Source organism: Pelecanus crispus, chromosome 8 (assembly GCF_030463565.1).
Source record: "Pelecanus crispus isolate bPelCri1 chromosome 8, bPelCri1.pri, whole genome shotgun sequence".
Taxonomy (NCBI): Eukaryota; Metazoa; Chordata; class Aves; order Pelecaniformes; family Pelecanidae; genus Pelecanus; species Pelecanus crispus.
Genome location: NC_134650.1, coordinates 2,494,716 through 2,556,455, shown reverse-complemented (window position 1 = coordinate 2,556,455; position 61,740 = coordinate 2,494,716). Strand labels below are relative to the sequence as shown.

At 49.1% G+C, this 61,740-nt stretch overlaps 1 protein-coding gene across 2 annotated transcripts; it reads right to left on the bottom strand.

Annotated features, from left to right (window-relative positions):
• Positions 1 to 1,314: 1,314 nt before the first annotated feature.
• On the bottom strand, positions 1,315 to 32,731 carry ACSL6 (acyl-CoA synthetase long chain family member 6). Of its 2 annotated transcripts, XM_075715877.1 has the most exons (21): positions 32,682 to 32,731; positions 31,018 to 31,238; positions 29,692 to 29,806; positions 26,978 to 27,042; positions 26,431 to 26,532; positions 26,187 to 26,286; positions 25,736 to 25,914; positions 25,152 to 25,184; positions 24,139 to 24,190; positions 18,372 to 18,445; positions 15,385 to 15,462; positions 12,479 to 12,613; positions 11,188 to 11,322; positions 9,589 to 9,684; positions 8,662 to 8,734; positions 7,125 to 7,213; positions 6,433 to 6,549; positions 6,040 to 6,183; positions 4,440 to 4,541; positions 3,706 to 3,777; positions 1,315 to 1,482 (listed from the first exon to the last, which is right to left on the bottom strand). In XM_075715877.1, the coding sequence occupies exons 2-21, from the start codon at positions 31,210 to 31,212 to the stop codon at positions 1,342 to 1,344; spliced, it is 2,097 nt and encodes a 698-aa protein (XP_075571992.1). In that variant the 5' UTR covers positions 31,213 to 31,238; positions 32,682 to 32,731; the 3' UTR covers positions 1,315 to 1,341. The 2 variants fall into 2 exon arrangements, with proteins under 2 accessions (XP_075571992.1, XP_075571991.1); XM_075715876.1 differs by lacking the exons at positions 15,385 to 15,462; positions 32,682 to 32,731 and adding an exon at position 18,050 and having other exon boundaries at positions 12,479 to 12,570; positions 31,123 to 31,212.
• Between the last annotated feature and the right edge of the window lie 29,009 nt (positions 32,732 to 61,740).

Genomic DNA, 61,740 nt, shown 5'->3' with positions numbered 1-61,740 from the left:
ACCCCGTTTCTAACGGCTGCAGCTCATTGTGAAATCCAAGGTTTCATCCCGACTACTTGCTGTTTACTCCAGAGAGGCCACTGGAAGTGATGACAGCGGGAACCGTGGCTTCCAGACGTCTGTCCGCAGAGGTGTTTTCTTAGCAGGCCTTTCTGCAGCCGCATGCAATGTTTTACCGTTCCGTGACACCTTTCAACAGCAATGGCTAACGCAGCCCCTTGGCCCATCCCCGTGGGCCTTTCGGAGCGATATTTCTTCCTCTTCCGCGGCCAGCCAAAGGATGCCCTCCACTGCTGCATCTCAGGCTGGCCTTTCTCCCAAACCAGTTTGTTTCGCTAAGCCCCATTCAGAATCGCAGCATGTACCTTGTCCTCCCATTTCTTCAGCACTCTTTCTGAAAGGGAGTTAGTCCAGCTGGACTACGCAGTATTAGCAGCATGTAAAGTAATAAATTAGGGACCGGGAGCATACGGGTTAACGTGAACTCCCACAGAAAGCCGCCGCAGAGCCAGCGATGCTTTTGCAACCTTCTCAGTTTGAGGAGTTAAGATGTCCGTGAGCGTACTGTGCTGAAGGAGGCCCGAATGTAAAACCAGCATGCCATGAATAAATTGAGTTTGGATGAAAAGGAAACGGAGGGAATTCTATGCTATCGCTTCCTAACCTGTTCTTGTAATTTCAAGGTAATATTGATCCCTTAGATGTAATATCCTAATAGGTCTATTAAGTACAAATAGCGGGAGATTCATTCCTATTTCTATTCTGGTTGTTAGTTAGGTCATTAATGATTAAATCAAATCAATGTAATTTATGCCCTGGAAAATATAAAAACTATCACTTAATGTATAAACCAATATCCAGCTTGAAGTTCCAGATCAGGGAAAATAGACTTTCACCATCAATCACTGATTGTTTGAGGTAGACCACATTATTAATTACCCACAATTTTAGTTTCTGATGTACTAGGTTATATACAATCAAATATCAACAGACATACCTGAAATTTTCCCTATTTTAATTAGAAATGTTTGTAGATATTAATAAGGTAAGTTTCCATCATTTACTTGGCCATAGATTGACATTTCTGTATATTTTGTGGCAATTTAGCATAATTCTTAGTAGTACCCTACTGTGTACATAGAATGAAAAATGAATTGTGTCACACCTGATGGAAAAAAGAAGGAAAATTATGGTTAGTGGTGAAATCCTAGAACAAGGAAAGGCTCGAATGTAAGATTCAGATGCTTATCCATTTCATCTGTGTCATTCTGGCTCTGTATTTTTGAGTGTTATTCTAATATTGCTACGAAGTCCATTATTCAGAACATTCTTCCCATGGTTTCAGATGGAGATGCTTGAATATAGCTCTTCTATTTGTTTTTTGAAGTAATCTCTTAGTTCTGGTCTCTTAGCCTTTAACGTTGGTGTCAACAAACCATTTTGTACTGAGAACATATCAGAGTGAATGTAAATGGCTTTGACCTAAAATAAAAAAGGGACATATTTACAGCAAAAATTACAGGCATCACACAGCGTAACTTCTTACACCAGCCCTGCTGTGGTTACCTCTGGCTGCGCCTGGAGCCCGGGGGACCCTTCCACCGGCTCCCCAGGATTTTCCTCATGTGCCCCCAAGTTTTCCAAGGTGACACCAAATCCCTCCCCCAGCCCTCAGCACTCCCTGCTCTCCTGCTTGTTTCCCCATGTCCGCGCAGAGCCGGCAGCCAGCCAGCACAGGAGGGAGCTCTCCGAGAGAATGAGCACATAAACCTCTTTTCCGTATGAAACCAGGGCCAAAACACAGCGAGCCGGAGCGCAAGGGACAGTGGCACCATATGTGATATTGCAACTGCAGTTTTGCACGGTTGAAAGACTATGGGAGAGAGGGCAAGGGAGGGAGGGCAGGGAGTCATGCTAAGAAACATCATTTCTTAACCGAACTGCAAAGAAAGTAAGCAGCAGTAATTCGGTCTTGCAAAATTATCGTGCAGCTTTGCAGGCACAGAGAATGTACATGATGATCATCTTTAAAGAAGAAGAATTGATGGAGTTTTGCTAGCTAATTAAAAAGATATAAAATCATCCAGCCTAGGCAAATGGGATTTTACAAGGCTGTGTCTCTAAGCACAGCAGGGAGCCTGGCAGCGCAGATGGGAGCGAGCTTTTCCTTCCAGTGCATTTATGGGAGTGCTGGTGCAGGAGAAAGCAGAAAACTGCTGCGTGACTGGTCATAGTCCACCGATTTAAGACAAAATTCCCCAGCCATCTGCTGCTTTCATGATTCCCCAAACCAGACGGTTTACATTTTCTTAGCCTGGGAGTTGCAGGAATATAGACTGAGAGTCAATTTTTAAATTCCCATTAGATATGTGATTCATTTTTCCCCTGTAAGCATCGTGGTCCAGTTCCTCCCCCAGTGACGTCCTTCACAAAATCAGCGTTCGTGCCATTAATGCTTCCCACGCTTGCTGCACTGGCTTTCAGGGCCTGCACCCTGGCCGCTGGTGGTCAGAGAAGCCGGGGTTGCCATTTCCAAGCCAGAGGCGCAGGCTCAGGCCACCGGCGCTGCAGACGAGGACGGGGATGATAACGAGTGGCTCTCCCCTCGAGAGGGGACCCCACCCCACAAGAGCATTAGCCGTAGTATCAGGCTCAAAGTTCGGTTTTAAGATTACGTATTGCAACAGAGATGTTAATTTTGAAGCCCGTTAGTTTTGAAACGTGAAACATCGCTGCTTAACTTTTAGGAAGATGGCAAGGCTTTCCTCGCTACTTTATCGTTAATTAATTGCAAACTGCTGGTAGACCAGATTACTTGAGGATATTTCATACCGTGAAGGCTATGGCAGGAGCAAACCAGACATTACCACAGACAATTACGTGCATTACAAACCATGCTTTATATTGAATTTCATTTCAAAATTAATTTCTTTTTACTATCATTTCATTTGCATATGTAACTAAGAAATGAAGAAAAACAAGTTTATGTTTAATGGTGCTTCTGCTGCACTCAGATATGGTGAATTACTCATTAGAATTACCACCCAGGAACAGCCTGAACAAAAGCAAAAAGTCCCTTGCTTATTGTACGTAATGATTAAGATGTTTATTAGTTCAACAGAAATAAGCATTTAGACATTTTAAAATGTGGTGGATTTTTTATTTTTTAATGTGTTTTTAATGCTATGTAATCCACGGTTGATTTCAGATCTCTCCTTCTGAAGTGTTTGTAGCTCTGTTGCAGAAATATTTACACAAGCACGGAAAAGAATTAGTGCAGAGGCTGAAAATAAATAAACCAGCAGCATTTCCTAGGTCGGTTATAAGAATGGTAATTAGTGACCCAATTTCTTAACAGTGCTTTCAGTGGCAAAAGCATCAGAGTCCTAGAGATATTTATCTTGAGCCCTGGTTGTCAGACTGAAGATTATCCACGTCCCTGGGTTAGATTTTTACCTCTGCGTCCAAAACTTTCACTAAATTTAATTCAAATTGCAAGCATGAGTGGAAGGCAGAATCACGGCGTATATATTTTTCAAAGGAACAAATACAACTGGCTGGCAATAAAGCTCTTAGAAAACACTGTGTGCAGCTGCAACAAGGATGTGCAGTAACGTAACAAATGCTGACAAATCCCCATTCAATACAAATGGACAAATTGCCTGTCTGACCACGGTGACTAATGTATTAATTGTTTCATTTTACCTGCTCAAAGGAATGAAGTCCACTCTCCTTACCTAACCGTACCATGTCTTCCATTATCGCTTGCTGCAGTTCCTGAGTTAAAACAGGTAAATTCCTCATGAAATATCAGAGTCAGCCTTACACGCAATTAATGTCATTGCTCATCAAGAAAACACGTTTCAGAGTAAAGTTCAAGCGCCTTATTGATAGCTAATACAGAATTAGCAAATATTCCATTAATGTACAAACATTAAACTTAAGTGCGGTGATGTTAACTCTTTCCTCGGTACGAAAAGTGAGGTTATCTTTTCAAACGTGTATGACACGGATGCTTAACTTTGCAATCCTGCAGCCATTTGCCAGACTTAGATGCAGAATTATATCCCACAGACACCAGTGGGATGACTCACTGGCACCAGTGCTCGTTGATGTGATGCAACTCAGTTACTCAGCATGAGAGCCCCGTGTGTAAATAAGGCTGGGATCCTTATTCAAGCCATCTAAACAAACACAGCCTCTCCCGCTGCCGTGCTGTTGTTCTCTGCCGGACAGACCCTCGGTCCCGCCCGTGCAGGAGTTTGCAGAGGTCTGTACCATCAGTCAGCACGCATCGCTGTATCCAGGTCAACCCTGCTTAATTTTCAGTGAAGAAATAATTCTTGTCACTGAGATCATTGACAGTAGATGGCAACTCTTAACTAGGTTATGCTACAGTGAAAAAAATGTCTGTGCTGCAGATAGATAGAAAGACAAACCTTATTTTTACAGAGTTCTGCATATGTTCCGTCAAACCCTCTTTTCTTTGCCCAGCCTGGCATAACTTCAGAATCGGGCACCACAATTCCCACCAGAAAGGCCTGTACGTGAAGGAGAAGGAGAGTTGCAGGCAAAGGCTGAACGACATTTAAGGCCCTACACTGAAGTGAATACATAAGCCGGTTGAATTTGCTATGTGTTTATCGCTTCTTGTTTAATTATGTTAATAATTTGCTAACATGTCATAGTGAAGTATATTTTGGTGTCTCTGCCTTTTCCTCAGATAAAAAGGTTCTCTCTGACTGTTCCTGCATTTGCCAACAATTTTAAAACCGTCAGCTGGGTTTGTGTTCTGCTTGGACATCAATTAAATGACTTTCAGAGGCGTGAGCCAGAGCAGAACACAGCCCATATCATTTGTACACATGCAGTTCATGGGCCTGTGAGTCTCGGGCAAACTCTGATGCCAAGGGAAGTCTCATGTTTGCGGCCAGTGAATGTAGAGGGAATTGCGATGGTTTCAGCAGCTGTACGTGTTTGTATAAATATGTGAATAAACGGGACAAGCTTGGTCACAATGGGTAGGCAGTGGTGGTGGAGCAGCGGTGGCTTTGCCTTCGCCTGGCTTACCGCAGGCAACGTGGCAAAGGAGAGTGTTAGAGACCCAAAGGGGGACACTGAAGCAAATTTAAAGGCCTGATCTTTGGCCACAACATCCTCCAGGCTGCTTAGGGTCACACCAGCAGCTCAGCTCCTGCGTGGCTGCCAGCCAGCTCCAGGACAGGATGGAGACATAGAATCATGGAATCCTGGAATGGTTTGGGTGGGAAGGGCCCTTCCGAGCCCACCCAGCCCAGCCCTGCAGTGCCAGGGACAGCTTTAACCAGCCCAGGGTGCTCAGAGCCCCGTCCAGCCTGGCCTGGGATGGTTCTGGGGATGGGGCCTCCACCGCCTCTCTGGGCAACCTGTGCCAGCGCCTCACCACCCTCGCTGTAAAACATTTCTTCCCTATATCCAGTCTAAATCTATTCTTCTTTAGTTTAAATCCATTACTCCCTGTCCTGTCACAACAGGCCTTGCTAAAAGCTTGCCCCCCCCCTTCCTGCAGCCCCTCTCAGCACTGCCAGGCCGCACTCAGGCCTCCCCGCAGCCCCCTCCTCTCCAGGCTGAGCACCCCCAGCCCCCCCAGCCTGGCCCCGCAGCAGAGGGGCTCCGGCCCTCGGGGCATTTTGGTGGCCTCCTCTGGGCCTGCTCCAGCAGCTCCGTGTCACAGAGAGGTGGTGGAGTCCCCATCCCTGGAAGTGTTCAAAAAACGGGCAGAGGTGGCACTTGGGGACATGGTTCAGTCTAGTCTACCCTTGATTGGTTTAGTGTGGGCTTGGTAGTGTAGGTTAATGGTTGGACTGGATGATCTTAAAGGTCTTTTCCAACCCAAACGATTCGATGATTCTGTGATTCTATGATTCTATGTCCTTGTGCCAAGGACATCAGTGCAAAACCGTGGCGTGATCTACTCACGCTTTCCCCCCATTCATGCCCAGCTCTCTGTCTTCTGTTTGCAATGAATAAAGTAAGATTTTCTGAAAACTTTGTTTTTACCTGCAGGCTGTCTCCATGGACATAGATCTGGGCAACAGGGTCGCTGCGGATATAGATATTCTCTATCTTCTCTGGTGCAATATATTCTCCCTGAGCAAGTTTAAATATATGCTTTTTCCGATCAATGATTTTAAGAGTCCCATTCTGTTAGGAGAAAGAAGTGAGAGTTCCCAGAGAAGTTAGTTAACCATAGAGACTCAGGAAGCAGTCTGCTTTTGACAGAGCTCTTTAAATTGCCAGAAAACTCTTCACTGACATATCGAGCTTATTCTGCAAAATAGAAACTTAACCCTTTGTAAAGCTAGATCTGCTTAGAAATTTAAGTTCAGTACTTGAAAATTTACACGGGATAAAACAATTGACAGAAGAACTAAGCCTCTGGTCAGTACGCACAGGTAACCATTTCCCGATGTCTCCAGTGTGAAGCCAGCCCTCCTGGTCCAGCGCTTCAGTTGTCTTCTCCTCATCTTTCAGATAACCTTTGAAAACGTTTGGTCCTTTCACACATATCTGCAAAACAGTCAGAGTTGCTGATAAATTACTTTATTTTTCTGCTGTAAATACTAGCAAGCTAAATAGCAATTCACTAAAATTGAAATATTTTAAAGGTTGACTTAATGGCTGTGCTCCATGAAACTAAAATATACTGCGTTATAAAGTTACCTAGGGATTTTTTTCAAACTAATGGAAGTATGAAGTAGGGAACGCAAAACTGATTTGTTTGAAGTTAGCTTGCTTGCATTCAGCTTGCGGTTAAAAAAAGTTATTTCAGTAAGTCTAATTTCTGTGCAATACAGAAATATCAGCAATGTAGAAATCACAGCAATTCAGCTCTTCTTAGCTGAACTAATTAATTCAGTCTTAGCTTTTAAAGCAATCAGGCATGGCATTGGCTGGAAGCACTGCCACAGCCCCTTTTTCATTAATGCTTTGCTGCTCTATTGCTGAATCGGCGTTTTCCTTTCCTGACTGTAGTATGTAACACATCTGCAACCACGCCCCTTACGAAGGTAAAATGCTTCTACAACTACAACTTCATACAGTGTTAGCTAGTGAGAATTTGATATAAAAATGCGAGTTGCTACCTCTCCTTCTCCTTTGGAAGCAAAATAATTCAGCTCTTCCACATCCTTCAATCTGATTAAGTTACAGGGCAAAGGGGCTCCTACATGACCTGGAAATCAAAGTTATCAAGTCACTTGTCATCTCTCCTATAAAGAATAATTAGCATTTTATTATCAGTCACTTGCATAGTTGTAGATACACTGGATGTCTTTGCAGGAGCTGTGTCTGTGTGCAGAAATAATTTCCTCATTTAAGGTTTTGCGCTATTAAGACTAAATAGCCAAATCTCCTATTTGAATATTTGTAAACCCTATTTTCAAACATGTCGAAATACAGACCACGTCTCCCTTACCTGTAAGAGACTCAACCCTTTTCCAAGCTTAACTCACTATAACTCATTATAAAAGCACACCAAGCTCTGGACCCCCGCTGTTTTAATCACCTGGGAATACCAACTGCAGCGACGTTCCGCTGAACACGTTTCCCCCCACCCCTACAGTTCCTCCAAAGATGAAGTGAGGGCAACATCTGCTGTAGCTGACAAGCACTGCTAGAGCACAACCGTGTCCAAACCAGGCCCATTTTCCCCAGAAATAGCCACTTGGAAAAAACGGACCAGAAAGAGCGGTCACAACTCTGTGTCCCAGCACTTCGTGCGCTGTAGCTTTCGCGGGCTGAGGTCTCGTTTTGCCAAGGAGCCGGATCGAAGCGCGCTGAGGATGAGGATGCGGCATCGGCACGCGAGTTCTGCCTTGCCCAGCGCTGGCCAGGGCATGGGCAGGGGCCCGGCGGGCTGCGAGCCCCGGGACACACCAGTATCTGCAAGGGGCTGGTTTTGGTTTGAAGAAAAGCAAAGAGATGGCCGCTTGCGCTGGGAAAAGAAAGCGTGTGCTCTTCTCCAGCCATGGAAAAATCCGGGTTGGGAAGAAGGAAATGTTTAACTGGCCAGACCCATTAATATCTGATGTCCAGGTTTCCTACTAGTATTCATTTTAATGAGTATGATACCCATTTCAAAACATTTTTATAAATACTGATGAATTATATTAAGAAGAAATTAAGCCGCAGTACTTGTATTATCTGAATCTTGTTTAGTGCCAATTTTTGTCTGATTTTGTCAAGATTCAAAAGTTTTGAAAACCTGAAATATAAAGAAGCATTGAGTAGCAGCAGATCTGTATTCAAAGCCTGAGTTTGCTCACTAAGTACATGACTGTATTACTCTTTTCCTTGTTCCAGCATTTCATTATAACAAACGTTCCTTTAAATTCAGCTCCAGTGCTCTAGAGAAGACTCATAGGGCTGGGAGTGCTGAGATGAGAGTATCGCAAATAACAGCTCAAGGGACAATTCCCAATCTCCCCAGGCAAACACGCCCAACGTCTGATCCCTGTGTGTTTATTCTGCACAAGTGATACTTTAAAGAACATTACATTTGCTGAAGATTATTCACACGGTGGTGAATGTCGCGTAACACCTTGTGATGTTACAGTCCAGAAGTTTCAAAAGAAATGTGTGTTTCTTTTCTTTCTGGAAATGGTGGAAGAAAAGCGTTACCTGATGTCCAGTCACCTGGGGTCGTAAAGGTGCATCCAGCCGTGCATTCTGTTTGGCCATAACCTTCGTAAACCTGACAAAGAAACAGGCATCTTTAAAGTGGGTTGTACGACTTCACTATTACAGAATAAAATTCTAAGAATTGCCTTCTGTTGCACAGTCCTGTGAGCTAATCCCGCCAGCTGCAATGCACAGGCACACATTTAACGTGGGGACACTTTCCCTGGCTCTTACTGCATACAAAATTTCATTTACGTGGCTATGAATTACCATGGCTCTGTAGAGCTGAAAATAGTGAGAAGGCAAGTTCAGCACTTAGCGTTTGAGTCAAGAAGCATGTTACTCTACGGGAGGAATTTATTAGTGGGGGAAAAAGCTATTTTTGTGGGACATTTTGAAAATGCACCTTTTAATATTTTTTTTTGCCCGATTTTAGGGTGTTGAACAAGGCCTTTTAGTTGCCTTGGGCCTCCTAGTCAAAGAGAAATAATGCAGTGGACATCTTAAACGGGCTAAATTGCCAACTGAATATTATCTTTCTCCATTTATATATAGAATAAAACTCATGTAACGAAGTTCCTAGCGCACGCACAAGCACATTTAATTGCACGTTATAAAGTGCTGAGAGGCAGGTGGCATGAGTCTATGCTTTTTTTTGGCAGCTGCCCGCAGCGAAAGCAGCGCTTGCCTGCTGGTCACCTCCCAGGGCCGCCGGCCGAGCCCACTCCAGCCCCACGGCCGCGGAAGCAGAGCTCCGGGGACTCCAGGGCTCTGCGCCTGCCCCAAGCCCTGCAGCTGCTGTTGGATGGATCCCGCTAAAGCTGTCCTGAATGCAGTTCCGAGGTCCTAACCCATCTCCTTTCTTAAATGCAGTGCGTTTCCTAACTAGCGGTAAATGGGCACCTCCGAACAGCCACGCGAGCCCACCTGGCATCCGAGGGCCGCACGGAGGAAGCCCAGGACGGTCGGAGACGCAGGGGCAGCGCCTGTTACTATCATGCGAACGCACCCACCGAGACTCGCCTGTTTGAGAGCGCCGGAAAACAGAAGAAAGCGTCACAGTTATTAGGGGTGGCAGAACCAGCAGCACCCGTGCGTGTTGCTTATACAGAACTTGCGCAAAACGCTCTCTCTAGAATAGATGCAGCTGTGCTATGGAAATATGAACTGGCTCTGAATCTTTCCTTAGGGATAAAAAGCCAGCTAAATCTGAAAAGCAATAACTGTGTCCCTCGTGGGTAGAAATAGTGCCCCAAGAAAAAAACCATTTGACATACGGGGGCGGGAGTCCCGCACCTCTTGGAGGATGAGCTGCTCAGTCTCGACTCCTGCGCCCGGGCAGGCTGCAGAGCGGCGGGGAGGCAGCCTGATCCTGCAAGAAGCACATCTGGAAAACCAGACTCTTCTCCCCTCCAGATTTCTTTGCTTATTTGCACCGTCCTTTTTAATGAGTTGGCTCCCAAGCCATCTAAAATAACGCTGTCCCTTTTTTAAGGGACATGACCTTCAAATATTTCTGGAGGGTATTACATCAATTCCTGTGTCACACTTCTTTTTTTCCCCCACTTCTTCATTTCCTTTTTCTTATTCCAAAAGTAAAAAGAAAACCCAGAACAAAAGCAAACAGCTCCTGATTGAGTCTGCCAGGCTCGCCAGATCCTGACTCAATATGCAGCCTGTCTCGCCTCATGTCTGTGCTCCCGTCAGCATCGTGTGAACTCTGCTATCTTTGCCCGCTGAGGACAACTAATCCGCAGATGAAAAGTACAGTCAGTTTCTTTAGTTAAAAATAAAGTGGCATGTCTCCAGATAAGTTATCCAATTAAAAAAATGAAGTAATTGGAGCTTCTTGGAGTAGTACAGTGCCTGGAAAACCTGGTTTAAAGCCAATTTAATCTTTTTTTTTCCTGAGGAGATGTGGGGCGCACAGCAGGGCATTCTGATTTCTTTCCCCTGTTGGTAAATCGTGATTTACTTGTGCATTTTTCTCTACACCCTTCTTGTTTTCCTAGGAAAAAAAGCAGATCCTGCTTCTGGGCAATTTTGCCTGGCAGAGGGCAAGTGCCTCCGTACTGCACCATGTCCCTCCTTGGTGCCTGTGCAGGGGCACAGCTCGTACCCGAGCGCTGCGAAAAATAGGCACTGTTCTGCAAATAGGTGATTTCTCCGTGCCGCTGAAGGAGGGATGTGGCAAAAGCCGTCTTAGGCTGCCTTGTGTTTCTCCCTTCCCCTCTGGAAAACTACCCCTAGCAGAACTGAAATTTTGGCGTCTTCTGCAGGGTGTTTAAAAATAGATACATAAATAAAAACAAATGTGGCAAAAGTTGATGCAAAAGTTACTGGAACCACAAACTGTGCTCCATTTCCTTTTTCTATTCAAATTTTCAGTCTGCTGTTTGCTAGTGAGTAGCAATTGCCCACAGTTCACCATCAGGCAAGCGGACCACGCTGACTTTAAGGAAAACCAGTCCTTGCTAGAAGAAATGACAGTTCTTTGGCTTTAGACTCACTTCTTAAATCCCTTACCTGTATTTTATTAAAGAAAAGTTTATCCCACAAGCTGTCATTTCTAATGATTCCATTTTGAACTTCAGCCTTTTTCCGTTTTGCAGCAAATTCCAGAACCCAGCGCTTGAGGGATGTGTCCGCCTGGCTGAAGATCTGCGGGAGCGCGGGGGTGGCAGGCAGCACGGCACCCAAGAGAGAGAAAACATCAACAACTATTCTTACAATTACAGCTACACAGTTCTGCCCATGCCAGGTAGGGTACAGTTACATGAGCGGTACAGTTACATGAGCGGTACAGTTAAATAAATACCACACTTTGGCTTTTTTATGGGATTAAAAAAAAGGAGTGGTTTGTTTTGCTGCATTTGCTATGGTACATACTGTTCCGTTGGGGGAAAAAAGAGACAGGACGATAGGGCAGGCTTTGACTTACATGCCTGGTATTTCTATATGATTTCTACGATAGGCTTCGGTGCAATCATGCAATCTGAGCAACTAGGAATGAGCAACGTGGATACTTGGCAGCCAGAGCAGGTATCAGCGCTGGCTGATGAGGCGATGGGGGCTGTGTTTATCTAAGCTTAATCAGACACCAGCATGAACTCCATCTCTGCAAACGAGAAATCCCCAGTGCCCATCCCTCTAATGAGGCGCCAGAACCCCTGATCCAACAGTCCTGACCTTGGGGAAAAATTAAATCAGTAGCTTGTGCTTAAGCCCATCTTTAGAGGTTAAGTCTTCTGAGGAATAAATATTCCCAGCTGGTCAAACAGATTTAACGTGATGACCAGACATGTCCGTCTTAAATACCTTTCAAGACCATCTCTTAGTTTTGAAGATTTCTAGATCCAAAAGCCAACCTCATATTTACACTGCCTAAATCCTCATAGTCTTTTTGCAGTTCCTGAGTCGCAGCCGTCATTGCCACCAGCAAGACATTCAAGTTCTAAAACAGGCTGAAGGGCACAAAAAGTCCTCCTGCATCCAGGTTTGGCTGGTGTTTCTCTGATGAAAAAATCCTTCGTCTCTGGAAATGTTACTAGTAACCTCAGTGAGAACAGGGTAAGAGGCTAGTGCAGAGGGGTTTCATATCAACATCCAATAGCCATGTCTGCAGCCTGGGTCAATCAACGCAATATAGACTTAGATTGGAGCAGCTCTGTCAGTTACACGGGGCAAGAATGTGTTTGCAGTAAGGCAGAAACAGTATAATCCCCTCAGGAAATCACCATGACTAAGGGAACGCTTTCACCTAAGGACTAAAGGGGCATAAACTTTATTATTGCAAAAAGAGCAAAATTAAACTCACCTTATCATACATCCTGTTTAACAGCCGCGGCACGACAGGGAAGATGGTTGGGCGCAATGCTTTCATGTCGTCGGATAAGAGGCGAATATCTCCTTGAAAGAACCCGATTCGCCCTCCATGGCAGTATACTACAGACTGATGGGAAGAAAAAGGAACGCATGTAACCTCTTCGCTTTTAATTCCCATGGCAGAGCATCCCCCCCACGCGCAGAAGTGCCTTTCCTGAAATTCTACTCTCAGTAAGGCAAAAATGGGGCTTTAGAAAAATATATAAATGTAACCATAAAGTTTGCACTGAGTAGAAATAGATGGGTAGTTCTGGGCGCTTTTCAGTACTGCAATTCAGCATCCACCAAATTTGCCACAGTTTCTGGAAGAACAAGGAACCAAAGCTTTTGGAAGGGATTTCCCTTCGTCCCCTGCATCCGGGGATGGGGATGTCTGAGTTACGGTCAGATTCTGGATCTGAACTTCTCCTCTGAAGCCCAGACCTACCATAGCAGCTCACAGCATGAGGACCTATCGTCGATAAAGAAATGCATATTAAGAAACATTGTAAAACTGAGCGGCAGCCGATTTTTAGGTGTTAATACTTTAGTTTTGTTTAAATACGATGATATAGACTACGTTAGCAAGACAGTGCCTGATCCTGTATCCCAGAAATAAAAGCCCACTTCACAAAAGGTGCTTTACTTGTATGGAAACTACAGATCCAGAAGTTTCATTCTTGGGAAGAAAACAGGCCACTTTAATCGGATCAGAAGAGAGCTGGATGTGCGGGATCAGGCAGGGCAGGCTGCCTGCCATGAGCCAACTGGCAGGTGAAGCAGCAGCTCTGGTAGTCGGTAACACTGCAGAGGACTCGTCGCTAACTTGGTAAAACTGGCATTTTATCGCTGGAGAGCATTTCGAGACCAGCATCCCTACCCTGCTTTTAGAGCGTCCTCAGCAAAGCGCCCGCGATGCCGGGAGCTGAGCCCAGCCCTCCTGAGCCCGGATCAGTGCGCTCACGTTTCGGAGCTCTCCGAGGCGTAGATGGAAAACATCAGCTCCCTTTGGTTGACTTTTCTCCCCCAAAGAACTAAACCAGTTTAAAAATTCCTTAAGAGATACTTAAGTCTTTTTGTGCTACTCCTAAAGATCTGTAATACTAACCGGAGCGCTCTCACTGCTCTGTCAACCAGTTAGAGACTGTCTCTCCATCAGCTGAAACCACAGGAATTTTATACGTGTGATGTGGGCTTAAGGAACATCACACTGCCAGATCTGCGTTTTACACTGCACATGCACACGAATTAAAAAAAAAAAAAAAAAAAAAAAAAAAAAAAGGAAAATATAATCAGTGTGCTCATTGGGAATTATAAATAACTACTAGAAATTTTTATCTTTAAAGAATGTATCTGTCTAATTTTAACTCTAAGTTCCAGGAACTAATAATGTTGGCTAAAACTAAGGAAGTTGACTATTCTGCTGTTCAGAATAATTTTGAAAACTATTTTTTAACCCTTTTGAAAAAATCTCTAGATCAACTGCCTTTTTTAGCAGAGAGGATAAACCTGAATATTCTTTGGAGGCCTGCCCCTTTCAGTATGGCAACATCCTGTGAAGTGAGGTTATTTCAAATGTTTCTAATTTTGGTTTTTCCCCCCTCAGATGACTTTTTAATAATTATATTCTTGTTTGCTGGTGAAGCGGATTGCCTGAATAGTGGTGCCATACTGACCAACTCGCCTTCTAAAATTGAGCTTGCAAGTAAAGATAGGCTGGGCTGTAATTCTCCAAATCTTTCACGGACTTTCACTTCCAATTGGCAAGTTTTTTAAAAGGGCAGAATATCTTATTTCTGGCACCGTTGTTACCCAGAAGTGGGAGGCTTATATTCAGATGCTTGTCTGACTTAGACTTTCAGCCTGAAATGGTCCTCCCGGAGAAAGTACAGAGCTGCAACCAAACCCAGATCCAGTCTTCAGATACTCAATCATCGAATCATTCAGGTTGGAAAAGACCTTGAAGATCATCCAGTCCAACCATTAACCTGACACTACCAAGTCCACCACTAAACCAATTAAGGGTTGGATCGTTTTTTTAGTTCTCAGCTTCTCAGGCCAGGAGAACTGTGGTGTTCGTCTCCCCTGCCTTGCCTAGCACACCCACTGCCTCACACATCACCTGTCTTTCAAGAAAAGAGATGTGAAATGTCAGTTCTGCGGGCTGGCAGGAGTTAGCGCTTCTATTTGCTGTTATTTCCAAGGGACGCTGGCTTCCAGTTAATGCCTGCCGTTCGCTGCCCTGCCAGGAGGATCACGTGTGTCACACCATGATCTTAGTTTCCTCTTTTTCAGTGTCTGCAAGGTCTTTTGCAGATCTGGTTATTTATGCAATAACAGGATTTTAGCTGATGTAGAAAAATGGCACAAAATTATTTTTACTCCCATGATACCTGACCCTAGAGTGCTTTGAAAAGGTGCCCCCCAAATCGTGCGGGTAGCAGTTCTGCTCCTTGCTGAAGGGCTGTTTTCCAATCTCGGAGCCACTGGTGTAAGCTGGAGAGCTTGGGAAACTCTCCTGGAATCACGCTGGACTCACGGCCATGTCACCGAGACCAGAGGCCGGGCCCTGGTGTTATGCACGTGGCACTTCTGGAGTACAAGCTTTTTTTTTTAGTGCTACAAGATATTGCTGGTTATTTAGTATTTTATTCTTTTTTTTTTTTTTTTTTTTTTTTTTTTTTGCGTGGAAAAAGATGATTTCCACTGACACCAGGACCTTACCTGTACCATTCTCTCAAACATGTGTGCTAAAGGCAAATAGGAAATGTGTACATCCTCACAAGTAGGAGACCACTGACTCTGGAAGAAAACACAAGGAGCCCCACGAGGCCTCGTCAGTTCAGGCAGGTTTCTTACCTGTATAACTCTTTCAAACATGTGAGCCAGAGGCAGGAAGGAGATGAGCACATCGTCCTGTCTCGGAAAGATCACTTTCTGCAGGTGAAGGGCATGGGAGACAGAAAGGAAAGAAACACTGACAGGAAGACAACAAGAAAGTCATAAAACAATAAAAAGAAAAATGGCACCAGAGGAGCAAAAGGGGAAAGATTGTCGAGAGAGGAGGAGAGCAGCGTACGAAGTGAAGCGTTAAGCCACAGCGTCAATGAAGCTCAGTTAGCAGGAGGAGTAAAGAGCACGGAGATGTACACAGAGGGCAACGGAGAGGCCTCTCCATGGCAGAAGGCGTGTCGCATCCACACAGCTCACGCTGGAAACGGAGGCTCACCCGGACAGAGAACCCCATTTTTATCCCTTGCTTTCTCCCACGAGATGCTAAGACCACGATTTGCGCTCTCAGCTGTGTGCAGACCTGCAGGAGCCTGGTGCAACGCTGCAGGAGCCTCCTGGCAATCGGCGGGGCTCTACAGGCGCACCATTCTTCCACGTTGCACAGAGCCCGTCGGAGAGGCACAGTGTTACTGGAGTCAAAGCTATAGGTATTTTTCTTTCCCTTAGGTTAATCATTGATTTGAATCGGAATAAGTTGGGAAAATTAATGATTCTTTTCAGCTGCAAAAATTGAGGATTTCTGTTAGTGCCTTTCATCATTTTAAGTGGTTAAAATGTGACTTTAAAGGCAGTATCACTGCCCCACAGACAGGTGCAGTGGGGAAAAAGAAGGCTGGACAAATCGAGTGAAAAATAAAAATGACCAAAGTCCTCGGTTTGCCAAGGTTTTAATTCTGTCTCGCAGGCTGGAATAAACAAAGGCCCCGAGAGCCTTACCTGATCCATGCCGCAAAAGAAAAGTAGCCTTTCTACCTGCATTTCCAAGGGTAAGCCTTGCCATAATATTATGGATTAGAAAAACTGAAAGCTTGATTACCAAATAACTTGCACCAAAGCCAGTGGTTAGCGGAAAATGGGTATAAAATCTATTATTAGCTCACAGTATTTGCAGTTTATACCCACTTTGCATCTCCACTGCTGTGACAGAATCGATAGTCCGTGACCTGGGACACGGCGGTGGATGGAGGCACAGGAGTTTCTTCCTTGGGGAATATTTCATTGGAGTTAAATCTGGGCAAGTCAGATTTGGGTATGCCCTCCCAAGCATTACTTAGTGAACTCAAACATGATTGCCTATGTGGGTGTTTTCAGCACCCCATTTCATATTATTTTATGTGTCAGTCTGAATTAAGCCATTAGGGCCTGCAGATCTATGTATACGTTATTTCAAATTGGCTTCATTTTCTGCAAGCACAGGAATACGAAACCATTAGCATCACTAGCTATGCTGCTTTTCTTTTTCCTTACACTGCTTTAAGTGCCCAGACAGTAAATGATTTTGGTTTTAAATCGGACCGCAGTGATGACATTGAATAGTATCTCACAGTTGGCACAGTTGTCCAGTTAAACGTAAAAATGAAAACAGCTTCTTGGCATTTCAGAAGAACCTTAGAATAAAGCCCTAGGTTCACTTCGAAAAATGTTCCATTTACAAAAATTACTGAGCTAAGCAAAACTGGCACAAGAATATGTAAACAGAAAATCTACAATACTTCTCAGCTTTAGGTATTTTTATTTTAGTAACAGATACTACTTTCAAATATTTTGCACTTTGCTCGATTTCATTACTGTGGTTAGATTGCCTTAATTGTGTGGATCGGCTACAGGCGTTTATACTCTCACCAACAATCTCTGGTGACCGAAGCTATTGAATTTACAACCGCTTACACCAGACTTACGTCTCAATCTGATACCTTCGAGAATAATCAGTGTCCCATTGCCGTCACTGAACGCTAAATCCATTTCTGCGGGCCAGTCCTGGAAGATGCCAAGTTCCCTCAGCTCCCTCTAAATCAGTTCTCTTCCAAAACAAATGTTCCTGCCCTTGGAAACTCAGACATATCTATGCATTGGCTTTCGTTTGTGCGTCTTGCTGCCTCTGAACCCAGCGAAAGCTCTGCACTGCGAGGCCCGAGGGCTCGCCGCAGCAAACTGCGGGACTGGCATTTCGTCCTGCAAGCTACTGGAGCCGCAACCCTGCAAATACTTGAACACGTGAGTTCAGCGGGATTTCTCACATCATGTGTCCAAGTTTCTTTACAACGGTGGTCTGGAAATCTCAGAAAGTTCAAGGATTAAGGGAATAAGGCTGCAGTATTTTCAGCACCAACAATAAGACCAGCAAGGGGCATAAGGTAACAAATTGTCCATCATGTGTGTACATCGCTACTTTATAGAATTGCCTGTTTGCTACAAATAAAAAAAAAAGATTCTTTATATTTGTTAGGTACAAGCTGCATATAATCCTTAATACGCTGTGCTAAAGCAATTCTGCTTCCTATATGGTTTCTAAACACAAGTTTACACATTGCATGAAACATATGATACGTGTACTTGGCCAGTGCTATGCTTTTTTAAAAATATGTATAATGGAAACCAAGATACACTTTAATATCAATGAAATTAACCATTCTTGCAAAAAAAGTATGTGTTCTTATATATACACACTTTATATGCAGAAAGCTTTCAAATAAATGAGGATGACATTGTGTGGACATCCTTAGAAGTGGACCCTGTAATCTTTTTGAAGCACCAGTTGCAACTGTACAGGGCTTGTTTGCTTTCTTAACTCTTTGAAGGGAGTTAATTGATTTACGGGAGCCAACATTGCTCCTCAGAAGCACTTTAAGCCTTACAGAGCCAGAAAGCCAGTGCTGGAAAGGGGATTTAATGCCCTCCCGTGCTGTAAGCTCAGACCTGCTCCCATTTCCGTGGGTTTGGCCCTCTGAGTAAGAGAAATTTCACCTCTTATCTGCAGGAGCACATTTCCAGCCCGTGCAGGGACACAGCTTAACCCACACACTCTGCAACATTTTCTAAATCAGGGTATTCACCTCCGTCACTTTCAAAAAGCCTGAAAAATCAGCAACCACGTTCCCGTGAGTCAGCATAGCACCTTTGGGGTTTCCTGAAAGGAAACAAAGAGTCATTTTAAAAGATGAGCCAGTAGGTAATGTCCAAAAGCTTAACAAAAACCAAACCAGGAAATGGTTAAAATACTAAGTTCCCTTTTTGAATTTTAAAACATGTCATTTTCGCAGTCATTTCTGTACAGTAACATGCACCAAAACCACTTATTGCAATCCTCAAAATTTGATAGAATGATACTGTAAACACGGTGTAACGTGAATATTTCTGTTGGAGACTCTGAACAACAGCTTCCACCAGAAATAGCCCAACGGCAATTTATGAGAGTACTCAGATGGAGCTGCTCGGTAAGCACGGCCATCAGACCTGGCTGGCTGTTCCCAGCCTCTCCAGGTAGGATTTATTTCATACAGATTTTGACTAAGAATGATCTTGAATACCAACAAACCCCATTTAAAAGGTTATTAAGCTCTTAGCCAGTGCACTGGATAACCTGAGCAATGCAGAAAACAGGTAATACATGGCAACAATGAGGCTACAAGACGACCCTACGAGACTGCAATTAAGGGAGGTCATTAATATTGTCAGCAGTAGAGCAGAAATGTCCTGGAGACAGGGGCAGGGAGCTGGCAAAGCCTCGACGTATCACCCCAGCGCTTGGCGCTGCGCCTGCAGCGTTGCACCGGCCGCCCGCGCGGGCAGCTCCGCGCTGTCGCTATTTGCTTTTTCACTCTCTTTTCCGAGCTGAGAATCCCCCTTCGCACCACAATGCATCTTTTGCATTTCGTATCTGTTCGTACGCCAAAATGCAGGGTTTGTTAAATAGCAAACGCACAGGCTGAAACCTCCGGGCGCACAAACCAGAGCCGAGGGCCCCATCCGAAACGCTCTGCCTGCAGCGCTGGCACGCGGGACGCTGCGTGTCCTCCTGCCACAGCCCTGTCCCTTTTCATCACCCTCAAAGGGTTTATTTCCGAAAAGAAGGTGTAGCTCAGCTCACATAAAGATTACAGAGCCAGCCTCTCTCTCCAGTGCATTTTTAAGCAGATTGTTTTAATTCGATCACACCACTGCAGCGTAGCTCCGGCTACGCCGTGCGGAAGCAGATCGGAGGAGCTTTACCCGCCGGTACCCTGCGTGGCCCCGGCACGGTGGCCACAGGGTCGCCCCCCAGTTAATGATGGATGCAACAGCCTCGCCAAATTGTAAATCAGCCAGAACTTCATTCAGCCTTCCTCAGATTAGGAAGGGGCAATGGTGTTTTGTGAATCGGTTTCAGCACAGGAAAATACGCTTAACCCTCTCGGTTGCAGAGGAGCTTGCAGGCTGCGTCGCTGGCAGCCCTTGGGTGGGGGCACGCACCCACGCACCCACGCACCCACGCGGCACAGCCCAGCTCAGGCCCCGCTCCAGGAGCCGCGGTGCCGAGCCCCGTGCCCTGCCAGCTTCACGGACATCGCTTCTACCTGGTCTCTCAAATAATTAAATAAAGGCCCAAACAAAAGTAGTAATTACCGCACACATTTATTCTACTAAAGCAGGACATTTTGAACACAACGTGTGTTACTGAAAACCCGTATTTGGTGTTCCAAGTGCCTTTGAGTAATTTGGCCCCAACTACTTTCAGCTGAACACGGGGCACGGGAGGCTGTTGTGGTCTCGCGTTCATCCCGCTCTGAAGCTCAGAGGTGAAGCTAGGGCTGACATCTCTGCCAACCACAACTGCTCCTGCCCCAACGTGTTGTACAGACAGGCTCGCGGGCACCGGCTCAGCCAGGCAGGTTTCGTTTCGAGGTGCTTATTTTCACAGCTGGGTGCACACGTGGATCAAGACCTCAAGAAAATTCCGTGAACCATCGTCAGTTGTAAATACATGCCAACGACCCAGAAATTGCTGGTGGTGTTTTAGTTGTGTCTAGCCAAATAGGCGTGCTCAGCCCCTGCAATTCTACAAGTCGCCGTACTTCCGCAGCGTTGCACAAGTTTCTGCGTGTCGGCAGCCCCGCGGGTCACACGCCAGTGGAGGGGACGTGCTCAGTACCCATTGGGAAATTCAAAACCGCGCCCTCCGGCTATACCGGCGGCAGATCTGGCTCCTGCACCTTGACACAGCTCTTCAGACTTTTTTGGAAGACTTCTCAGATGCTTTGAGACCTCAGACTCATTTACTTACTCCACCTCTGACTTTTTGTTTTTCAATGCAAATTCAGTGCCTCTGCTCAAATCACCATGACATGCCTGGAAGCAGTAAGAACCTCTTGGCTCCTTCCCCCATGTTCGGCATCCCGGACAGGCTGCGGTGTTATTGGTGCCAAAGCAGAGCAGCAGCATTAGAGCCAGGATAGCCTTCATCAGGAGAAACCCAGAACAAACCATGCTGCCACAGGGGAGCTGGAGCTTTTTGGGCTGGGAGATACCTGTAAATTTTGACCTTCTTTCATTCTTCTGTTTTAAGAGTTAACCCAGCAAAACAGGTGCCCCTTGCTACAAGCCCTTTCCCAGAATTACCACTTCAAGAGAAAAAGGTTGGCAGCGGCGATACTGCTTTTCTTTTTTTAAAAAAAAATCAATGCCAGATCTGTAACACTGCTTGCAAGTTTGAATTTCCTCGTAAAGACACACCTTGTGAGTGTCCTGTTATGGAAATGGATGCACCGCGATCCCGGCCCGTGAATAGCCCGGGTATGGCCATTTCTCTGTATTATCTCAGTGCCAAGCTGGTTTGAAAGTTCTATAAGCATCAGAAGAACCTTTTGCACATCGCTAAATGCATCTTTCAAAGTAGCAGCTCCAGCACTAACTCGGTGGTGTGATCCGTCAGCATTTTGGGATGTAAGCGCTTTCCTCACCCGGGGAGCCTCCGGGAGTCAGGGACGTGCACTGGCAGGCTGTGAGAAACCGCTGGGAAACAATTTTTATCCAATTGGTCACAGGTGGATCCTTAAGGAAATGACAGTTTGCTTCTCTGGAGTAGCCAGCGTGAAAAATTGTATCCTGATGGTTTGGGGACATCTGTGTGCATTTGGCCCGATCGTGAGTGCTGATTTCTTGGTACAACAATAAAAGTTGGTCTTGTGGTCTGAGCTCAGCAATCTCAGTCTCTCCCTTCAGCCTGTGGAGGCATTTAGACATCTGATCCTATCAAAGAAAAGCACACGTTAAAGTCAACTTCTGGGTTTTTTTTATAAACAGCTAAAATTGTTTCCCATTCTACAATTTCCAGGTTACAAACTCTATAACAAAGATTTGTCTCATGCCGCAAAAAAAATATTGGAGCCCTTCAGAACTAAAAAAGCCCTTGAGAACATATCCGTTGGAAGAAAATTCTAAATCTGGTCATTAGAAATATCCTGACGTGGGCTATACACAAGCCAGGCCTTTTGTATCAAAGCCTAACGTTGAAAACAGTGTTGATGCAACCCCTGGAAAAGCCAGAAAGTGATGTGCAAAGTCCTCCAGCAGCAGAGGATGGGCTGGTGGTTCACGAAGCGCTGCTCTATGAGAGTTTAGCTTGCAGATAACCTGCAGAACTTGAAATCCCTGGTTTGGGCGGGAGAAAGCAAAGGAGCTCCCTGGCTGTCCTATTTCTGCAACTTCAGACACGTTCCTAAAAAAAGCAGAAAGTCAGAAACTGGCCCATGACTGCTTTTTCAAATAAAAAAAGAAAATAAAAAAACCCTTCTCTATTAAGAATTTCTTATTTAGAAATAAAAACATCAACAAAAATGTGACTTGAAAAAAGAATTGCTCTGCACTTTGACATCCACACAAAAAAAATGGTGCTCCACCATATCCATAGGCATGGCTCCTTTGGTTTCCTACAGTTCCCATTGGTGCCCGGCCACTTTGCAGTGGCACAGCCAATGCTCACTGCATACACGGCTGTGATGTCCATATCCTACACTGGCTTCAATCTTTTCCTTTTAGGAATTCCTGCTGCTGAGACAGAGCAGAGCCACAGGCTCCTTTCAGGTGGCGCACTGCCTCGGGTACTCTGAAGTGCACAGATCTCAAAACTAAGAAAGATGCATGAAGGTAAAAAACGCAAAGCCTTGTGATACATTTTCAGTTTGTACTTGGAGTCAATAAAGCAGTTGCCTACCTGATCTGCAGTGCAAGTCTTCTCCAGGAGGTGGAGGATGAAGATGTCCCCTCTTTCTCAGCCTTGCTCAGGCTGAGCAGCACAAGCAACTCCCTTCTTGGAGGGCAGCTTGCTGTCAAGCGGCATCTTCTGCTTGCCTAAATGAGTGGAGGCCAAATCAAGGATGCTTTGGGGTAGGACCCCAAAATTGGGGTAGTGTCCTGGTTTCGGCTGGAATAGAGTTAATTTTCTTCCTAGCAGCAGGCACAGGGCTGTGTTTTGGATTTAGTAGGAGAAGAATGTTGATAACATGCTGATGTTTTTAGTTGTTGCTCAGCACTGCTTATGCCAGTCAAGGACTTGTTCAGCTTCCCATGCTCTGCCAGGTGCACAAGAAACTGGGAGGGGGCACAGCCAGAAGAGTTGATCCAAACTGCCCCAAGGGCTATTCCATACCATATGACGTCATGCTCAGTATATAAACTGGGGGGGGGGGGGGGGGGGGGGTGGCCAGGGAGCAGCGATCGCTGCTTGGGAACTGTCTGGGTATTGGTCGGCGGGTGGTGAGCAATTGCATTGGGCATCACTTGCTTCGTGTATCATTATTATTATTATCATTATTATACTGTTACTATTAGCATTACTATTTTACTTTATTTCAATTATTAAACTGTTCTTATCTCAACCCAGGAGTGTTTCTCACTCTTACTCCTCCGATTCTCTCCCCCATCCCACCGGGGTAGGGGGAGTGAGCGAGCGGCTGCGTGGTGCTTAGTTGCTGGCTGGGGCTAAACCACGACAGGTAGGCAATCCTGAAAGCACAGGTGAACCTGGAAGAGCTGCTCCAGTGATCCCTGGAGCATGGTCCTTCCCTGCAGGTGAGTATAAAAGCAGTTTCCCAAGCAATCATGCCTTGTGCATCTGCGCTTTCTGCCTGTATAGCTTTTTGGTAGATGTTACGGAGGTCGAATTCTCAAAAGTAGGAAATTCCTGCAAGCTGTACGAAAACCAGGGTCTGGAGAGAGGAGAAAGGACTGCATCTGCTAGGAATGGGCAGGAAAACGATGCTGTCCTCTCCAAGAAAAAGGGGCCAGCGGCGTGCGAGTACCAGCAGCATGGGCTGCCCAGGCTCGTCCCCGCACCTGCCCCAGCACGTGGTGCCCCAGGGCCAACCCGAGGACACGGGCAACACAGGAGCAAGCTGGGGCACGCTGTGGAGGAGACAGAGGTGCTGGGGATGTTGGTGGGTCTGGGACCTCTGCTGTGCTTAGGACACAGAGAATGGAAAGCTGTGGACCTGCATTTCTTTTTTTTTTTTTTTAACATTTGCAGAAGATAAACACCAATCGATCAAGCACTTCACAACTACACTGCAAAATGGGCAGCAGAAACGTGGGCAGATTTCCAGGCAACTGGAAAATCGTACTGCCAAAGGGGACGGCTGGGAATTCAAGTGAAAAATAAATGTACCACTATTTTTGATTTGCTATCTACAGAAGTGTATATACATATATATTCTTAAATATTAAAAATGCATAGAAATATCACTGCCATATCAGTATAACGGCAAGTTCGCACATATTGAAGTGGTATTAATAACTAATTTGATAACCTATTCTAACATTTCAAGATTAAAACGCCTCTTCTTTTACCTGTAGTGCCACTAGTAAAACAGACAATTGATAGATCTTCTGGTCGCGGGGGCTAGAAATACACAAGGAGAATAAGAAAATCACATCAGTCAATGCAGAAGGGTCAATGGGAGACTGCTGTCATTGTATAAACTTAAAGATCAAACCAATTATATTTCAGCTCTGCCATAAAAAGCTTTCATTCCCCTTGGCAAATATAAAAGACCATCACAAAACTCTTTTCATCAGGTTTCTTCAGTTGATGCAGACTTTATTCCTCCCTTATGTTTTGCTCCAGGCTGCATTAAGGGCATGCTTTAGTGTAAAAAGACTTTGATGGAATATTTGTCTTGCAGTTACTATTTTCAAAGACAGTATCTATACCTATAGGGTTGTGGGAAAACTTGAGATAATTTACTGATTTCCAGATAAATTCTGGAAACCTGTGGTTATCCACAACAGGGGACAACCTTCCGAAGCTGCCGATTGTTCCCATTTCCAGTCTGTTCTCAGCACCACTGCACATGTGCACTATTTTGGGTCACGAATGAATAAATAAGCGGCCTGAAAATCAGGGGCTGCTTTTGAAAGTTTTGCACAAGTATGAGCAGCCAGTGAAAGATACCGATGTGATTTTCCAAAAATATCCCAGAGAAATACTGCCAAGTAGTGTTTCTGAGCTATAGAAACCCCACCGGAAAGCCAAGGGTGCAAACACATTGCCCCGGTGCTGCCTGGGTAAGGTAGTGGAATTTAATTACTGTCCTGTTAATGTGTTCAGCAAGGATAAATTATCTCAGTTAAGTGTCCCAGGCGGAGGGTATGAAGCAAATACTGTGCATCTCCGGTGGATGGTATCGCCGGTCCCTGGGCTCCTTCGCTGCCTCCCACGTGGAGGAGTCCTGGGGCACTCCCCCTGCGCACACACACGCTTCCTTCTGCCCCGAGCAAACCCTTCCCTCTTTCGTCAGTGAAATAAATGTAACGTAGCCAGCTGCAATTGTAAGTGGGAAAAGCAGCATGCCACCACTCACCACAGGCACATGTCGACTCTCAAGGCCACAGTCCTGAAAGAGATTAAAGCAACAAAAATGATTTCCACTTTAATTCCTGTGGTGTAAGCCACTTGCTAATGATCTGCAAAGCACTAAGGGAGAGCGTGAGCCAGAGCAGAAAAATTTGTGGCTAACGCTTAGGTCATCTTTTCTATGTTTTCTAAGTTTCTTGCATCAGCTGCAATGCACTCCTTGGATTTCAAGTAGTGCCTGGGTTGGTTGAGCTGGATCCAGGCTGTTTCACCAAAGTGTAAGGCTGTAGGCTTACAAGTAGGAGGACAGTGTCTCCAAGAGCAACCCCCCTTTCCAGGCTCAGTTAACAGCTGATATCTGATTTGAGCAGGAAGGATTGAAATGTTGGCTCCTGTCAACAAGGAATAACACTTCAGAGGCAACTGCACTGACCTTGCAGCTGCAACTGCATCAATATTAACAGCCACAAGCTGCTCTGTTGTGCTCTCCAGACACTGAACCTGCCACGCAGTTCACAAGTCCCATATATTTTACTGTCTTTTTACAGAAACGACAAAAATACAGTAAAAAGAGAAGGAGAGCAAACGTACCTCCACCTCTTGCATGGTCTGGATGCGAACCCCACAGCGACTCCCTCTCTCCATCAGCTCCTTCTCAAACGGGTCCATCAAGATGATGGAGCTCAGACCTGGTGTTTCTCTCCTCTCCACGTGGTCGAGGAGTATTCTGGCTTTTTCAGGTTTGTCACAAATGACTGTGGAAATGTCAGCTGGAAGAAAAGCAGCCAAACAAGGTGACCCTGGAGTAATTCCCACTGTCAGAGCAGCCCCATCCATGGCTGTGCATGACCAGGCATGTAGGAAATGCAGCAGAGGCAACCCTGACCCAGCATGGGGACGCCCAGCTCCCCAGAAACCTTTCTAAGTGACTTCAAGACACTCAATGAGAAAAATTCACCCATCTTTTGGAAAGCAGAAGAAAATGAACCATTCCGAGCAACAAAACTCATTTCTGAGAAGATTACAGCACTTTTGGTTTTACCTGTGTTGACGATGTAACGAATGGCTCCAGGACCTAAGGTGTCGTAGAGGGGAACCACCACCATGGAGTAGGTGTAGCAAGCCAGCTCGGAAATGATCCACTGCAGGAGGACATCAAAGCGTGAAGGTGAGAAGGGGGCCGTGGAAGCAGATTTCACGCGCTTGAGAACAAGCTTCAAGTATAAAGCAAGCTCACAAGTCAGGAACATTGTTAATACATCATCAAGCTGAACTTAAAATCTCACCTCTGGACGGTTTTGAGCAAAAACTCCAATGAACTGCTTTGCGCATGGCTTGCAGCCCTGCTGAAGAAGCCCTGAACCCAGAGCTTCTGCTCTTTCAGCCACCTGGAATTTGGAGAGAAAAAAAAATACATAAAAAAGAGAAATATAAGCAATACCAAACTAAGCAAAGACTTAGCTATACAGGGAGGCTCTCAAATTATTGTATTTGCTACCTAAAAGCCCAATTTTTTATGTTATCAGAAGCCATGAGTAGTTGGCCTGTGGTTGGCAACACCCCACGGCTTTGAGCGTGTCAGTGCCGCTGTTGGGAGCGGGCGAACGCCACTGTGCCAGTCCCCGAAAGCCAATGCACCTGCACAACACCGGGATGTGCCCAACCGGGGAAACCGAGAGCCCTCGCACGGCGCGTTAGCAACCTCCCGGTCTAGCACGTGCGTGTTAACGCATGTTAACATGCGTGATGGGTGCCTTAACACCCCTTCTTCTGCTGGGCAGGGTGAGAGCGCTGGGGGAGAGGACTCTGTGGGGGGGTTCATTTCCAGCTCACCTCCTTGTAGGACAGCCACTGGTAGGGCTGCTTGGGCTTCCTGAACCCCAGGCAGGGGCCGTTTTCTGGAAGACACAAGCAGAGATGTCGGAGTTACGGGGGCAGTGCCAGGAGTTAACGCGCCACCCAGTACCATGCTGCGGGGAAGCAGCAGAGCCCTCAAACAGTAAATCTGTTGTTATCGAGGTCGACTCTCGCTCCGGGGGCAGAGCTCACAGCAAGCCCGATCAAATTAATCGCACGAGTGCAGCAATGGGAGACCGGCTGCTGGGAGCTCCCAAACAGTCGCGCCAACCCTCCTCCCTGAGCTGCAGAGGGGACAGCAGCAGTGTGCCCCCAAACAGCCTCATTAAAAGACATTTCTCCGAAGGTAGCGTGAGCATTAGCGTCTGATGAGGGCTTTCATCCCAAACACCAGCTCCCACTGCTTTCGCTGCCTTTTGATTTAAACACTTCAAAGTGACAACTGTTATTTTTAGCACAGCCTACTCTGGAGGAGGGTAAGACAATACGCAGCACTACATGACAGGAGGAATATTTGAGAAGTTTAATTAATTCGCTGACTCTACTTACCTGCACAAGACCCATCCCTCCATACACCTACTGAGCTATTTATTTGCCCCTGTCCTGCAGGGTGGAATATTTGCAATTCCACTGAGGCTTTTGGTGGTACCGAAAATCCTAATCTGACAATGAAATTGGTGTATTCAACGAGGCAGGACGTTATAAGCACTGAACACAGAAATAGTTATGATATAGCAGGGAAGAGTTTGGCTTTTTGGAGCGGGAAACGATGTCTCACAAGTTGTGAGAGCTCTTTGATGGTACCGTCGATCACGGGGTAAGGGCGATGGACTGATACACCACACTCAGCTTTCCTAAGAGCTTTTGGCAGAGTCCCTTACCCTGCCCTGTTGTGGAATAAAATGTAAGCTGGATGAGTTACTGACAAAAAGGCAGCAACAAGCAGAAATAAGTATCAGCGTTTGCAGCGGAGGAAGAGCTCTGTTGGGTTTCACAGTTCTATGCCCGGATCAGCCCCATTTAATATATTCATAAATGTTCTGGAAATGAATAATGTATGATGAGCTTTGCTGATGCTGCAAAATTCAGGACATTAAGCTGTCTGCCAGTGGCATCAAAAAGATCTCGTGGTACTAAGAGACTGCACAGTAAAATTCAGTGGCGTTACGGGCAAAATACTGCACGTTGCAAATAATAACCCTAATTATACCCCCACGCTCCAAAAGCGGCACCCGCCCTGCCCCTCACTCGGCCTCCTCCTTCCTTGGCCTCCACTCCTTGGACCTCCCACTCTGCTGGCCTCTGCCCCTCAGCCCTCCCACTCTCTGGGCCTCCATCTCTGGGTCTCCCTTCACTTTTTTCCCCACTCTATAGGCCTCCACTCTTTGGGCCCCCATTCTCCGAGATGTCCACTTGCTGAGCCTCCCACACCAGCTGGGCCTCTCAGTCACCCCCTCCCTCCCACACCTTCTTGGCACCCCCACTCTTTGGGCCGCTACGCTTATTTGACCTTCCACACTTTTGTGGATTCCCACATTTCTTGGGCCTTTTCACTTCTTTGGCCACTCTACACATTTTCATCCTCCCACACGCTCACTGGGCCTCCCACCCCTTTTCATCCTCCCATAATATTTTGACCTCATATACTCTTTTGATCTCTCAGACCTTTTCGGCCTCACACTCTCTGGGCCTCTAGAGTCCTTGGGCCTCCTACAAGTTTGGGGACTCTACACTCCTTGGGCCTTTAAACTTTCAATGGGCCTCCTATACCTTTTTGGCATCCCACATCTTTATCAGCCTCCACACCTTGTTGTCCTTCCACGCCTTTTTGTTCTCACGTGCACTTTTGGCCTCCCACACCTCGCTGGTCTCCCACACTTCTTCAAGCTTCCCACACCTCATCAACCTCGAACACATTTTTTCAGTCTCTACACCTTGTCAGCCTCCCATACCTCATTGGCTTACCATACCTTTATAAGCCTCTACACCTCGTCAGCCTCCCAACACCTTTTTCAGCCTCTGCACTTCATCAGCCTCCATGCTTTCTACAGGCCTCCCAACACCTTCTACCGGCCTCAACACTCCTTGGGCATCCTACCTTTTCGACCTCTACACTTGTCGGGCATTCCCCACCTTTTAGACCTCAACACTCGTGGGTTCTCCCACTCTTCCTGGTCTTCCCGCAACTTTTTGGCCTCTAAACGCTTTGGGCCTCCCACACGTCTCTTAGGCTCTACACTCTCTGAGCCTCTACACTTTTCTGGCCTCCCATACTCTTTCAGCCTCCCTCTCTTCTTCAGCAATCATATCTCCTTCAGCTTCCCACACTCTTTTTGCTTCTACTCTCTTTGTGCCTCCTGCACTCTTGGGACCTCCTACACTTTTTCAGCCTCTCCACTATTTGTGCTTCCCCCATTCTTTCAACCTCTCACTTTCTTGACTTCTACAATTTTGTGGCTTCCCACATTCTGGTGGCTTCCTGCTCCTTTTGGGGCCTCCCACACTCCTTTGGCATTTGAGTCCTAATGGGCCTCTACATCATTTGGGCCTCCCACACTTTTATGGGCTCCCACACTCTTTCAGCCTCTACGGTCTCTGAGCTTCCCTTTGAGCCTCCTACACCATTTGGGCCTCTACATCATCTGGTCCTCCACCCCTGCTCCTGGGCCTCCTTGTCACCGTGCTCTCACCGGAGATGCTGAATCCCCTCCTGAAGACCTCGTACATGGTCCTGGCGTCGTCGTAGTAGTGCGTCAGCAGCTGCGGGCTGTCCCCAATCACCGACCGACGTGCCCCAGCCAAGCCCTGTGTGACATGACATGACACGATGAGACACAGCCGTCAGCACCGCCCGATGGGGAATCCCTGAACCATAAAACAGCACACTCCCCAGATGCTGGAGAGGCCTCTGCAGACACCACCGTGTTCCTGCCCCAGCACCCAAAGTGACGGGAGAGGTCCTGTCCACCTCCACATCCCAGTAACATGGAAAACCACCTTCCCAGAGAGGAGCACTTGACCTGGCTCGTTGCCACAGGAGATGACTGATATTTCCCAAGGAGATCTGAGGAGGAATTATAAATCTGCAAGTAACAGAGTGGGGACGTGCTGGAGGGAGCGAGTGCTCTGGGCTCCACAGGTCCCCAGGACTGGCACCACGGGCACCTTCTCAAGGACATCTAGACCAACACGAAGGGCAGGCTAAAGCAGAGGCCAGACTGCAAACCCCAGCGCGTGGATTCAGTAGGGGGGGTTTAGGAGTGGGCAAGGGGAGGCAGGCAGGGTGAGACTGACCAAACCAGGACTGCGCTGTGAGCCAGAAGAAAGTCTCACTAAAGCCCCTACCCACAGGGGAAAACTGTCTTGGAAAATGTAAAGTCCTCCCACTCTTTTAAAAAGTGTTGGAATTAAAGACAATAAGGTTTTAGAGGGGACATCACAAAAGGCTTTAAAAATTCTTATCACACTTGCAGATATTAATTTAAGTGGAAACAATTTTCAGAAATAGTTCTTGCTCTTTAAAGCAGAGCAGCGTCATTAAACTTTAAAACCTCTTGCAAGCATGAAAATTAATAACTCCTCAGCCTCTAAGCATGGATTTGGGTCTACTTTTTCTTATTATTACAAAGTTTGCAGCAGTAAATTCAGTAACGGGCACACACAAGAAGTGCCGGCTGATTTGATCTTATCAGCTGTTGCCTTTCAATGGTTTCTCCCATGCAATGGCAGCTCCTGCAACTCTCAGTCACGGATGGTTAAGCAAAGCTAAGACCTAAATGTTACTGCAAATCTAAGAGAATAAATTAATGGGCTGTATTCTAGTTTTCCAGTTTACAGGAAAAGGTGAATTAAGGAATGAAGTGATCCCTAGCATAGCACGTTACACGACTGATTTCAGGATGAAGTTGGGGAGCCCTCGAGACAAACAAAAACATCTCCTGGCATCCCCTGTGGTCATTGGTGTGCAAACCTCGGGTGAAACCCAGCCCCTCCCGCCGGGGTGCCCCTGGCCTCACCTCGACTTCCTCCGACTGCATCTGCAGGTCGCAGGGCGGTTTCACGGCCCTGGGCCGGCTGGCAAACCAGTAGGCGATGACGGCCGCGAAGGCACCGATGCCCACCAGCGCCGTGGCTGGCAGGTTGCGGAAAAACTGGCTGAGGTCATCGAACTCGGGGAGCCGCAGGCTCCGCAGGATTTCCTGAGCCTGCATCTTCTCCACGAGTGAAACAGCAAACTCTGCAAGAGCCAGAAGGATGCGGTCAGGTCACATCGCGGGATGGGCATGGGCAGCGTGAGTTTCTGTGCAGCTTGAGAAGCGGGGAACGCGCTTTCCCTTGTCAGCCATTGCAGCCATTATGAGGAGCGGCTGAGGGAGCTGGGGTTGTTTAGTCCGGAGAAGAGGAGGCTGAGGGGAGACCTCATCGCTCTCTACAACTACCTTAGAGGAGGGTGTAGTGAGGTGGGTGTTGAGCTCTTCTCCCAAGGAACAAGCAATGGGACGAGAGGAAATGGGTTCAAGTTGCATCAGGGGAGGTATAGATTGGATATTAGGAGAAATTTCTCGCAGAAAGAGTGGTCAAGCATTGGAACAGGCTGCCCAGAGAGGTGGGGGAGTCCCCATCCCTGGAGGCGTTCAAAAAACGTGTAGACGTAGCACTTTGGGACATGGTTTAGCAGGCATGGTGGCGTTGGGTTGATGATTGGAATGATGATTTAGAGGGCCTTTCCAACCTTAATGATTCCTAGTTTTACTCATTAAAAAATAATCCAGCCAGCAAGCCAGGAAACATGAAATTATGACTCTCCCCTTAATTGGTTTAGTGGTGGACTTGGTAGTGTCAGGTTAATGGTTGGACTGGATGATCTTAAAGGTCTTTTCCAACCTAAACGATTCTATGATTCTATGAAACACACTGCCCTGCTGACCCCCCGGGGCTGCCTACCAACAACCACTTTAACTTGAGAAGAATAGCATCTATGGAAGAGATACAAGAAAGGAGGAAACATCCCTAGGAGAGCGAGCAGGAGCAGACAGCTCGCTCCTAAAGGACAACCGAGAGCAAATGTATGTTACGCGATGCAGCTGCAGTTACCCAGAGCAGACAGATGCTGTGACAGGCTCTGGGATCCAGCTATGACTGTACCCTCAGGGCTGCCAGGAGCTTGCTCTGCCCTCCCTGAGCAGGACGGGGGCTGCGTGGTGGCCGCAGCCCTGGCAGGGTCAGGCAGCACGGCACCAGCTCCGGCCACAGCCCTTGGCTCACGTGGAGCGGGGCAAAGCCAGCGTGCCTCTGTGCAAAACGCTGAGCAAACACACTCTGAAAGACCGCTTTCTGCCTTTATGCCAGCTTCACATTCTCAACTTTGTGTTCCTTATGATTTATGTCAGGGTAAATTATAGGTGATTCAAGCCAAGGAAAGTTTCATTACATTGCTTAAATGTTTCCTGGAAGAAACAAGAAGCGACTGCAGAGTGGAGATAAGGGAGTGACGGAGTATCAGGCTGAGAGCGTGCCACCGCAGGGTCCCCACCCTGCAGCCCCACAGGCACGCGTTGCGTCCCAGTGCTCCATGGGGCAGACGGGTGGCTCCCGGGAGGGAGAAATGCCAGGACATTCAAAAACAGGCAAGCAGTTGAGCAAGCATCTTTCCAAACACAGCCGCTGCAAGCTGCCTTACTTTTCTCTTTTGCAGAAACAACCGCTGGAGAGAGGAGCTGGGCACCCAGCTCACTGCTCCTGGGGCGCAGGGTGAGGCTGTCCTCAGGGGACTTGCGTTTGGGTGTTGAGTAGACCAGAGCATTTTAAATAACTCGTATCTACACTAACAGCCCGGTATCAACTCCCCACCCCTGGAGTCTCCAATAACTGCCAGCTCTGCAAGGGACAAGCCAAGCAGAAGCTGCGAAGGAGGGGATGCAAACAGTTAACATTTACTGTGAAGCCTGTTGATGACTTTTCCAGCAGTCAAGATCTTAAAAGAAAAAGCTTTTCTGCCGCAGGAGCCCAGGCAGCCCCTTTCCTCTTGCCCTCTGGCCTCACTCCAGCCTGCAGAGCTACCGAGTGATTAATGGTGGGGCTTCGCTCCCATAGGGGGGGCAGGACTTCCCAGACAACGGCACCACCAACGTCAACAATAACCAGCTTCTCTTCCTTCTGGGAACAGTGTCTGGGTTATGCTGAAGGTCAGGACTACCCTCTCGCAGCCTTTTCCCGTATTTGTGCTGAGTGAGCTCCGGAGGCTGGCGCAGGCCAGCCTGCAAACAGCGGGCACCCCTCGCACAAGGCACTGGAGGAGGTTTTTAAGTTTGCATGAGCAAAAAGAACCAGAGCGAACAATTAACCTCATCCGTTGTCGGGCTACAGCGTGGTGGGGAGGAGCAGGGAGCGGCGGCAGCGACACAGAGCCCATGTTTGGGGCTATCTCCCTCCTGTGGGCTCTGGCCCAGCCACCCCTTGGGCCAGGTGCTGCACCCCAGCATGGTGCAGCCACCCCTGTTCCCCCAAGAGCTCCCGACTGGGCAAACCCTCTGGGACCACCACCAGCCCCTCCAAGAATGGTTGCAATGATCACAGCAAACGAAACAGCACCCAGATGACGTCACTAGGCAATACCCACCCCGGGGTAATTTTCTCATGAGTTTTGAGCATCTTTCCAGAAATCTCCACATCTGATAAAACACTGACTACGTGGCTGCAGCGATGTTAGGATGAACTGAGACGGAGCACCGATTTCTCCCCTCAATATTTCTCCACATCAGGCTATGAAAAGCAGCTTGCCAAACGCACTTTTCCTAGCAAACTACAAAAAGTGGGAAAGCTGAGGGAGGGAGCTATTCATTTACCGATGAATTAGCTGTTTGTGCAAAGGCATTTCAGCAAGTCCCACTTAAAACTGTCTGCTCTCAGAAACACAGCCTGTCCCACCAAAGGTAGCCACCCAGTTTGCCACAGTCGCTGGTTACACTGAAATCTTGAGAATGACTCCCTCGACATCAGCCTGTGAGCGGTGTTTTGTATCCACCCGTGCAGCCAAGCTGAAAGCGGAAAGCTGGGAAGGTGCTCGTGGGAAGAGCGAAGCAGCGGCAGCGCTGCCGTGGGGCGATGCTTGGCCGCAGCCCTGTGCTTCTGCCCTGCTCGGCTGCGGGTGTCGCCTGGGGAGCACCAGGGCCAGGCCTTTACGCACGTCTGTCCGGGTACAGATTCCTGGACATCTGGAGTTAGCAGCACCGGCAAAAGGATCGCAAGAGTCAGGGTTGCAATAAAAAGAACAAGTGTTGGAAGCCAGACCCTGTACAATACAATTGTTTAGGCTGGAGAAGAGGAGGCTGAGGGGAGACCTCATGGCTCTCTATGGCTGCCTGAGAGGAGGGGGCAGGGAGGGGGGTGTTGGGCTCTTCTCCCAAGTAACTAGCGGTAGGACGAGAGGAAATGGGTTCAAGCCGCATCAGCGGAGGTTTAGATTGGATAGTAGGAAAAATTTCTTCACAGAAAGGGTGGTCAAGCATTGGAACAGGCTGCCCAGAGAGGTGGGGGAGTCCCCATCCCTGGAGGGGTTCAAAAACCAGGCAGATGTGGCACTTGGGGACACGGTTTAGTGGGCATGGGGGTGTTGGGTTGATGGTTGGACTGATGATCTTAGAGGTCCTTTCCAAACTTAATGATTCCTAGCTTTACTTTCATTAAAAATATAATCCAGCCAGCAAGCCAGGAAACATGAAGTTAATCATGACTCTCCCCTTAATTGGTTTAGTGGTGGACTTGGTAGTGTAGGTTAATGGTTGGGCTTGATGATCTTAAAGGTCTTTTCCAACCTAAACAATTCTATGATTCTGTAATACATGAATAAAACTCTTTCTGTTATAATGCAGATAATGAAGAAAGTGTGACTACACCTCCACTGACTTCGCATCCTTCTGACACGTGTCATTTATGTCAGTACCTGGATTTTAAAAAATTTGCTCTAGAAACATCAAAAGCACACTTTTAATCTGCCAAAAAGATACGATGCTTTAATACAGAATTAAGAATCACTTCTAATTGCTGGGAGGTATTTGGCTTGAGCAAAATGACGGGCACGGTGCTCCTTGGGTTAGCATGGACCATATCCCCCTTACTGGGGTGGTGGCAGGGACACCGTGGACCATCGAGTGCCACAAGCAGGGTGCTGCTGGCAGCATCTGCTTCTGCAGCGAGGTAAAACATTCTGCAGCAGCCAAAGTTACACAAGACCTACAGGGAAACTACTTAAATTGCACTCGTTCCATCTGCTCCCAGGGGAAAAAATCAGAACATTTATCTCAACCAAATGCTTGTGGTACGTTTATTATTTCTGACCACTTGTGCCACATTCTGGTGCCTTCTGCTAAATTCCTACTTGGGACATTATTTCCCACTGACCTGAAGTTTTTGTCCTGCAGCAGATCATATCCCTGGGACAGGCGCCTGACTCCTTCATTCATAACCACATCAGCTGGATTAAATAAATAAGTACGACTGGAAGACAGAAATTCACTTTTCCCTGCTCAAGGGAAGCTGCTGGCCCATTTCCATGGCGAGCTTAAAATCCTTGCGGACTTCATGGTCACAGGACTCTCTTAGACCCTTTGCAATTAAATAAAAAATATGTAAGTACTTCTTGTTAGTGACTCATTTTAAGTACACCACAGGGCATCTCAGAGGATGCCAGAGTGATGGAGATGTCAGTAATGGCACCTAATGTCAGAAAATACACTTGGAAGCAGAAATCCATTTAGTTTTCTGCCCAAACGCAGTGACGAGTGTGTTGGGATCCCTGGGAGAGCTAAGTAGAAGTGCCAGCAGTAAGGAGAAGGTTCACAAACTCATCTGCTTACGTTTTCCCACTTTCACTTAATAATCTAAGTTCAATGAAGACTAAACATACACCTTAAGCACAAGATCCTGTTCTCAAGAGTGAATTTACCCAGCCAAGGGAAGTTCCCAGCACCTTTGAATCCTCTTATTCAACCTGAGACCTGTAACTTCAGTCACTGACTCCCGTTTCTGATCACATGTGATTTTTGCCCTACAAAGCTCATCCGGCTTGGTTTTTGCAACAGCTAATCTTGATTTTTGCAACAGCTAATCTCGATTTTTGCAATCCCAAAGTGATTCGCGATGAGCCCGTACTTGATCTGCTCGGGGCAGCAAAGCTGCCTTGGGAAGGTGGCCAGGAAAGGGGCCCAGGTGTGTTTGGGAGGAGCAGCACAGTTCAGACAGAGGAGAAACGCCCCGGCACCCTCCTACCCCAGGGGAGGCTGTTTCTCCCTCACCTGCGAAAACAGGGCTCGGGAATACCCGGATCACAGCCTGTTCCGATGAGTCAAGCTGAGCAGGTGAGCACCTCGTGGTCTGTCAATGTATTTCTCATGTGACCGGGAAAATAAATAATAATAAAAAAAGAGCCAGCACAGTTGGGCTGGGTTTCCCATCAGCAAGGCAGCGTCACACCCCAGAGCGCGCCGCCAGCAGCCGCTGTCATCACTTCGGTCTCAGGAGCAGCGGCAGGACGCCCTCCGCACCCCTTCTCCAGCGGTTTTGCCCCATTTCTGTTATCTGTGGTAAATCTACCGCCCTGCTGCGGTGCGTGCTCCCCACGAGCAAGCAGCCCCGGGTGCAAGTGAGCAAGCAGAGCACAGCGTCCGTGCATGCGGCAACGCTGACATTTCCATTTATTCCAAGCAGGACTTCACATTACCACTGGATTTCTAAAGTATTCCCGTGGCAGAGAAAAGAGAAACAAATATGCAGGGCGGGGGGGAGGGCAGGAGAAAGCGGTTTTGAGACGGAAGGATTGCTGGGTAGCTGCTAGGAGGGAACAGCCATGGGTGAGAGGCTGGGGCTGCCCAAACTGCACAAGTTGAACCTCCCGCGCCCGGGCTTCGGGGTGAACGGGGCTTCTGCAGCCAGTCTTTGAGGAGCTCGCAGTGACACCGGGCTTTGGTCACCAACCAGCCTTTGTTAACAGGCAGTCGCCACAGGGACGATGCTTAGTTATTTATTTTTTTTTTTTTTTTAGTTACAAATGGCACTATTGTGCAATTCGGTTTTGATCTTTTCCTGCTGGAAGTGACTTGGTAACTACAGTGCTGTTTTGTGGACAGGGAGTTTTAGTGACATAAACCAGTGTGGGAACAGCCTTAAACTACTGGTGTATGCATAATGCAATTAAAATTTTACCCATCCTGTGCAGCCATGCAATCACATCCTTCCTACCATTACGTCAGCGCCCGGGTGCCTGCTTAGGAAGGAGAAATCCTTTTGAGATGCTTTCACCTCCCTGCCCGCCACGCATTCACAGCTGGGCAGGGGGGAGGCGGGTGATTCATTTTGTGTTGGAAACCAAGCAAAGTGACTCATTACTATCCCTGTATTCAAGCACAAAACCCGGCTATTTATATTTGCCTTTATAGCGCTAAAGCAAAAATCAAATAAACAGCTTTTCAGTATGTCTGAGAGAATTAACTATTTGCAGGGGGGAACTACAAAATGCAGCCAGCGGGCACACGATGGCCCAGAGCCTGCAGACCCGCAGCTTCTCTCCGCGCGAGCTGCAGCGAGAAGAACATCCCCACCCGCCGGCAGTCGCCGCAGCTCCGTGTCCCTGGCTACGGCACCGGCTGCTCACTCATTTCACTGAGGAAACAGAATTTACAGGATCTAAAACATCTCAATCCAGAGAGGCAGATTTAGAGGGATTTCACTCAAGTGAAACAGTATGAGCTTTTTGAACTCCTAAAGCCGTGTTTTCTCACATTCAGCTCCCCGGACCCCGGGATCTGAGGTTTGTAGTTGCTTTCCTGAAACAGGGTCGGTGACGGAAGATTTGCACAAGAAAGCACCCAGCAAAATTCGGACCATTCTCCCTTACCTTCCCCTGCAGAAGAAAAACACGCTCGCAGTACTCTTACACAAGGTTCAGATGACTTTGAGATGAGGATTCAAACCATCTTGTGACTATGTCACTACGTGAGAGCCTCCATTTACACAGGGTAAGGGAGCATCAGAATTCACAGGGACGTACAAAACTGGCAGGTATTAGTCAGACTGCATCTCTGGAACCCATTTGCTAATTTAAACAAAAGCCATTGCAATGATTAACGTGTTTCTGAAAACATGTGCGCAGAGGCTGCTGTAACCGTGCAGGCAGAGGGCATTTGGAGATTTTGCGTATTGCTTGCAGAGTACAAGTCTTTTTCTATTTTTTTTCCTTTTTCCAAGCTTCATGCAAGCATGCGGTGCGACAGCAATCCTGGGAGGAGCCGCTGTCATTAAATGCGGCTCAGGCACCGCTGACTTTCTCCAAGTTAGGCAGGGCAGCAGCTCTTGGGAGACCACAGGCTATGAATTCCTAATCACTGCTGTAATTAAAACCAGAGACGATGCCAAGCCAGCCTCCGCCATGCACCTCCGCAAATTTTTCTTGTATGGGCACAGAAGTTGGATGAACCTTCGGTTCCCAGCCTAAGGCCCGCCTGGGTGGCGGCCGGGCTCAGCCGACCGTTCTGCAGCAGGCTGGTCTCACACTTGCATAGACAGAGATGCAAAAGATTTTACGAGAACAAGTGATCTAATGACACCTCTGTTGCAGAAGGCACTACCTAGCTCAAACAGAGTCTAACACACAGTGTTAGTAGCAAGGCCTGTAAAAGCCTTGGGCTGCAAACTGGGAACTGTCACCTGGACACGCTGACAGTATCATAGAATCATAGAATTGTTTAGGTCGGAAAAGACCTTTAAGATCATCCAGTCCAACCATTAACCTAACACTACCAAGTCCACCACTAAGCCAATCAAGGGTAGAGTCATAATTCATTTCATGTTTCTTGGCTTGCTGGTTGGATTATTTTTTAATGAAAGTAAAACTAGGAATCATTAAGGTTGGAAAGGACCTCTAAGATCATCAGTCCAACCATCAACCCAACACCCCCATGCCCACTAAACCATGTCCCAAAGTGCCATGTCTGCCTGGTTTTTGAACCCCTCCAGGGATAGGGACTCCCCCACCTCTCTGGGCAGCGTGTTCCAATGCTGCCCACCCTTTCTGTGAAGAAATTTTTCCTACTATCCAATCTAAACCTCCGCTGATGCGGCTTGAACCCATTTCCTCTCGTCCTACTGCTAGTTACTTGGGAGAAGAGCCCAACACCCCCTCCCTGCCCCCTCCTGCCAGGAGCTGCAGAGCGATGAGGTCTCCCCTCAGCCTCCTCTTCTCCAGGCTGAACACCCCCAGCTCCCTCAGCCGCTCCCCACCAGCCCTGTGCTCCAGACCCTGCCCCAGCTCCGCTGCCCTTCTCTGGACACGCCCCAGCACCCCAATGTCCTTCTTGTAGTGAGGGGCCCAAAACTGGACACAGCATTCCAGGTGCGGCCTCACCAGTGCCCAGTACAGGGGGACGATCCCTGCCCTGCTCCCGCCGGCCACGCTATTCCTGATACAAGCCAGGATGCTGAACTCCTACTTGGCTTCATGAAAGAAGGCCCTGAAACCGGTGCAAACCAGAAAGATAAGGTAGCCACAACTGTTAGCAGAAGCTGTATCCATTAAGATGAGAGAAGGAATGTCTCGCCTGAAGACAAAAGATCCAGTAAAGAACAAGAAGACCCCAGACTATTGCTATTGGACGAACCATCGCGTGAGGGGAGGAGAACTTAAATGGTAAGGGTGTAATTGCCCAGGGGTTTCTTTGTTCAGGGTCCCTCTCCAGAGGCACCCAGCCCGAGCTGCCATTTACCGCCGTACCACTCAATAAATTCATCTGGCATACGTCATGTCGAAGGCTCTGCTTCGGGGAAACCAAGGGTTGAGCCTGAGGGGAGGGAACGCGCCCGAGAGAGAGTGGGTGAGTGTGTTGGGATGAGAAGGGGCACCCATCAGCTCAGCGGAGCTGCCGCTGCAGAGGCACTCGGGTCCGAGCAGTTCAAGTCTCGGGTGGTGCGTGCGCGACTCCCCAAATGATGGGCGAGTGCTCGGGCAGTGGCCGCTCCTCTAACGTCTCCAACCACAAAACCTGAAGTCCAGCCTTTGTTGTGTTTCAGCCACAAACGCAATACCCAGTTTCTTCCAAAGCTCCAGATATTTTCTCATTTGTTTTAATTAAAGAGGAGAACATTTGGGAAGCTCAGGGCACTTGGCCACCTTTCTATTTTCAGCTAGTTTGAGATCAGGTCCATTTTATTCTCCGCTTTAATAGTTTTACACCATAGTGTTTATGGAAATGGTAATGCCACACTTTATAGCAGGCACAAAGCCAGCTGAACAGGGTTAATCACAGAGAGAAAATGCCATTATATACTTATTGATCATTACAGATAGCTACCGAAAACCTTACAGAAGAGTTGCACTGCCATGAGACGGGAAGCCAGACAACCTGCGAGTCCTCCAAACTGCTTGAGAAAGAGTAAAGGGGCTGATAAACACAAAGGGGAAAATATGAGCACTGAAAGTATCTGAAACTATAAAAGAATCAACGTGCAGAAATCTAGGAGACAGCCCCAAAACCAAGCAGAAGACAAGCGATACGTGGCTCGCATCCTTTTGCAGGACTCCTGTCCACTTCCTGGCCTACACGTGGAATTGTGGTATAAACACGCCGCCACAACAGTGACCCAAAATACGTCATTTCTTGGCCCGCATCCCTCCGCACGTGGCTCGGGTGCCGGTGACCCCACAGCCCTGGCCCGTCCCGCACTTCCTTGGGTGTGTCTACAGGGACCCTCTGTACTCTGCAAGGATTTATCAGCTGGAACTACTTGGGATTCAGCAACTATTGGGATTATCGGCCAAGCCGAGACTAATACTGTTTAAAACTTTCTTAAACTTTACCTGCTTTTGCTCCTCTAAAGGGACATGTTTCACTCTCGCCCTTTTCCCCATTTAACGTCTCTCACCTTCAGTCAGATCACGCTGAAGCCAACTCCCTGTGATGTATGACTGCTTTTGATTTTTGGGACAGTATATTTTCATCAAAACCGTGTTTTCCATTTAAAAAAATGCCCCCTACCCACCAAAACCAGACCGAACCAAGCTCTTGCAGATGCTTAATTTTACCCACTGTGAGTGAAAAAATTTACTCCCAAGTGCAACAATATATAAACCACGACGACTGTGTTTTACTTACATTATACAATTCTCTGCAGGGTCAAATCATAATTTTATATTTAATTTAAGAATCAAAGCAAAGGCATTAGTCCTCATTGGCTATGGTTCCACTATAACTCAGTGAGTCATAATTGGGAAGAAAAAGAAAAAAAAAAAAAGAAAAAGGAACCAGTTTAGAGATAAAATTGCTTTTTTTGGACTCAGACAAGATAAGAAGGTGTGAGAGGCGATGGGTGCAGAATACGTATTTGCTCTTGGACATCTGTCTGCATGGATAGGGAACAAGGGAGAAAAGGCACACAATGCCTGCGAGGCTGTGGCATCTCTCCGGGGAGCGGACACTGAGAATCACCCAGTGAGCGAGAAACATAAGGGAAGCAGGTTATCATTTTTATATTTTATATTTTACTAATGAAAAATGTCCTTAACCCCTTCCTTTGGGAATCAGACCCATCCAATCTGTTAAACTGGCCGTTTGCCAACAAGACTCTTAAAGAACGAGGTTTCGATGGGACATAAGCCTCTTTAGCTCCAATTGCTTTCGTGCCGGCAGAGCCGGCCGGGGGTTCGGTGCACCCCGAGCTGGGTGCCTGGGGCGCGGGAAGCGGACGTGGGGCTGCGGCGAGGCCATCAGGGACCGTCCCCGAGCCACTGCCTCCCCGCAGCGCTGTCCCTCCCCGCCTAGCTAGGCAGTTATCCGCCATGGAAAAAGGCTTTGCAGCTGGGTCAAGCCTCTTTGATCTGCCGGAGAGGAAGAAGACCAATAAAGTTCACGGCGAGGAAGCCGGCAACGCTCTCATGTGACCTCTGGTTGCTGCGCAGGGCGGGGAGAGGACAGGGACAGCTGAAAGGGACCGGTTCAGCATGTGGTTGGGGCTGTGCTATAAACTCGGCCTGGTGATGTCAGTGAGCTATTTTTTAGGAGAGGCAGGCAGAAAAATGCCTGGTGCAGAAAAATTGTCTCACAGAGAAGGCTGCCGAAGGATTTGGTACCATTATATATATATAAATATATATACACACATAAAATTATTTACCTATGTATGTGCTTGTGTGTGTGTGTGCATTATGCATTATTTATATATAATAATATAAATAAATTATGCATTATGTATATATAAGTAAATCTTATGTACATATAAAAATACATTTCCACCTGCTCTGGGTGACTGATGATTAACACTTGTGCCACTAGTGTTTTTGCAGACACATCTCACTCCTGCTCTGTGTTGCCAAAAAAAAAAAAAACCAAACCACCCCTCCTTCTCACCAAATACCTGCTGCATGAACAGCACGGGCTCGACCACGGCACCACGCTGCGCTGCGGCTCCCGGGAGCGAGCTGGCGGCAGAGCCCAGCGCTGACCCACCGGCCCCCTTCAGCCACCCCAAGGCCAAAGGCAAGGCACAGACAAAAGATGGGAATCTCCAAGCAACCCAGAGGAGCGGCGCTGGCCTCCGCTCCCTCCTGCTCCGCGCTGCCGAGAAATGCATTTGCAAGGAAATGCATTTGCAAGACACAAGATCTTTGCAAGCATCCACTCAAAAGGGAAAAATGCTAACAAGGAGCTCAATGTCCTGAAAGTCCACTTTTACAGAAAGGGCACAGTAATCGCACATAAACAGAGGTATTTAAAGTATCTAAAATATCTACAGCATACCAGTCCCTTGCCAAGAGAAATTATTCAATAAATAATTCAGTGGCTGTGCGGAGATCTTACTTTACACACTGGTAATGTTTCAGAGAGCAAAGTCCACCACGCGGCTGGCTGGAAATGCCCCGTGCTCCGAGCCATGCCGCCAGCTCATCCCTCTGCACCGGCCACTTGTTCAGCCACTGATGCCAAACCCCCACGGAAAGCTTCATCCTCCGGTCCCACAGCTCCTCACCATGCTCAGGCACACAGCTCACAGATGTGAACCAACCTAAAAATACCTTTCGCACCTCCGAGCAGATTGGCACAGCAGTACTCCAAAACCACCGTGACTCATGCGTACAGGGAAGCTGAGAGCGGGATCCTGGTCCAAATCTGCCACTTGTCTGGATAATGAAGCATTAGGAAGCCCGTGCAAGTATTTTAAGTTTTGTACCAGAAGGGGAAAATCTCAACGGCTCAGAGCTCAGTTGTCTCTGAAGTCTATCAATTGCCTAAGGCACGGTGACGAAAAAGCTCCTCTAACTGCTGAAACGTCCTTAAAATGTTACCCAGCGTGAGCATGTGATGAACCAGTCACAAGGTTTCATTGAAAACCTCAGCCTGCAGTTGCAGAGGATGAAGTTCAGATGGCAAAATCCACCTGGGATATTTTTGCACCCGTTGCCCGCCTCATCACATCCCTCTCGTGCCAGCATGGCTGCCGCGCGCTTGCCCAAAGCGGACTCGGGCGATTCCTCCAAGCTAAATCGTAGCCCAACCAGAAGAAAAAGGAAACCCCCAGAACTGTGTGGTTTTTTTTGGTCTTTTGCCTGCAGCTCTGTCGGGACCGCTCACACAGCCGCACCAAAACCAGCTGGGGGGCTGCAACGTTTCGTCTGGGGAAACCACAGCCTGGTCCTTCCCTGCCCGCAGCCTGCCTGCTTCCTCCGCTCGATGGGGACGATCCATGGAGGTGACTTAGGGCAGGAGAGAATTTGCCCCTCAGCCTTATGGAAAAGCTTACCGGTGCCAGAGAATGCTGCGCACGTTCTCTGGGGCTCGCGTTTAAGCGCTGTGCCCTGCGGGCTTTGTTAGGGTAGGGCTGGCTTCTGTCCCCGCGTCCCACCACGGTGCTGCTCTTACCGGGGCTGGGGTTCAGTTCTGGAAGCTGCTTCCAGAGCATCTGCAAAGCTCCCTCCGTTCCAGAGGTACCCACGATCGTTTGTAAATCTCAGTTCTTATGAAGGGGCTTTGCAGGGGTTTTGAGGTTTTTGGTGGTTGTGGGTTTGGGGTTTTTTTGAGTGATGTCAATAGTTGATTGCCCCATATACTGTATGGTTCTTGAATGCCGTGTGACAAGCAGCGAACAAACAGCTTAAATAATTGCATAAAAATAGTTATCTGGGGCAGAGTACAAAGAGAAGCACTGAATGGAGAGGGAAAAGGCAGCTGCACCCACGACAGCCGGTTTTGCAGAGCGGAAAGACGAAGGTGCCCTGCAAAGAGCTTGACGGCTCGTTGCCAGGCAAAGTTTTGACATTTGCCTTCAAATATCAATTAGATTTAAGCAAACCTTAGTGCTGTCTGTAGAGGCCGCGGTCCAGCTAAGAACCCCAGTAACCTGAAGTTTTTGCAGCAGCGTCAGTGCAGAGGCGCAGGGACCCCCAGCCAGATGTGACAGGGTAAGAAAAGGTGGAGGCCCAACCACAGCAGCCAGCAGGCTGGGGAAGTTCGGCTACAGACCTTGCTAATTCCCCATTTCACTGTTCTGGTTTCTTTTTTTCCTTTTTCTGTCTTCCTTTGATGAAAAGCACACCTTTCATGGCTCAACAGAGGCTGCAGTTTGCCCCAGTGCCGTCTGCCTCAGCCTCGACTGCGCCCGCACGCCCAGCCCCACGGGGATCGCTTTTTGTACCCCTGCAGACTACACCCTTCCACGCACCCAGGTGGGACGTAACCCCCTCCCTCTCCAGCTCACGGCAGGGCTCATTTTCACTCTCCCCACCTGAACACGCCAGAGCCACTCTGCGGCCACTGCAAAGCCCCCAGCCCAGGGTTGGGTGGAGGAAAGGAGATTTTGAGTGAAATTTTCCACTCTTGCACGCCCCGGCAGGGAAGAAGCAGGTACACGAGGACGCATTGCCCCGGCTGTCGTGGGCTGGCTCTGCTCTGTCCCCACAGCAGGTGGGGTCAGGTCCTTGCCAGGCAAGGCTCTGTCCCCACAGCAGGTCCTTGCCAGGTGTCCTGGTTTCGGCTGGGATAGAGTTAATTTTCTTCCTAGCAGCAGGCATAGTGCTGTGTTTTGGATTTAGTAGGAGAAGAATGTTGATAACATGCTGATGTTTTTAGTTGTTGCTGAGTACTGCTTATGCTAATCAAGGACTTTTTCAGCTTCCCATGCTCTGCCAGGGGCACAAGAAACTGGGAGGGGGCACAGCCAGAAGAGTTGATCCAAACTGCCCCAAGGGCCATTCCATACCATACGGCGTCATGCTCAGTATAGAAACTGGGGGGGTTGGCCGGGGAGCAGCGATCGCTGCTGGGAACTGGCTGGGTATCGGTCGGCGGGTGGTGAGCAATTGCATTGGGCATCACTTGCTTCGTGTATCATTATTATTATTATCATTATTATACTGTTACTATTAGCATTACTATTTTACTTTATTTCAATTATTAAACTGTTCTTATCTCAACCCAGGAGTGTTTCTCACTCTCACTCCTCCGATTCTCTCCCCATCCCACCGGGGTAGGGGGAGTGAGCGAGCGGCTGCGTGGTGCTGAGCTGCTGCCTGGGGCTAAACCACGACACCAGGCAAGGACAGGCACGCGGGCAGATCCCTGCGCTGCCAGTTCCCAGCCCGGCTCAGCTCTCCGTGAGCATTCACACCCTGCCCTTGGCCGTGGCTGCGCGGTCAGTATGTGCGAGACCGGGCGCAGTGACACGGGGCGGGTCGAAGGGACACCAGAAAGCAGGAGCTGGCCCTGGCTGCTCTCCTACTGCGTGCACATACTGCACCGGCTTTGATTCCTGCTTGCAGTTTGCACAGCAGGATGGGGTGACCCAAATCTACCCCATGGGGCTCCCCACCACCGGCCGGTGCTCCCCTCTGCCTTATGCCCACCCTGGGGTGCGTGGCTGCTGCCTGGAGCCCGCAACTGAGCTGGCGCACAAAACTAACCGTCCTGCAAAAGTAATGGAAAAAATGGTTTGCTTCCAACCAAATCCCCGCCGGGGGTGATCATACGGCACCGTAAGCACTGCTGCCACGGCAGAGCCAGAAGCGTGGACACAGGGAGGGCAGCTGGAGCCCTTGGCGGCAGCGCGGCTCACGTGGCTTCGTTCAATGCTGCAACCGCAGCGCATGGTCGCAGGGAGCGGTCGCAGGGGCCACCCTGCGCTTCACCTGGCCGTGGCCGGTGGGAGCCAGGTCCCTGACCCACCGCACGCCCACCTCCCGCCCTGCCGGGAGCACGCCGCAGCCCACCCACGCCGGCTGCGATGCCCCACTGCATCCCGGGCCGTGGCTGCATGGTGCAGCGAGTCCTGCCAGTGCACGGAGCCCTCCTGCCTGCTGCCTGCCCCCCATGTCTTGCCTGCTCCCACCCTGCCTTTCCCAGGCGCCAGCAGAAGTATTTATGCAGCGGCCCAGGGAATGGCGCAGGGGAACTGATCCAGCTGCAAACCTTTTTGGGTTTGTTGCTGCTGTTTCTTTTGGCGGCGGTACGAGAATGAAAAACATTTCAATGGTTTCTGAATAACACTCCGAGCATCCTGCACGGCCGTTGCTTTATATTGAGGCAAGTATGGCAGCCCTGGGAATGCATCATCCAAAGTGACATAGAAACCTAAACAAGCTTATGGCAGAAGAGCTCCCATAACGCTTAAGAGACGACGCAATGGCACGCTCAGAGCAAGTCCTGCAGAGGACGGGAAAGAACCAGAACATTTTGTACACCGCTCCCCAGCCATGCATTAGCCTGCATTGTTTTGCTGGCAGCTCAGACCGGACTGAAACTCTTATTTGGTCAAATTTCAATTTTGTGTTGCCTTCTGTAATATCAACAGTTATGCAGAAAGCATTTGCAGCAGGGCCAAAGGGACCAAACTGCGGCTGGCCTTGCCTCCAGCCCTCAAGATCCTGGAAATCGGGGCCGCTGCTGTCTGCAGGATGCTGCCCGGGCAGCATCGCACCGCAGATTTTCATCTGCCGCCGCGGAAGACGTAGACTGAGGCTGAGACCTGCTAGCTTGTACCGTGTAACAGCTAAGCGCTGTCTCTATTATAAGGAGCAATTCTCTTTAAGCCAATATTACAGGTTGAAGAGCTCCAAAACTTGCTGACCTGCCACCGTGGTAAAAGCAGAGCCCCATGAGCAACGAGCAGACCAGAAGGCCTTCTGCCAGTCGTGTGTCAAACGCGTGCACGTGAAGATGGCGTTACGACCGTCACGCTGGAATCTGAAACTAGAAAATGACGTCGCAAATGGGAGCTTAAAAAAAAAAAAAGTAACAGTCGTGTCATGATTTAACTATAATACAGTTGTATCTCTCACTTACAGTAAGCTGCCTATAATTAGACCAGGTTAATTACCAATCAAGTGCCCTGCAAGCCGCGGCGCTTTGCTGAAGGCCCCTGTCCACGCAGCTGGGAAGGAGTGAGGGGACCCCCGAGGTGTGGGTGCACCTGGAGAGGGCAGGGTTTTATCCAGACCCCGTGCACCCAGAGCGTGGCCGCCTGAATCGGGGCCAGGCTTGACCCCAGAACAAACGAGCAGCCGAAGAAGGCTTTGAAAGCTGCTTGAGGCTTGTGTGGCAACCTTGCAGCGCAATGAGGGGCAAGGAAATAGGGGTTAAGAAAGAGGCAGGTCACGTGCCAAACTGAAGGCAGGGGGACAGGCAGGGGGGACAGGCGGCGGGGGGACAGGCGGCGGGGGGACAGGCGGGCAAGCACGGTGCGACAGCCTCTCCCGCCGCACAGGCCTGCCGGCTCCCGCTGTGCCCTCTGCCTGCCCGGGCCCCGCGCCAGCAGCCTCCAGTCATCGCCGAAACACGGTGCCCGCAAAGAGCCAGAGCTCCTCAAAATAATCTCCGCATGCATTTCTGCGCGCGAGAGCGTCGCCGTGCTTTTAAAGGAACACAGCTTTGCGTTTCTCTCTCGCACGTCAAGCCAGGAAAACCAGACCGTTCGCTGCGGAAACGGTCACCGCGTTCCGGACCGCTCTCGCTGCGCTGGAAAACAGTGAATAACCGTGTTTGGTTTCTGCGGGTTTGCCGAGGAGGCCCTGCAGCTGCACACAGCCGCCTCGGCAGCCGTGCCCGACCCACCATGCTATAACCACAGGAGCCAAGCGGGGACCCTCCCGAAGCCTCTCCGAAACCCCTGAAAGCACCCTCTTCGCATCCCTAACGCGATCCGTCCCCGTCGTGCCAGGGGATGGGACGCCCCAGGGATGGGCACACGCTAATGGCAAGCAAGAAACCACACTCGACGTCCAGAGCGGGCATTTCATTCCTACCGATGCCTGCCTATTTCATGCCTGCCTATTTCATGACATGGTTTCCATGGCCGGCTCTTCCCAGCTGGATGGAGCACGCACGTGGTTACGTGCTTGAAGGAGGTGTGAATCCACGGGGTTTGATCAGGAACCGCATCACACGGTGCATTTAACGCTTGTGACCTGCCACCGCTGCGTTTGGAGATTCCACAGCCAGCAGCATCCATTGCAAAGGATTGCGCAAGTCCCTGCCTTGAAGCCAGGGCGGCTGAAACTCGACATACGGAAAGCCCAGAAGCCCGCAAGGTGTCAGCCACAATTAAATGAGCTTGCTTGTCTCTGCAGAGCTCCTGCTGTTGGAAACAAGCCCTCATGTTTTGAGCAATGAAGCCCAAACTGGCAGACCCCTCCCGGGGCAGCCCCAGAAGTCAGCCTCCATCTCTGCATCCAAGCGACCTTGCCGCCGGCACGTGGCCGGGGTGCAGGCAGAGCTGCTGGCACCGGCGAGCCCACGGGGGTGCCTGGGGGGACCCTGAGCCGTCCACGCAGGACCGGCCACCTGCAGCCCTGTCAGCTCCAGCCAGAGCCAGGCTGGAGCTTCCCCCCCCGCCTCTAAAGCCGTTAGAAACATCTGAAATTATAGGAAACTGCAAAAGCCACAAACTCCGGTGCTGGTGTTTCGCCCCCGTCCTGCCAGCCACGCTGGCGGGCTCTCCCCGCACCGCAACACCGAGAAATGCAGCCGAGGCCACCTTTTCCTGCAGCAGCACCCGGGGGGTCCCTCTCTGCAGAGGGGTTTCCCGCACCCTTGTTTTTGGGTTTGGGGGGTTTTTTTGCACTTTTGTTTTGCTCGGTATCCCGGAGCCCAGCAAGACGCCCCAGGGCTGGGGCAAAGCCCTGCAGGGTCCCACCCGGAGCCACCCAGGCTCCTCACCGAGATTTCAAGAATAATAATTTTTAAAAAAAAAAAAAATTATTATTAAGCCGCAGACTTACCAGCTCCGGGGAAACCCTCTTCTCCCCTTGCCCGCAGTCAGCTCATGGCTGGGTCTCACGCCGGGAGCTGGCGTTCATGTACTTGTTGAAGAACTGCTGACTCCAGGACGTCCCACCCCCCTCCCATCTGCAAAGTGCTGAAAGAAGTTAAGCTTGGCTAATATCAGCTTATGCTGTATTAGCGCAGCAGCAGCAGTGCCCCGGCGTAACCCTTGAGGCACTGGAGGCTCCGCATCCCGGCGGTGGGAGCATTGTTCCCGCTTCTCGCAGATGGGCAAAGCCCACCCCTCCCGCTGCTGAATATTGCATGATTTTGACACATCTCTTTGTCACCCTGGAAGCTTTATGGCTCCTAACAGACTCGAGGCACGGCTTCTGGATGTAAAACTGCAAAGCCTTCCTGCAAATGCTCGGTTTAAAATGAAAGGCAGCATCCTTTTTTTTCCTTTCTTCCCCCCCCTTTGGGAAAAGTCATCATAAAATGAAGATTCTGAAGCTGAGAAAGTCCGCGTTGCCAGCCCTAGTCTGCTAAATTAGAAACATCAGAGCTTGAGTAGCATAAATGTAAATCATCTGAATCAATAAAATAGTAAGAGAATAACTATTTCCAACATCATCTTTATATTGTTACGTATATTAAAAGCAAAGGAAAAACCTGGCATTTGAGCCACAACCTGGGTTTGTTAATTTACACTGATACTAACAATACAAAACAAAAAAATGCAATTCATTTGTGGTGGTAAAATGGTCAATATTTAAGATTTGAGAGGTCTGGCTAAGACATTTCTCCTAACTAAAAGAACATTCCTTTCAACTGAAAGCTAACGATCTCCAGCTGCTTCCAACTCCCCACTTCTGAGCCCAGATAAGAGTGGGTGGGCTGCTCCCCCAGGCCCCCCCAGGAGCCTCTCAACCTATTGCCACCTTATTTACCCTTCCCTTCCTTCTTAGAATTGCGGCAGTTAGCGAGGCACTCAAGGAGTCCCTCCCTCCCAATTTTCATGCTGAAATTACTGCTTTCCTCACCTCTTCCTTTTTTTCCTGAAACCCTGTGCAGGCTGGATCTCTGCCGTCACCTGGCAGAGAAGAGGGGAGCAGAGGGGAAGGTGCTGCCTGAGCACTCTTTCACTATTACAGTACTTACTAAATTTTCTGTCCGACCTGTCCCAAATTGCACTTGCGATATTGTGCACTTGGAATGTGTAGCGGAGAATTCTCAAAGAACACTTAACGCTCATGAATGAAGAGAATATTTAATCAGGCAGGCTCGTCAAACCTCGCTCGTTTGGCTCACAGGTGGGTATTCTGCAAGCAGGCTTAATTCATAAATTTGCCAGGGTAGGGCAGGGAGTAGTGGCCTAAATGGCCTGCAGGTGTAAATCAGCATCACGGTGCTGGCTTAATGGCACCTCAACAATATTCACCAGCTCAGATTCTTGTCCCCTTGCTCCTTTTGAGCCACAGCTTGACAGAAACTTTGTAGTCAGGAAAATATTTCAGGTGTGCGAGCAGCCCCGGGCTGGCTGGGCACTTGGGTGCCTGTAGCCCATGGGTGCAACAGGGCTGTGTTCGTGATGCAGTGCTCCAGAGGCGATGTGGGAATACTGATTTTGAATAAATATTGGATTAAAATCAACTTGCTGTGCTGCATTTATTTATCAGAGGTCTTCTTTCAAGCGCCTGTTGGTAAGGGATGCTCTTGCCTACCTCCGTGGAGATGACAGTGGGGGGTATGCCCTCAGCATAGGTGGAGGGCTTCAGTAAAACAAGCATTTCAGGACAACTTCAGACCCTTCTACCTCCCCGGTGAATACCCTGAGCGCTTATTCCCTTTCCCTTGTCTTGCTTTTGTTGCACATACATACAGCATAAGGGCTCACTTGCTGCAATAACCATAGGAGAAACGCGAGACAGAACAAAGGGCAAAAACTGGATTTAGGCTTCCTACCTTCAGGGAAGGTGGACGTAAGCAGACTCTTAAGTAATACACAGAATAAAAGTTTCCCCAATGCCCCAGCGCTTTCTGCCAGGTGATTTGCAGAGCAGAGTAATCGGGAGAGCGTTTTATGGGAAGGCAACCTCCTTTTTTGGACACGCAGCCGAGGGAAAGCACGCAGTTCACCATAAACAGGGGTTTGCTCTAAGAGCCTTTGGCACCGGAATGCAGGGGACGGTTCAAGTGTGCGTAAGATCCTCCGGCAGATGGATCAGATGCGCTCTGCAGAACGGGAGGCTGAGGGCTGGCTGGGCTGAGCCCGGAGGTGCTGAGCACCCAGCACCCGGCCAAGGCAAGAGGAGCCACAAAGCCCTTGGTGCTTCAAACCAGGCCTGGAGTGACTTCTGCTTCTGTAGAAAGCTGCCCAAAACGGACCCTCACCTCCGTGCGCTAAGCAGCAGGGCTGTTTATACTCTACAAGCACAAAGGAAATAGAAATAGAAAAAGAAATAGAAAAAGAAAAAGAAAAAGAAAAAGAAAAAGAAATAGAAATAGAAAAAGAAATAGAAAATCACTTTTCTTGCTGATTACTGCTCGGTCTAAAGCCCAGCGAGATCCATCTACCAGTAAAATCAGCCCAGTAAGATCCAACTACCAGTAAAATCAATGGAAAGACTTTAAAGGACTTTTATAGGATTTGGCTGAGACCTCACCTGTCCAGGCAAAAAAAAAAAAAAAATTGTGTCAGTAAATCACAGCGCTCTTAATGCTCATAGTCAAACACAATGTGAAAGAAGAGTACTGTAAGAGAGTGCAACGTATTGAATTTCTCTACGCTTTTATGCTTTATCAAAATTAATGAGAAACACAGGCTAAGGTGGAATTCTAAACAGAGTGGTGCCTATGGCCAGGAGGATGCAGAGCAGCTAACCGAGGCTGTGCCACCAGGAAACCGCACCGGGCTCCGAGCCGGCCCGGGAGCTCCTGGGCTTTCATCGCTCCACGGCCCCGAGCCCCACACGGCACTTCAGAATTCTACGGATAACTCAGTAAAAACTGCTGCTTCGTCTTTCAGGACATTCCCGTAACCCAGGGCAATAGCTTCAGTTACTGAACAGAAATCTGCCAACACATCCCTACGTTCCTCAAGGCCCATCCATGGAAAATCCTGCAGTGACTAGACCTAAAAAACAGCCACAAATTAAAATAATGAAAGTCATGTCAAAGATGGGGGAACTTGACTCCCTTGTGGTTCTTTTTAGCAGTCAATTTTTCCCTTCTGTGACTTTTGGTGACATGTTATGCTTGTATTGATTACACAGTATGTATTTTTGAGCATTTACAAAGAGCCGCAGGAAGGAAACGTACTGCATGAATAGAGGATTCATTCAATAATTAGAAACACTGCTGTGAAGCTACCAGGCAAGTCCTTCTGCCTCCTCTCCCTCCAGCCCTCCATTTCCTTACTCCACAAGGATGCCAATGGATGACAAAGGAACAAAAATAAACCCGCGATGATGATTTTCTTGCTTATGCACCTCTTCCCAGCTGTCGCCCTCAAAGCGGTTTACAGGCATCCAGAAGCACCGTCTCCATTTTGCAGCGTGCAGTGGGGTGCAGGGGCCGTATCCTGCCCCGGTCCAAGGGGCTCCATTCCGCATCCTGGCACATCAACGGGGCCGGCACCCACCAGCCCCAGACCCCAACCACAACCTGCACCCAGCTCCGGTGCCCCCGGCAGCGAGGGCCCAGCACTGCGCCGGAAAATGAGGGAAAAGGGGGGATTGGCATCATCTCGGGGAAGGTTTTTTTGAGAACTCTGTGGTTGGGCTGTGATTTGAGATGTCCCTAAACATTCAAAGTTAAGCACTTCACTGAAACGTTCTTTTCCTCTGGCAGCAATAACAAGCAGCTCGGTTGCTGGGATGTTTTTAAACACTTGGGTTGCGTTTCAGGATCTTTGCCGTTGCTTTAGGATTTTTGGGGGTTTTTGTTAACTGAAGCAGCAATCGGGTTATTTGTATTTTTGTTTCTAGTCGGCTCCACTTTCTGATTTTCACACCCTGCAGCACGCTGTACGTCTCTGTGCCTGGCACTACCGTAACCTGCTTTTGCTCTCCTGTTCCCACAGATATTTTCAAGTCCTCGCGAAGGCTTTCCCGGCCACGCTAAATTTTACACCTCTGTCTGCACATAAGCACATAAGCGAATTTTCAGTTCAGAGATACATGGCACCTTTCTGCTGCCTCCTTGCTGTCAGGCTTTTCCCCACCTCCAGCCCCCTTCCCTGCTGCAAAAGAAGCTTTTAAATCCCTTTTTCCTGCTATTTTAAGACACATCTCTCTAAGACGCTGGAGCAAGGTTTCAAAGAGTTAAGGTGGGGGGAGGCCCTCAGACAGCCCATTCTTCAGCCTCAGTGACCCAGAGCCTTTGCCTTTTCAAATGTCTTTACCCAAATAAAGTGAATAGAGGATATGCAAATGCTTTTTCCGAAAGGAAACACAGCCCTGAATTGTTGTTGGCAGGTCAGAGCATCACACCACCCTCGGCAGCCTCTCAGCTGCGGGGATTTGCCTGGCTGGGGAGAGGCGGCCAGCACCAAAAAAAAAAAAAAAAAGCTTTTTAGGCAAAGAAGGAGGGAGGAGGTCCCTGGGGATCCCTCCCCCGGCGTCCCCAAAAGCCCGGCTGGTTCCTAGCAGGGGCACCGGGCTCCCTGCCGCGACATGCGTGGGGTACGCGGGGGGCTCGCCCCGTGGGAACCCACCTCTTCCCAAAGGGTCGATGGGGATCAGGGTCCTGGGGCGACTCGGGGAAACCTTGCGCAAGGTGGCTGCTCCCAAAGGGGCGCTCGGAGGAGTTAGTGGAAGATTTTGCAGCAGGAAAAATAATTCTGAATTAGGTCACCTGGAGTTATGGCGAAAGGTTTCGCCGAAACCAGAACTGGCCATATGAAGTAAAGCACATTTAACACTTCAAAAGGGACTCCAATATATTTGCCTTTTTTTTCTCCACCGTTTGAAAGAATCTTGAAACAAGCTCTAAAGAATCTTCCTTCCACTTTTTATACCTAAATATTGGTCTCTGCAGAAAAGACATTAAAATCCGCATCATTCACATCTTCCGCAATTTCAGTGCAAGTTTGGCTTAGATCACTTCCAAGTTATTTAAATCAACAACAGAATAATTTACTCTCTAGATACTTTTTCAAAGAGGAAAAAAAAAAAAAAGTTAAATTAAATCAGCTTAGCAATTTCAGTGCTGGTTCCTGTGCTGACCAGCTCATACTTGCCCTTGGAGAAACAACAAAAGGAATCCCGGTTCCAGCAAACACCTCAGTGCTTTCCCCGGCTGCGGCTCTCATCTAGCAGCGACTGGGACGTGCGGGCAATCGCAGCAATGCCGGTATTGCTCACCGAGCGGATTTTAGCGGGTGGGGAGCCCTGGGAAAGGAGCTGCTTGTTGCTGGGGAGGCGGAGGGGAGCGTGGCGCTGACCCTTGCCGTGCAGATGCCCTTGCACGCCCTTCCCCGAGGAGGCTGCTCCTGAGCCCCCGTCTCTCCCCAGGCCCCATCACCAACCCATGCGGGTCAGCGCAGCCCAGGGGCTGCTCTGGCTTGTGCGCCTCAATTTCTTGATGGCTGGTGAGAGAAGGAAAGGTCACTTTAACCCCTTTTCTTCTCAGCCATGAACAAACGCAGCAGCCTGGCTTGCCTAGCCCGGGAAAGGAAGGCTGCGCAGGTTTCCATCCAATGATGGATCAAGTGGTGGCCCAAAGGGAGCCGTGGTGCCCTCCGCACCCAGCCATGCACTGCCCATGCTCTCACAGCCGGAGAGCCCCATCCTTCCCAAAGGCTGCCTGCCAGGCTTTGGAGGGGACCCGGCAGGACAGGGGCAGAGAGCTGCCACCCCCGAGAGGAGGCTGGGCTGTGGGTCAGGAAGGAGAACACCATGGCTTGGCTGAGACATCACGCTGGCATCCAAACAGGCAGGATCTAGATTAGTCATAAGCAAATCTGAGCTGAAACTTGGAAGATTTTGGAACAAAAGTTTCTAGAACAGCTTTCCAAAATGAAAGCATGTTCACAGCAGGGAGCGTCACGCATCTGCTGAAGGGCCAGCCACGGTGGCACCCCACACCAGGTCCCTGCTACCTCAGCACTCGCGCTTCTGGACCTGGAGACGCAGCTCAAGCTTTGCGGTGACTGCAGTCAGGCCGATAGCCTTGAAGGTGACCGTCCTTCATCTGTGGTCAAAGCACAACCCAGGGTGTCCAGATGGAGCATCCAGGTGTCCATTCCCAGGCATGGGACTCGTGCTCCCCTCCTACCTACGGTTGCCAAAACCCTCAGCAGCGAGAGCGGTGAAGGCTGGCTTGGAGTTTGGCCGCTAGAAGATGGGCTTATACAGGGAACCACCTCTGCCACAGGCCACAGCGGAGAAAAGATCCTCTCTGGGGTTGGTTTTCTTCTGAATCACCCAGCATCTGACCGCACATGCAGGATTTCCATCGGACAGGGATCGCTGCTCCCTGCGCCAAGTGACGCGGTTGACCTCAGCAAGCAAAGCCGCGTAACAAAACCCAGGTATCTCCAGAGCCTGTTGGCCTCACCGAAGCCAACCCATCTGACACTGATTTTGCAGCATTATTTTGCAGTAATGAAATGGAAACTGTTCTCCTTCGTTTACATGTGGTGTTGCTGAGATTGTATCTACACCACAGCAGCCACATCGTTGAGCAAATGGAAATGTGAGCTGCAGTCTTGCAACACCATGGCACACAGGTCTAAATATAAAGACTTTTCCTCCCTTAATTTGGAGTTTCCTAATGAGATGGTGATTTCCACTGAATGATGCTTTTTTTTTTTTTTTGACAAGTAACACTTTCTTCCTGTGCAGCAAAAGAAAATGACTTGGACGAGGTGGTTGGCTTTACCTTCCTTCCACATTTTTGAGAGCGGTATACCACACAGCACAGATGACAGCAAAGCATGTTGTATGGCTCACGGGAGCTTCTGGGACAGCAAGTGCAATGCTTGGGTTTTGTGGGAGAACCACCGCAAAGTCTTGCCAAACCCTGCCGGGAACTCAGCCCACACCGAGCAGGGGCTGCATTTTTACCTATGCTTTCCCAAAGCATCTGCTACACGTTGTACCTACGACACCGCTTGTAAAAGCCTAAGCGGTGGGTAAAGAGTGGGGGAAGCAGGGAGCATGGGGAGCAGCTCCGGGGCCCCGTGGGATGGCCCGGGGGCTGAACTACCCCTGCGGCTTTGAAACTCTTCCTGGCTAAAAATCCCTGCTCCTCTGTCTTACCCTTTCTCATCAGCAGCCACCAAGTTTTCCGTAGCGCAGTCTGCAGTAGAACAGTCAAATATTTATAATTTTTTCTATATAGAGAGCATAAGGAAGAAGCAGAATCAGGCAAAGCCTCCGGCCCCTTCCCTCCCTCGGCCTCACCTGGCTCCCCACCAGCCACAGGTCACCTTGAAGGCTCCGTGATGATGCTTACAGTGGAAGGAGGATTTGACACAGTAAATGACTTGTCATCAATAAGTGCTGATAGCACACGATGGCAATCAATCCGAGCCCAGCAAAACGTTTACTCATATCACGCTGTAAGCTACCAACGCTAAGTTCCTCAGAGTCTCCAAAAAAAGGATTTGCAAAGACTTTGAATCAGCGCGTGTGGGAAGGAAAGGCCCTGGAGAGCCAGGCACGGCTCACAGCAAACCACAGGAAAGCGCAGAAAGGGGCGTGAGGGCTCCCACTGGGGGTTTATGGATTTTACAGATATGTTTCAAGCATATTTATCCATATTTTAAAGCCACGTGCTCTCTGGTACGCCTTGCTCCGCTGCGTTTGCCTAGTTTCCAGGGTAAGAGGGTATCTGGGTTCAGGAGCTCTGTAAGCCCTCCTGTTCAGGGGGAGAGGAGGAGAGAGGCCGAAGCGGTTGGGACACCGGTACCTTCTCCAGAGGGGACGAGGCTGGCAAGCTGCGGGAAGGGAGCGCTGCGGGGGGCCCTCCTCAATGCTGCCCGTGCCCCTGGCACCCGCAGCGCTGCGGGGACGGCAGCAGGGACAGATGGACCCCGGTGCCAAGGACCTGCAGGGCTTTGGCTTGGCGCGGTAGCACAAGAGACATAAATAGCCGTGACGGAAGAAACTCATTACTTCTATTGATCCATCGCCAAAGAACACATGCAGGGCACTTAAAAATAAAAAACTGTATTAATAGATGTTCTTCTTTCCTGTTCATTTCTGATCAGAAAGAGGGTGATTAAGTCAATCATTCACTTTGGGTCTGCATGAAGAAATAATCTAGCAAAGCCATGGGAAAAGAGCTGCCCCCGGTGCCTGGGCCTCTGTCAAGAGGGAAATGCCCGTGTCACGTTACCTACCATCGCTGCTTCGGCCTCCCCCAGACTTGCCTCTAGCAGCTGACTCTAGTAGCTACAAGTTGCTCAGGTGCTGGTTGCAGCTCTGCAGTGATGAAGAAGGAAGACGCCGGTGTTTCTCTTGAAGAGCTCCCAGAAATGTAATCACAAGGAAAGGTTTAAACCCTGTGGTGCTCTGCAGTGCTTGGTGACGTCGAAACAATGGCAATTATAGCCTTACCGATGTAACGTTGCCTTTCTTTGTTCTTGGCTTGCTCCCAAGTCAGCTTTCCTATTTCTGCGGGTATTTGGTTAATTCAGTTTACCATCTGTCTTCAAAGCTTTTCTCCTCTTTTCATTACTTGAATATATTTGTAATATCCATAGCAGCATCGAGACAAGAATCAAATAAATGTCTAGATTAGTCCAGAGCAGCAGAGAAAAATTGCTGCATGCTGTCTTTCCCTGCAAGCAAGCAGGGAAATCCAAATACACGTACTCTTTCCTTTTGATGGTATCTAGCAACGGTTCAAATGGAGCAGTAATAGAGGGATGGAGAATAAAAGCAACTAAATATACCTCATCAAATAACACAGGCTTTGCTTCTTGTGCAGCAGCCGGCACTCCACGGGCTGGGCCAAGCAGCCTTGGGCATCTGCTCTGTTTCATACACAAAGCACAGCAGGAAATGTTTCTTATCCAGAGACCTGAATTTCAGGGCATCATCGAGGACTCCTGTGTCACAGCGCAAGAGCCGGCTTCAGAAGCAGGACCGTAGAAGTCTGTTGCAACACCAGATGAACGTCCCGCTTCCTTTGTGACACGCATGGAGAAATACTTGGGGATGCGCTGGTGCCGGCAGGGAGAAGGGAGACCGTGATGGCAGAATTCCCTTCTTGTGCCTTCTTGGCGCCTGCCGGGGCTTCCAGCAGCTGCCAGGAGTTGGGAGAGGAACCCCTCCTCTTCCTCGCTGTCGGACAGGACTGGCAGGGCGGGCGAGCGGCTCAGGGTTGCAGTCACATGAAACGAGGGGGGAAGAGAAAAGCAGAGGAGTTGTGGGATTTCCTACTTTTCCTCAAAGGGAGCGGAGCAAGGGGTAAACCGTAACCTCGTACTGCTTCAACCAAACCAGCCCAGCGTGCAAATCCCCGGGGGAATTTGTCCTTGGGTTTGTTTGGTTTATATCAGGCAGGGCCCTCGCCTCTCCAGCAGGATCCATGTCCCATGGGTGACCTGCGTTGACGTACGGCTGCTGCCGAGAGCGCCGCTGCGCGTGGCGGTAACAGCACATCTGTCTCCCGCGGCACCTATTCTATACATCAAAACGTTCGGCTAAAGTCCTGTCCATGCTAAAACCAAACGAGCGCGGCGTTAAGGGAGGCCACAGGTCAGAGCCGCAGCTGAAGGGACACACACTTCGGGATAGCTGGATGTGCAACGGAGATGAGCTTGGATGCAGCGGAGTAAACAGCGAGATGGGAGGCCCGGGGATCAATCCCGCAGGGTGGGCGTGGAGGCCTGGGAGCAGGAACTCGCACGGGAGGCCCGTTCCCAGTGGGCCCAGTTCTCCTCCCGTTGTCATCAGCAAGCCTGGTGCATCCAGTAAAATAGCTCAGAGCAGTCCCTGGGGCCTCGGGGCCCAAAATACTCTAACAAACGCTTGCCTGCAGCCTCCGAGCCAAGTCCTGCTTTCTGATTCACCCATGTGATTCCCTCCGGGCCCTATTTGCACCGCGTGAGTTTTGCTACAGTTCAAAAGCAGCTGATTCAAGCTGCTGATATAAGCAGCTGTAAGCTCACTGACTTGCATGGGAGCCACCAGGATATTTTCAGGGACAAAATTCAGGCCAGTGACACTAGGTTCCCATTTTCTTCAGTATGAAGCATCCCTTTTCACAATCAAAAATAGCAAGTAGATAGGAAAAGGTCCCTTCCAACCCAAAGCATTCTATGATTCTATCATAAATAATTATGATGTTTTTCCATTCTTGGCACTCCCCCCCCCCCCCCAGCCTATTTACCTAATGATGCAAAGATGCTGTCTTTTAAAATCATTTGCCCCTTTGTGCTTCTTCCCGTAGCAAGCCTGCTTGCCTAGAGGAAAGCTGTTTTATAGATCAAGGGGGAAACAGCACAGACACCGAACGTTACCTTTCCTTAAAAAAAAAAAAAAAAAAGACGCTTCGCACGGATTCAAAGGACTCGGTTTGGAAGCGGTGCAGCAGATCATTTCAGGCTGAAGCTTTAAACGCCTTGCAGAGAGCCTCCCGTTTCAGCCTTGCGCTCATTTTCCAGCGCCAGACACGCTTGGAATCGCCCGCAAAACCGCGGCCAGCCCTGCCCGGGAGCCGGAGCCCGCAGCGCCCGCGCAGAGCCAAGCGCGCTGCCCGATTTCACGCACCCGCGGCCAACGCAGCGCCCTTACAACACGCTCGAGGATGGACCGAGTGACAGCCCCGGGGAGGGAATTTGGGAGCAAAGCCGTAACGCGTCGGGCTGGGCCAGCCCCACCGCGCCGGGCCCCCTCCCCGCAGCCCCGCACCGCGCTTGCATCTTTGCTCCCAAGTGCGCGCTCCCGCCCGCCTTTTCCCTTCAAAACGCTTGAAATGCCCTTACTGGGGGGCAGGGGAGGCGAGGGGGGAGCCGGCTGAGGGGCCCGGAGCAAAGAACGGCGTTCGAAGGGGTCGGGCTGGCGTTCCCCCCGCCGCCCGAGCGGAGCGGGGTCCCCGCAGGCTGCGGAGCCGGGGGAACGCGGAGCGGGGTTGTTGGGGGAACAGATCCCATCCACCGAGGCGGTTTCGGGGGGAAGCACTCACCCAGCAGCAGCCAGCCGGAGCCCGCCGAGCCCAGGAGCGGGGCGAGCATCCCTGCGGCCCGGCCCGCTCCGCTCCCCGCCGCCGCGCACTGCGGCGAGCTCAGGGCGAGCTCAGCGCCCGCTCCCCGCCGCAAAGCGGCATTTGTAGCAACCCTCCTCCTCCTCTCCCCATCCTGCCGAGCCCTCCGGCTTAAAAGGGCTGACGGGCAGGCAGGCGTGCCGGAGCATCCCTTCCCCCTCGGAATGGCCGGGAGCACCGGCGGGGCGGGGGGAGGAGGAGAAAGAAGGAGGGAGGGGAAGGGGAGAAACTTTCCTCCGTAATGGCTGTTATTTTCGCCTTCGGCCGATGAAACTGCCCCGGAGGGTGACCTGCACAGGAACGGTCCTAAAAACCCCCGAGCGTCAGAGATGCTGAAACACCTACAGCCCCATCAGCAGCGCCTGCGAGCCAGCTCGGCACTGCTGCTAGAGATCTGAGCATGAAATACAGTTAATGGCTGCTCCGCAAAAGGAGACAAACTGTGTGCGTGATACTAAACACATGGGCAAGGGGGGGAGAGCAGATTTGTGTTCTTAGCGATTCCATCTTCCCCAGAACAAGCTGGCTGCGGAAAAATTAATCCCCAGGCTCCATGGCACAAGAAGGCCTTCGCAGAAAAAAAGGTTTTTAAAAGGCTTTAAAGAGGGCTGCACCAGCGGCGAGAACACCTCTTGCATCCCTCCGGCAATGGCAGGGCCAGCGGGGTAAGCAGGGCAGGAGTGGCAAGAGGCAGAAGACACTCCGTTTCTTTTTTTTCCCCCCCCCAGCCTTTTGAGTGACTAACATGGCAGATTGGCAAAGCAGGCAGAACTGTGTGCTCAAACTGTGGTGGGCAGCTGTTTAACTCTTTGCGAGTGTGGACCAAGATACATCAAGAAAATTCCTTGCCTGTAGCAGGAACTGGCACCTAGTTCAGGTATGATTACAGCTGTCCAGGGCACACACTTCCTTTGAAGATAAAGGCTTTTGGTTTTCTTAAAGGTGACAATGAAGTTGATGTAAGTGAAGAATTTCCATTTCAGGGCAAGCATCGGTTTTCACAATGTGGTTTCCTTCTGATTCACTATGAAAAAGGACTTTAAAAGATTTCCTGTATACAGAGGACCAGCAGCTGACTAAAACTGATATCACTTGTGGTGGTGTCATCACTGCCCACTCCTGAAAGCTGTCAGAAAATTGCCGCATCCATTTTACTCAAGGGCTATCGGGCTTCCAACATCTCAAAGCAGAAAGCCATCATCGAGCATGCTAAGGAGTGAGCTGGGAACCAAAGACAACTGTATCTGGTTCCTCAGACTACAGCTCTCACACCAAACGCCTCTACAG

Excerpts from the sequence above, each read along its gene's own strand:
- ACSL6 (XM_075715877.1), bottom strand. The coding sequence starts at position 31,212 with ATGCAGGCTCAGGAAATCCTGCGGAGCCTGCGGCTCCCCGAGTTCGAT. Across the intron at positions 18,446-24,138 it reads TTTTACTAGTGGCACTACAG|GAAACCCCAAAGGTGCTATG; the intron begins GTAAAAGAAGAG and ends GTTTCCTTTCAG. Across the intron at positions 3,778-4,439 it reads CAGAACTCTGTAAAAATAAG|GAACTGCAGCAAGCGATAAT; the intron begins GTTTGTCTTTCT and ends GTTTTAACTCAG.